This window comes from Hippopotamus amphibius, chromosome 9, assembly GCF_030028045.1.
Source record: "Hippopotamus amphibius kiboko isolate mHipAmp2 chromosome 9, mHipAmp2.hap2, whole genome shotgun sequence".
NCBI lineage: Eukaryota > Metazoa > Chordata > Mammalia > Artiodactyla > Hippopotamidae > Hippopotamus > Hippopotamus amphibius.
The window spans coordinates 38,981,843-39,053,931 of NC_080194.1; the positions used below are offsets into that span (position 1 = coordinate 38,981,843).

A 72,089-nucleotide genomic window follows, 5' to 3' on the forward strand; every position below is an offset into this window, starting at 1 on the left:
CACATTTAAATTCAATTTCAATGAAATAGAATTACTACAGAACTTTAAAAAAAATAAGATAAAGCGGTTATATAGAAACATTTAACAATTAGGTAAAATTTAAAGGAAATTGTAATTAATTTATTCTGTTTCTTAAAACACAGAAAGGGTAATAATGTTGAAAATAAACTAATATGTATTCTGAAAATGATTTATTTCAGCCACAGTAAGAGGGAACCAAAAAAAAGAATAAACACAATACTGGACTATTGCTTTTGTGCTAGGACTTACAGAAGTTAATGCAAGCATTGTATTGTTTAATATTCACAATACTAATTAGGTAAATTTTGTACACTTTTTTTAAAAATGAGAAACTAAATTCCATAGAACATACTTTACTTGATAAGAGCCTGTAGGTAGCAACCCCAGAATTATAATAAAATCCTAATACTGAGCATACACACACATACATGCTTTTCTATGACAGGAAGAGCTGAAGTAGTCTTGACAGCAGCACAGAGGCATCTAGGATTTGGAAAATGAGACTTCAATGAAAAGACCCCTTGTGCCCCTGAAGGCACTCAACCTCCTCATCCTCGCTTTGGACTGTTAGAGGCCAAGATGGCTCTAGCCTGGGTGGGGAGAGAACAACTTTGAATCATGTTTGCAATGAAAACTTTACAATAAGTAGGAGTGAGTTTTAAACGAGACAATTCTAACTACTAGATGAGACCGGAGACGTATGAAAGAGTGAGATGTTAATTAAGAAAAGTAGGAGGAAGGGGAGTTGAACATGGTAGAGTTGGGGAGGAGCTGTAGAAAAATATTAAACTGTTTTATGTCTACACTGCAATGATTTGCAACTCCTCAGTAAACTGGGTACACACAAAATGAAAAGAAAAATAAAAGACACTGACATAGGTTGAATTTTTCAGTAATTAATAGATCAAATATTTATTATTAAGTTGAGACACTTAGATGTTTTACACTCAATAGCATTTATCTCTGACAATGATCTTATGTATGGTGCAGGTTTTATGTCAAGATTACATTCAGAAAATAAACACAGCATTTAGGGAGGTTATTCTAGATTACACTGCTAATACGTGGAGAGACACGACTTGAACTCAGACACTCTGGGCACAAAACTTCCACTCTTAGTACATATCATTTATGATATTTTCTCCTTAATTCCTTGGTGAATAAGGGACATCATGGGTAAACAGAGACACTGCTCAGGATGCTTTCTTTAGTGAATGACTCCTGTACTAAGTCTCTAATAATACACAAAAGTTGTTGAGAAGCTTTCCTTCATCTTCTCAGCCAGGGGCAGAGGAAATGAGATTGTAACAATTTGGCAGAGGGGCTAACTTGATACTACTCTTTCTTTATGGGACGTTAGTCCTTTTCCCTTGGGGTATGGAAAATGGTGAATTAAGATTTTCTCCCAATGCAAATATGATATTGGGGAAAATATTGTATACCCTATTGATGAATAAAGGACATTTAAAAGACAAAAGAGAGGGAGCGAGGACAAAAATGAGAATGGTGCCCGTACACAGAGGTGTGTACAGTGAACCCATAGCACGCAGCACTGCAGAGAAGAGGGTGTGAGAAGCTTCAAGAGTCTGGTGAGCACAGAGTCATGGGGGCATCACATTGCATAGGATTGAAATACGGATAAGTGTTCTCAGAAAAGGAACATGAGGAGAATTTATAGATGACAAACCCGTGGTTTGTGACATTAAGAAAAGAGACTGTGCGAGCCTCGTAGTCTAGGAAAACCCCAATACGATAGGGAGGAACACTCATGAAGAGAGGTAAGATCAAGGGATCTGAGGAGGAAGAATCATTAAAAGCATTATATACAGAACCATGCTTTAACTCGATGACCCAATAGCCGTATTTAGGTTGATATCTCGAGTAAACAGATTGATGTTTTACTCTGGTTTCAGCTGGAGACTGTGCACTATATATATGCGCAGGCTTGTAGTTACCAAATGAACACTGGAATAGGCCCTTATTCTCTGGTAACTTCGCATTATATCCAGGGCATTTTCCACTATATACCCCCAGGATCCAGGCACGTTTCGCTGACACGTCTACCTCCCAGTAATGTCTCCCTGATGTGATAACGGGGGAGCCCAGGACACCATTATCTTCATAATCAATTTCATAATCAATATTGCAATATTGATTATATTGTTGCTGATTGTACACATTTCTCACTTGTCTCACATATGCATATTGTTGATGATTGTGCTCATATCTTACTTGCCTCGCATCCGCAGAAATGGCAACACTTGATATACCCTTGGGAGGATTCAGGGTCACGTGAACTGTTGAAAAAGTATAGGCCTGGGTTAAGGCGATGATGTCGTTTTACTTGTGACATTATAAAAGGAATGTTTAGAATAACTTGAGTGGAAAGATATGTTTGTATTTAAGACCCAGGAAGTATGGGTCTTAAAACATGAGACCGCCTAAAAAAATGAAAACTTCTAAAAGATGAAGAGAACAGGATGGCTTAATGACACTGTGATGTCTCCTTACCCCAGTGGCGTTGCACATCTCTCAACTCTGAAATGATAAAAATCCATAATATTAAATATAAGCAAAGGAGTTAGCACTGAAATCCTCTCCAAATTAGGGGAAGGGCTATGGTGAGGTAGTGAACTGGTAAAGGAGAGGGTGAACCAAGCCCCCGGTCATTCCCCATAAATATGACCGTGTCATCAGCACATAGTATCTAAACTTCACTGTCTCCATCCACACCTAGAAATTGGAGCCTCCTCCCCATTTTCCATCCATCACAAGAATCCCATACACACCCACTAAGGTGGCACTCCTCACCATTAAACACTCGCAGTATGTCTCTCAGATCAGGAGCTCGAAACACTATCCTCTGTTCCTCGGAGAAAGTTGTTGGTTTCTTCAGAATCAAGGTCTCACTCCTTGAGAAAACAAAAATTGACCCCCACGCCTCTGAGTCTGTGTCCCTCTGAAACCACTGGCGTGCAATAACTTCCACCCCATTTATGCACTTGAAATGTCTTCTCTGGAAACCCTGGGAAGGGAGAGAGTGGACGCCTGACCTTGGAGCCAGAAGAAATGTGCTCGTGTCCACCTTTCCAGTTACCCTTTGTGTGAAATCTGGGAAGATCTTGACCTGTCAGAAGGACAGTTTCTTCCTTCCAAAATGAAATCATTAACCTCTCCCTCTCTACCTCCTTGAGATCATATGAAATTATATGAAACAATACATTTAACAAAATAAATCTTTGGTACCTAAAAAATTTAATTTGTGGAAAAGTCACTGCATAAGTATGTGCTCCCAGGGAGATGTCAGAAAATGAGGTTACAGAGACTGGTTTCTGGGTGTTTGGGACCTGTCAGGTATGAGAACACTGTCCAGAGAGTCCCCAGACCTTCAAAGGCTTCTGCCCAATACGGAGGCCTTCAGAATACCCTGAGATTTCAGGTTCTCTGGGAATAATGACAAACCCTTGGAAAAGAAGACATTAAACTAACAGGATCTAAATTTCATGTGTTTGTAAAGATCTTGATACTGCCATGTACGTGTGCAAATTCAGACACAAGGATGCTGCCTTTTCATTCTGACTTCTAAATTATGGGACCAAGATGGATCAATGGTTCATACCAGGGCCAAAATATTTTTTAAGATTCAAGTCTGTTTTTGGAAATCTAAACAGAAAGATATAGAAGGACCTAGTCTCTTCTACACGCAGTTGAAAATTCAAATATAAAGGAATTGTCTCCAATTCCAGGTACTTGGCAGGTAAAGAAGACTCAACCTTCCCATGATAAGAGAAGCACCTATTAAATATGGGAACTTGAGTTGCATAATGGCACCCAATGTGAATTGAATTTATGAAGTCACAGGGACTTGACACTGTAATGCCTTATTCCTAATACTGGTAATGTCCCAAAGTCTGCAACTTCCCATGACAAAAATTCTCTACTATAGAATCTGGTCCATTCTCAATGTTTATAGAACAATCTAGCCATGATTTGTGAACAGAAATCTAAGGTAAATCTATACTCCATTTTTCTGCCCTGAACATTGTTTTATTTCAATTGACCACCAGGTAACTCTAGTAGCTTTATATTATTTTCACAGCACAAAAGGACCATCTCTGGTCTCCCACACATACCTTTGCATGACACTGTTCACATCCTAGTGAGAAAAAAGATAACATGAGTCAAGAAGTGATAGGTATCCCCACTTACAAAGCTTCATCACAACCCCATCAGCCCCTGATTGTGAGAATACAGATAGTCTCAATGTGAGAGCCAAAAGGAAAGAGTGAGGTCAGTCATTCCAGAAGAGTCATATGGTGTTGTCAGGTTTCCAAAAAGGTAAAAAGGCTTTTCCCTTTGTGGAAGCATGAGGCTTCTAGCATCTGGAGGTGAGACACATTCATGGGAAGAATAAGAGGTCCGTAATTCTGGTGACCCATGAGATAATTTGAATAATTCGTGGTTCTTCCATTTATTCAACAAAACTGAAGTAATATACTATTATTTGCCAAGCATTAAATGAGGCTTTGGAGAATCAAAGATGAATACAGAAACCTAATATTCCTCAAGCTATTTATATGGCTTTTGTTTAGGGTACAAGGAAACAAATGTATTACTGTAGGTGTTTTTAAGGTCTCTCTCTTCTCATCTTATACACTATTAGTGATCTCTTCCACTCCCTCAAATTCAGCATACATACATGTGCAGTTGACTTCCAATTCTTTTATTTTTACTCAACTTTGTCTCGTAAATGCAGATTAATATATTCAGTAGTAAATAAGCCACAGGAATCAGTAACTTAGGATGTCTAATACGTAACTTTTTCACCAAACAAGTTGTCTCTTCTCTTATACCCCATTTTCATAATGTTACCACTATATACTCACTGTCCAAAAACTAGTGCATTTACCTGCACTTTAGTCTCTACTGAGTCAGTATAGTCCAGGTCCTTAACAGTTTGTAGCCATCTAATCTTAATCATCACATTTATTGTTTTACTTGTTTGATCAGGTATGTACCATTGTATTTAATCACTTTTACTTCAGATTTACCTCCCCCATGTCATCAAAAACAAGGGCAACATCTGAGTTTCAAAGAAAATGCCCTCTGCATTAGGGTTCTTTTGTGTATATGACAAAAATCAAATTAAACTAGAATAAGTAAAGAAAGAATAAAGGATGGGAGGACAGTTGCAACTTTAATCATAGTTTAATTTTGAAACTCAAGCATTGTCTTCCTAATCTGGTCTGTGTCTTTCTCCAGTTCTATTTATTCAACCTATATTGACCCTTTTTCTCAGTTTGTGAAGGAAACATAAACCTCCTGATATAAACTCCGGAAAAAAAGAGAGTTTCTCTTCCCAGTTATAGAAAAAAGTTCAGATGCCTGCAGGTGTTAGCCTGTAGGATCAGCTGTCCATGTTAAAGCATCACTGTGTTGTCGCTGGAAGGAAACAAAAAGTGATGCTTCAGGAAGTGTCTATTTTACTGAAACTAAGTAAACATTAGTCTGAAATAGATCATGATAGTATAGGAAATATGTTTTAATCACTAGACCAACCTAGGAAAAAAAACTGCAAAACTAGTTAGAAAATAAGAAGATAAAACTTTATACTAGAAATATCTGTTTAACACAAAAGAAGGGAGTAAGAAGAAAGAAAAAAATGAAGCCTACAGAAGCCATATAGAAAGCAAATAGCAGAAGAGTACATTTAATTACAGCCATATCAATAACTGCATTAAATGTCGTGTTAATGCCTCAATTGAAATCAGAGATTGTTGACCTGGATAAAAAGCAAAATGTAACTACTGCTATTTACAAGAGACATAATCAAGGCACAGAAAGGGCAAAAGTAAAAAACAGAAAAATACATACCATGCAAGCAGTAATCAAAAAAGGTCAATTATTTACATTAATATTAGACAAAATAGACTTTAAGATTAATGTTATGAGAGAATGAGAGGGAAATTTTATAATTATAAAAAGTTCAGTGCATTAAAAAGATATATCAGTTATAAATGTACATGCACCTAATAGAAGACTTCAAATTATTCAAAGCAAAAATGAAAGGAGACATACACAATTCAGTAATAATAGTTGTAGATTTCAATAACTCACTCTCAAGAATGAGAGAACATTTTGTATGGAAACCATGATTTTATAGAAGACATGTACAAACTATCAACCAAGTTGACCTAAGTGGCAGCTATAGTCCATTGTACCCAATGAATGAAGAACACACAGTCTTTTCAAATTCATAACGAAAATTTTTCTGTACACTCAGTATTTTAGGCCATAAACAAGTATCAATAAACTTAAAAGGTTGAAATAATAAAACTATATGTTCTCTAATTACTGCAGAATTAAATTTGAAATCCACAGCAGAAGTGAAACTCAGAAATCACCAAGTATTTTCTCATTACCAACACACTTTAAAAAATCCAAGGTTTAACAAACAAACAAAACAACAAAAGAAAACTGCAAAAGAAATTTAAGAATAAGTTGAACTGAATAAAAATTAAAACTAAACAATCAAAATGTATGAAATAAAATGAATTAAGTGCCCTTATATCATTAAACACTATATCAGAGGAGATGGTCTCAAATCAGAGATCCAAGTTTCCACTTCAAGAAACTAAGAAAGGAATAGTAAATTAAACCAGCACATCCACCCACCCCCCCACACACATGCACAAATACGTACAAACACACACACACACAAAGAAAACAATAAATGTAAGAGCAGAAATAAATGAATAAGAAAGGATAAGAAATAGACAAAATAACTAAAATGTTTGTTTTTTAAAAAAATTCAATAAATTAGCAAAACATAAATAAACTGACCACAAAAAAAGTGGAAAAGCAAATCACCAAAATCAGGAATAGAAGAGGAGACATTACTGTGAATATTACAGAAATTAAAGGGGTAATAAAGCATTATTATAACTAACTTTATGCTTACAAATCAGACAACTTAGAATAGACAAATTCCTACAAAAACATATAAAAACTGACTCAAGGACTGCAAAAAATCTAAATAATTGTAATACAAGAAAAAATTTTAAACTCTTTTAATAAGAAACACCCATAGTTATAGTGACAGTCTGTATATCAGTGGTTGCTTCGGGGTGGCAAGGGGAGTGGAATAGAAGGGAGGAATTACAAAGGGGCACAAGGAATCTTTGGGAAGATGAATACACTCAATATGTTGTTTTGATCATCGTTTCGTGGGCATATACATGTCAAAACTCATTAAATTGTATATTTGAAAAAAAAAAAAAAAAAACACCCAGAGTGAGATGGCTTCTCTAGCAAATTCCACTGAATATTTAAAGAATAAATAAGTCTGGGGCTTCCTAGGTGGCGCAGTGGTTGAGAATCCGCCTGCCAATGCAGGGGACACAGGTTCGATCCCTGCTCCAGGAAGATCCCACATGCTATGGAGCAACTACGCCCGTGTGCCACAACTATTGAGCCTGCGCTTTAGAGCCTGTGAGCCACAACTATTGAGCCCATGTGCTGCAACTACTGAAGCCCACGTGCCTAGAGCCCATGTTCCACAACAAAGAGTAGCCCCCACTCACCCACAACTAAAAAGAAAGCCCGCACACAGCAAAGAAGACCCAACACAGCCAATAAAATAAATAAATAAATAAATTTATTAAAAAAAAAAAAGAATAAGTCTTTCAAAAATTCTCTTCAGAAACAGAAAGAGGAAGAAAACCTCAACACATTGAGGGGAAAAGAAAAAGCCTCTTGGAATCCGAAGTGCATGTGTTCGTCTGGGACTAAGCTGGATCATGAAGAGGTACCCGATAAATGCTTAACACTAGATCACAGATAGCAGAGGCCTTTAGAAAACCAACAAACACAGTGAATCTTCTCTCCACAATCAAAGTTTTGCACTGAACTTGGCATCTTAAAAAATAAAATTAAAATTTCCCTTGTTATTCCTGCATTCAATTCATGCATTCACTTATTCTTATAACCTCTGAGATACACGCTGGGAAGGGGTATTACAGGGCCAAGGCAACCTTAGTGACAGCACCAGAAAGAGCACAGCAACACAGAAGAGATGGAAATTTAGTCTTCATGTTTCTCATATCTCAGATGGAGGGGCTTCTTCCCAAGTCTTACCTGCAGCATCTCCATTGCTGACCCCTGCAAACGACACTCCAGATCTGAGATGAGATCTCTCACCAACTGGCTCTGCTGGGCCAGCTCATGCTCAGAGTCTGCCATGTTATGTAGACCAACTTCCTCTTCGTTGCTCAGCTCTTGCAGTTTCTTTAGTTCCTCATTGTCCAGAATCACTCTCAGTTTTTTAAACTCTGCCTGGATATTTTGTCTCTCATGTTGTATTTGATTCTTCAGGAATGAGAGAGAGAGAGACAGGGATAGGGACAGAGACAGAGGAGGAAATCAATTCTTAGGGAAATTGACTTTTCCTATCTTTTCCTATCACACTCCACAATAATCCCCCAAGTCTGCATTATTGATAACAACTCAGAACCAAATGTGTTCCCTGGGTGTGACTCAGACTTCACACATCTGTCCAGGATGCTTGTGACTCCTTGCATTAGTCCTGACCCCCTCCCACCTCCCTCTGCTAAAAACTTGAATGCTGAGGATTGAACAATGAGCCACTGACAAATGTCTCTCCGAGAGGAGTCAAAGGCTAAAACACATGACAGGAATGGAATCTGAAATACACTAGACATCCTCACCAGAGGATCCCTCCATATGAATACCTCTCTTCCAGTATCTGTGTTCATTTGTGATATGTTCACTTTTCAGCACCACCCCTATCAGGGAAAAGATGAGGAAAAGTACTAGTCAAGTGACTTAACTGTCAGGGAACAAAGAGGAAGGCAGTTCTTTGTGACTAACCCAAGGTCCTGTCCTGATTATCTAAATCCCTCAGGAAGCTTCACCTCATACCTTCCAGGTAGCAATCTTTTCTCTGAAATCACATTCCAACTCCTCAGCTTCCTGCTGCTGCCCCTTCAGCCTCTCCAGATATACCTGTAGCATCTTCTGTGAGAAAAGAAACACACTAGAGTCAAGCTATGGGCTTTCTCAGCATCACTGTAGAGGAGAAATGGGGGAGAAATGAGGCAGATTTCCAAAGAGAATAGACTCTACAGAAACTGTGAGAACAGCAATTAGAATCTATCCCCTAGAAGAAAACCTTAGGTGGGGAATGTATTCTTTATGACTCAAGCGATAGAAGTCCCCGTATACTTGCCAAGAGAAGACTAGTTCTCTTTGTTCTAGAAGAAACCTGATCCTGCAGAAGGGATACAACTTACATCTCAATCCACTTAGTGTCCTAGTTACCCCTCCTGCTCAAAGGGGTAATGAGAGCTTCTCTTGGGAACCAAGTCTCCACCTAATAGCACAACGTACATGAGTGTCTACTTCTGGCTAAGCGTCTGTGTATAGGGTTATTACTTTGTAATTGGAAGAATGCACATAAATTTCGTTCAGTCATCAGAAGGTGAGCATAGGAAGAAAAGAGATCACAGGCCTCAGGTTCATGGTGATCAAAGTAGAGATTTCCCCTCAAGTACCATTTTCTGTCCTCTTTTCTCCTTTCTGGTCTTACCTGGTACTTCTTGGCAATCTCCTCCATGAGCAATGTGTGATGACCACGGTGCTCCTGGGACCGCTCACAAAGCCAGCAAATGACCTTCCCATCCTCCTCACAGAAGAGCAGGAGTTTCTCTCCATGGCACACACACAGATTTCCCTCTTGCTCCTTCAGGCTCAGCTCGATCTCTCGGAGCCTCTCCACTATGTTGGCCAGGTGCCTATTAGGCTGCAGATTCCTAGGCTCATACCCGATTCTGCACACAGGGCAGCTGTTCTCCCCCTCTTGGTTAATCACTGCCTCCTTGTGTTTTGCAGTAATGCAGGCTTGGCAGAAGGTGTGGCCACAGCCAAGGCTCAGGGGTTCCTTCAGAAGCTCCAGGCAAATGGGGCAGGTCACCTCCTCCTGTAGTTTCACCAAATGTCCTGAAGCCATTGCAGCTGTTCCTCCGCTCCTACCTGTCCTGACTTCTGAGGGTTCTCTTGCTCACAGATCCCTGTATGATTGGGCAGGATAAAAGGGGGCAGAGTAAGAAAGATAGAAATACATAATACTAATTGTGTATAAATCGAGTACAGGCTAAGATCAATTTATTGAAGGAAACAAAAGAAAACAGGGAGAAACAAGTGAAGGAGCTTGGTAACCTGGCCAAAAGGAAATTTCATAATAATTGTAAAAACTTCACTTTCAGTTCATCGTTCATGTCACATGACAAATTCTATCGTTACCTGTACAATGATTCTTATTATTTAATTTTACTAAGCAAAAGGATGACCTGATACCTTTTCTACTAAAATACTTGTATGATCCACCATCCATCCCGCTTTTTCCTTTCTATGCCCCAAGAAGCATCCTCAATATCAAAAGGTAGAAACCACTTAATAATGTTGGACTTTTATACCCATTCTTTTCACAGCATGGAGTGCTACCTTTGATATCAATATGACTCTCTTATACTTCAATAAACACCCTTACATGTTCTTTCATCACAAACCCCTGCTCTAACTAAATTATTTACAGTATAACCATTACCATCATTTCCTGTACGTTTACAATGATTTCCTTTATGATCATGACATTATATATGATAACATGTTTGTATACATGATAAGAGCAAACCCTTTATCACATGTGCAAATAGAGAAAATTACTTATAAAGATCATGTATGTGCAATACACAGAATGGGTTTGAACCTAATACATTAGGGGTCCTCCTGCAGAGCCCTGTCTCCTACCCCACTGAGTTAATCTAAGAAAAACAGAAGTAACTTCATGGGCCCAATTAATACTCAGGGCAATGGGTGGTGTGGGAATGAAGAGATCAAAACCAACTGGGAAGTTCTGCAAAGACTTCAGTGTATAAACATTGATTTCACCTTGGCCTGGAAATACGTCAAGGACATTGATAGGAGACCAAAGATGTGTGTGTATGAGGATGGTGGGTAGGCAGTTAGTATAAATAGACTCATAGGATCACACAAGTCAGATATCTAAAAACTTATAAACACAGGTGAAATGAATGTCAGCCTTGAGGGAAAAAAAGGCTCAAAATTTTATGCTAGATCTTTCAACTAATTATCACTGATGAAGAAATACGTGCTGTCAACTGGACTAATATCCATACACAATAAGATGAATCAAAACAGAGGATTTAAACCACTGTGAACTTGATATTCACCTGGAAAGTAATAGTAAATTGAAATTCAGTCATATACATGTATGTACATATGTATGTATGTGACAAAAGAGCAGATGCTAAAAAATACTACTATAGAGACCTACATATTGTTCAGAAATCAAATAATGGGGGTAAATAAGGGTTATCCAAGAATTCCTACTTGAAAACCTAAGGGTTGAACTTAAAACTGAGGAAGATGAAGGAAACATGCAATGAGAGATGAAAAAATGTATTAGATGGAGGAAATGACTTAGTCCTGGAAGACACAGCATCTCATATAGGTTTCAAAATGCCAGTGTGGCTGGTGGGCAAAAAACTGATAGGCCTTTGGTATCACAAGATGCTGTAATGACATTAATTATGAACTTCCCAAATTATGTAACATTCAAAAACTCTCTTCCAAAGGCAAGTTATCAATGTTTTCCCATCAGAGAAGTGTAGGGGCATAACTAGCTGTGCACTTGGGTTGTGAGATGTTGGATGGATCCAGTGTAGAGTTGGAAGGATCAGGTAGGATCATTTTTCACAAGGGGATTGTGACTCTAAACTCCAGATTTGTCTCTTTTAGGCCCCTGGATGCTGGTTCTCATTGTCTTTTACTAGGTAATCAGTCCTTTGCAGCACTAGGCTTATCTAATCAGTGGTGGTTTCACACACATCCATCTGGTCTGGTTCCTTACAAGGCTGAGATGATGGAGATAACCTACCTCCTGTAAGGAGCATCTCTGAGAGCTCACCTGAGGCAGCCTTGTCCAATGCTGGGTCTCCTGTCCTGTAACCCCCAGCTAAGCTTAGTGAATCTGCAGTTTATGTCTTATGAGGTTGTGTAGGTGGGATTGGTGATCCAGGTTGGAAACACTGCTGGTGGTCTTTCGGAGGGGGTATCACAGAGTGGTAGCACAGTGATGCTCATTCTTCAACCTGGGCTCACTATGGCCTTGTGGCCCTAGTCTAGACTCAGAATTTCTATCAGGAGCTCCAGGAAAATGAGGCTATGAAACAATAAACAAAGAAATAGAAGATCTCAGAAGATATTCGTGTCTTGATGCTTGCCAAAGTTTGTTGGCAAAAGAAAGATCTCCAGTATGAGAACACCAATAAGCTTCCCTTGGCTCTGCCCAAGAGAGGGAGAAGCTACAAATGCTGAAGAGAGATAAATTGAGACCTACTGAAACTCTCCATTTGTGCCATGTTCATCATATAGGAAGGGAACCTGATAAAGAATGAGACTGGAACTTAGATGGGGGTGGAGTCAAGATGGCGGTCTCCCCAAAAATAGATCGGTTGCTGGAGGCCGGCAGGGGACCTGAAGCCCAAGAAGACTGGAGGAACCCTGGAGCAACTGGGTATGGCCTGGGGGAAGTCAGGGCGGTGGGGAAGGGGAAGCCAGAAGGGACCAGTGCCCCTGGGGGGTGGCTGGCTGAGGGGGGAGGTTCCTGCCTGGAGATACCCTTGGGGGCTGGGGAGATCGGGAAACCGCAACTGGGTTTCTCCCGTCCAGGGGGCCAAGAGGCCTGCTGAGCTCCTGGGCCTGGGAGCCTGCTGGGCTCCTCAGTGCGGTCCTCCACCCTCCAAGGCCCCCTCCAGGCTGCCTGGGTCCTGGGGGTGTGGGAGGAAGGGAGGAGGGCGAGGAGGTAGAGAGGCAGACTGGTGGGGGTGGGGGCTTTGAGATTGGGGGGTGGGGAGGTGAGAGGGCATTTCATCTGCCCTATTGGCCACGGAGGCCTACTGCGTTCCCAGGCCTGGTCCTTCACTCTCCGGGGCCCCTCCAGCACTTGGGTCCTGGGGGCATGATGGGGAGGGGGACCGGGGGAGGGAGAGAGGCAGACAGTGGGGGTGGGAAGGGATTTTTCCAGGTCAGAAGAATAGGGGATGCACCGCTGGGTATTTCTTCCGTGTGGGTCCTCCACCTTCCAAGGCCCTCGGGGCCATTAGTTCTAGAAGTACAGGAGGGAAGTGGTGGGGGGAGAAGAAGAGAGGCGGAAGCGGGGAGGGACCCTCTGGGACCAGAGGATCAGGGGAGGAGCAGAAGATATTTACGCTACCCACTGGCCTGGGAAGACTGCTGGGCTCCGGGGCCTGGTCTCCAACTCTCCAGGGTCCCCTCCCAGACATACTGGTCCCAGTGGCATTGGTCCCAGGGGCATGGGAGCATGGCGGGGAAGAGGAAGAGAGGCAGACTGGTGGTGGGACCTTCCAGGATCGGAAGACCAGGGGAGGTGCGGAGGAATTTTCCCCAACGCACTTGGGCCTGGTGGGCCTGCTGGGCTCCCGTGTCTGTTCCCTCATCCTCTGGGGCCCTCTCCGGCTGAGTGGGTCATATAGGCGTGGGAAGGAGGGAGGAGAGGGGAAAAGGAAGAGAGGCAAAAAGTGGGTGGGAGGGGGGGTCCTTGCAGGATCAGAGAATCAGGGGAGATACTGCAGGAAATCTCCCTACCCACTTGGCACTGGGAGGCCTGTGTTGCCTGAGGCCTGATCTTTGGTCCTCCAGGGGCCCCTCTAAGTCTCATTGGTCCTAGGGGTGTAGAAGGAAAGCAGGGGAAAAGAGGAGATTCAGGCAGGGGAGGGGGCCTTCTGGGATTGGAGAATCAAGGGAGGTAGGGAAGGTATTTCCCCTGCCCACAAGCCCTGGGAAGCCTGCTAGGCTCACGGACCTGGTCTTTCACACTCCAGGGCCCCCTCCAGCTGCTTGGGACCTGGGGGGGGGGGAGGGGGAGAGGAAGAGAGGCAGACAGGGACCCTACGAGACTAGGAGATCTGGGGAAGTGCCACAGGCGTTACCCTAGCCCAGTTGGCCCTAGGAAGCCTGTTGCGCATCAGAGTCTGGTCTCCTGCCTTCCAGTGCCCCCTCCAGCTGTGAGGGTCCTAGAGGAATAGGAGGGATGGGGTTAGGAAGAAGAGAACCCAAGGGGGAGTGACCCTCCGAAATTGGAGGACTACAGGAGGTGCCTAGCATTTCTCCCACCAACTCGTGCCCAAGGAGCCTGCTGGATACCTGGACCTAGTCCTTTGCCCCCAGGACCAGAGGCATTCCTGGGCCCCTCAACCTCACTGGGCCTAAGTCCCATTCCCCACCACACCCAGGGCCTTTTCTAAGCATAGTCCCTGCCCATTGCTTAATCTCCCCCACTCCACCAGTGCTTGTCTAAGCCCCACACCCACAGCCAAAGCCTTTTCTGGCTTTTTTTTTTTCTTTTTCTTTTTCTTTTTTCTTTTTTTCTTCTTCCCACCTCCTCACTTTGGAATTGCAGTTGTTTTACCTTCCAGTTGTTGCTCCACCTATTTTTTTTTTAATTTTTTCTAATACATCTATTAGTTTCCTATTCTTATCATATTTTTCACCTTGCTATTGTTCTGCTGTTCTCCTACTTTTTTTTTTTTTAATTTTTTCATTTACCTGCTCCACACAGCTTGTGGGATCTTGATTCACAAGCCCAGGGTCAAGCCTGAGTTCCTGAGGTGGGAGCTCTGAGTCCAAAACTTTGGACTAACAGCAAAACCCAGTTCCCAGGGAATATTCATCAGATTGAGGCCTCCCAGGGGTTTTCACCTCAACATCAAGACCCAGCTATACTCAAGAGCCTACAAACTCCAGTGCTTGAAACCTCAGGCCAAACACCCAGTGGGACAGGAACACAATCCAACCCTCCAAAGTGGGGGGAAAATGAGACAACAAAAAAATACGTCACGGATGAGGGAACAAGGTAAAAATACACAAAACCAAATAAATGGAGAGGGAATAGGAAAATTGCCTGAAAGAGAATTCAAAGTAATGATAGTAAAGATGATCCAAAATTTCAATAACAAAATACAGAAAATACAAGAAACAGTTAATAAGGACTCAAGAAGAACTAAAAAGTAAACAAACAGTAATGGACAACAAAATAACTGAAATTAAAAATACTCTAGATGGCATAAACAGCAGAATAACTGAGGCAGAACAACGAATAAGTGAGTTGGAAGATAGAATGGGGGAAATAAATGCCACAGAGCAGGAAAGAGAAAAAAGAATAAAAAGAATGGAAGACAGTCTCAGAGACCTTGGTGACAACATTAAGTGCACCAACATTCAAATCATAGGTGTCTGAGAAGAAGAAGAAAAAAAGAAAGGATCTGATAAAATATTTGAAGAGGTTATAGTGGAAAACTTCCCCCATATGGGAAAAGAAATAATTAATCAAGTCCAAGAAGCACAGAGAGTCCCATACAGAATAAACCCAAAGAGAAACACAGCAAGGCAAATATTAATCAAACTAACGAAAATTAAACACAAAGAAAAAATATTAAAAGCAGCAAGAGAAAAGCAACAAATAACATACAAGGGAAAACCCATAAGGATAACAGCTGATCTTTCTGCAGGAACTTCTCAGGCCAGAAGTGAGTGGCAGGATATTCTGAAAGGCTTGAAAGAGAAAAACCTACAGCCAAGAATACTCTACCTGACAAGAATCTCATTCAGATTTGAGGGAGAAATCAAAAGCTTTACAGACAAGCAAGAGTTAAGAGAATTCAGCACCACCAAACCAGCCTTACAACAAGTGCTAAAGGAATTTCTCTAAGCAGGAAAAACAAGAGAAGGAAAAGACCTACAAAAACAAACCCAAAACAATTAAGAAAATGGTAATAGGAACATACATGTCAATAATCACCTTAAATGTCAATGGATTAAATGCTCCAACCAAAAGACACAGACTGGCTGAATGGATACAAAAAGAAGACTCTTCTATATGCTGCCTACAAAAAACCCACTTCAGACCAAGGGACACAGATAGACTGAAAGTAAGGGGATGGAAAAAGATAGTCCATGCAAATGGAAATCAAAATAAAGTTGGAGTAGCAATACTCATATCAGACAAATTAGACTTTAAAGTAAAGACTATTACAAGAGACAAGGAAGAACACTAAATAATGATCAAGGGATCAGTCCAAGAAGAACACATAACAAGTATAAATATCTATGCACTCAACATAGGAGCACCTCAGTACATAAGTAAAATGCTAACAGCCATAAAAGGGGAAATCGACAGTAACACAATAGTAGGAGACTTTAACACCCCATGTACATCAATTGACAGATCACCCAAACAGAAAAAAAAATAAGCTTTAAATGACACATTAGACCATCTCAACTTAATTGATATTTATAGGACATTCCATCCAAAAATGACAGAATACACTTTCTTCTCAAATACACACGGAACATTGTCCTGGACAGATCACATCTTGGGTCACAAATCAAGCCTCAGAAAATTCAAGAAAAATGAAATCGTATCCTGCATTTTATCTGACCACAACACCATGAGACTAGATATCAATTACCTGAAAAAAACTGTAAAAGATACAGACACATGCAGACTAAACAATACACTATTAAACAACCAAGAAATCATCAAAGAAATCAAAGAGGAAATCAAAAAATACCTAGAAACAAATGACAATGAAAACACAACAACCCAAAACCTATGGCATGCAGCAAAAGCAGCTTTAAGAGGGAAGTTTATAGAAATACAGTCCTACTTCAGGAAACAAGAAAAATATCAAATAAACAACCTAACCTTACACCTAAAACAATTAGAGAAAGAAGAACAACAAAACTCCAAAGTGAGCAGAAGGAAATAAATCATAAAGATTAGCAGAAATAAATGAAACAGAAATGAAGGAAACAATAGCAAAGATCAATAAAACTAAAAGCTTGTTCTTTGAGAAGATAAACAAAATTGATAAACCATTAGCCAGGCTTATCAGGAAAAAAAGGGAGAAGATGCAAATGAACAGAATTAGAAATGAAAAAGGAGAAGTAACAACTGACACCACAGAAATGCAAAAGATCATGAGAGACTACTACAAGCAACTATATGCCAATAAATTGGATAACCTGGAAGAAATGGATAAATTCTTAGCAAAGTTCAATCTTCCAAGATGGAACCAGGAAGAAATAGAAACTATGAACAGACCAATCACAAGGACAGAAATTGAGACTGTGATTAAAAATCTCCCAACAAACAAAAGCCCAGGGCGAGATGGCTTCACAGGCTAATTCTATCAAACATTTGGAGAGGCGCTCAAACCTATCCTTCTCAAACTCTTCCAAAATATTGCAGAAGGAGGGACCCTCCCAAACTCATTCCATGAGGCCACCATCACCCTGATACCAAAACCAGGCAAAGATGTCACAAAAAAAGAAAATGACAGGCCAATATCACTGATGAATAAAGATGCAAAAATCCTCAACAAAATACTAGCTAACAGAATCCAACAGCACATTAAAAAAATCATACACCATGATCAAGTGGGGTTTATCCCTGGAATGCAAGGATTCTTCAATATACGCAAATCAATCAACATGATACACCATATTAACAAACTGAAGGATAAAAACCACGTGATCATCTCAATAGATGCAGAAAAAGCTTTCGACAAAGTTCAACACCCATTTATGATAAAAACTCTCCAGAAAATGGGCATAGAAGGAAATTACTTCAACATAATAAAAGCCATATATGACAAACCAACAGCTAACATCATTCTCAATGGTGAAAAACTGAAAGCATTCCCTCTAAGAACAGGAACAAGACAAGGGCGCCCAGTCTCACCATTATTATTCAGCATAGTTTTGGAAGTTTTAGCCACAGCAATCAGAGAAGAAAATGAAATAAAAAGAATACAAATTGGAAAAGAAGATAAAACTGTTTGCAGATGACATGATACTATACATAGAAAATCCTAAAGATGCCACCAGGAAACTACTTGAGCTAATCAATGAATATGGTAAAGTTGTAGGATACAAAATTAACACACAGAAATCTCTTGCATTTCTATACACTAATGATGAAAGATCAGAAAGAGAAATTAAGGAAACACTCCCATTTACCATTGCATCAAAAAGAATAAAATACCTAGGAATAAACCTGCCTAAGGAGGCAAAAGACCTGTACTCAGCAAACTATAAGACACTGATGAAAGAAATTAAAGATGATACAAACAGATGGAGAGACATACCATATTCTTGGATTGGAAGAATCAATATTGTGAAAATGAGTATCCTACCCAAAGCAATTTACAGATCCAACGCAATCCCTATCAAATTACCAACAGCATTTTTCACAGAACTAGAACAAGAAGTCTTAGGATGTGTATGGAAACGCAAAAGACCCCGAATAGCAAAAGCAATCTGGAGAAGGAAAAACGGAGTTGGTGGAATCAGGCTTCCTGACTTCAAACTATGCTACAAGGCCACAGTGATCAAGACAGTATGGTACTGGCACAAAAATAGAAAGGTATATCAGTGGAACAGAATAGAGAACCCAGAGATAAACCCATGCACATATGGGCACCTTATCTTTGACAAAGGAGGCAAGAATATACAATGGAAAAAATACGACCTCTTCAATAAGTGGTGCTGGGAAAATTGGACAGCTACATGTAAAAGAATGAAGTTAGAACACTTCCTAACACCATACACAAAAGTAAACTCCAAATAGATTAAAGACCTAAATGTGAGGCCAGACACTATAAAACTTAGAGGAAAACATAGGCAGAACACTCTACGACATACATCAAAGCAAGATCCTTTTTGACCCACCTCCTAGAATCATGGAAATAAAATGAAGAATAAACAAATGGGACTTAATGAAACTTAAAAGCTTTTGCACAGCAAAAGAAAGCATAAACAAGAGGTCAGCCCTCAGAATGGGAGAAAATATTTGTCAATAAAGCAACTGACAAAGTATTAATCTCCAAAACATATAAGCAGCTCATGAAGCTTAATACCAAAAAAGCAAATAACACAATTCACAAATGGGCGGAAGAACTAAATAGACATTTCTCCAAAGAAGACATGCAGATGGCTAACAAACACAGGAAAAGGTGCTCAACATCACTAATCGTTAGAGAAATGCAAGTCAAAGCCACAGTGAGGTATCACCTCACACCGGTCAGAATGGCCATCATCAAAAAATCTAGAAACAATAAATCTTGGAGAGGGTGTGGAGAAAAGGGAACTCCCCTGAACTCTTGGTGGGAATGTAAGTTGGTACAGCCACTATGGAAAACAATATGGAGGTTCCTTAAAAAACTAAAAATGGAACTACCATGTGATCCAGTAATCCCACTCCTAGGCACATACCCAGTAAAAACCATAATCCAAAAAGAAACATGTACCATAATGTTCATTGCAGCACTGTTTATAATAGTCAAGACATGGAAGCAACCTAAATGCCCATCAACAGATGAATGGATAAAGAAGATGTGGCACATACATACAATGGAATATTACTTAGCCATAAAAAGGCATGAAATGGAGCTATATATAATGAGGTGGATAGACCTAGAGACTGTCATACAGAGCAAAGTAAGCCAGAAAGAGAAAAATAAATACCGTATGCTAACTCATATATATGGAATCTAAAAAACTGGTATTAATGAACCCAGTGACAGGGCAGGAATAAAGATGCATATGTAGAGAATGGACTTGAGGACACGGGGTTGGAGGGGAGGGGTGAAGGGGAAGCTGGAACAAAGTGTGAGAGTAGCATAGGCATATATACACTAACAAGTGTAAAATAGATAGCTAGTGGGAAGTTGCTGTATAAGAAAGGGAGATCAACTCGATGATGGGTGATATTATAGAGGGCCAGGACAGGGAGGGTGGGAGGGAGTTATGGGAGGGAGGGGATATGGGGATATATGTATAAATACAGCTGATTCACTTTGGTGTACCTCAAAAACTGGTACAAGAATGTAAAGCAATTATATTCTAATAGAGAGCTTAAGAAAAAAAAAAAATGAGACTGAAGGTGAACCAGAAATGTAATCCAGCTAGTGGTACAGATGCTGAAAATAGCTAGTGGGCATATACAGTTACCCCTGGCCTCAAAGACGATGGCCCACATCAGGCACTGATGAATAACAAGATCAGAGGTAAACATATCAGTTTATGACCAGAGCTGAGATCCAAATATGGTGGTGGTGCCTCTAGTTATTTCTCATCCCATTCAGCATCCAATCAATGCCGAGATGCATGAAGAGCCTATAGAGAAGGGAGGAGCAGAGCATGAATTCAGCCATGAGGTTGCAGAATTTATTTTCCCTGCAGGGTTCCAAGGAGCTAATGTCAAACAGCCACAGCCACAATAAATACAGAAGGAACTAGTCCTCACACATGAAGAATGACCTCCCCCGCCTTTCCCAAAGCAGGGACCCAAGGGCTCCCCAGCAATCAGAGAGACGCTTGTAGGAACATGAGTGGCAGCTGCTTGATAAAACTTCAGGTCAGTTGGCTGCCATGGTGTCAGGTGATTGCACCTTACAAGTTGGTTTTCTGACATCTGACCTCATGAGAACACAAAGTTAAAATATCTCAGAGGTAACAGCAATAGATAAGCCAAAAGGACATAAAAAGACAATAAATATGTAAAAGATTTAGATACAGAACTTTCTTTTATTGTGACTCCAGTAAAACTGTTTCTCTAAGCATGATAGCTAGAAATTACGGATGTTATATGGGAAAGGGTCACTTTTCCTGAATAGAATTGGAAAGTGAAATAGTGTTTTGTTTTATTTCCCAGGCAGTCATCTAGTATTATTTAATATAAACTCCTTACAATACTAGCAAAATAAAACCTGAAGCAGTAAAGTGACAAAATCATTCCTAAAACCCTGTAGTAACTGGCCTGACAGAGGTGCACTGTATGAGTTCAGAGGACAAGGGTCTAACACTGACTATGGCTGAGAGGGTGACAAGGAATATGTAGCAGAGGTGATAATCTCCATAGTCAACCTTGATGAAGTAAGATTTGGTCAGATGAGGGGAAATCATGGTGAGGAAAGAGATGTGACTGGTGTCATCCATGTGCCTGAGAAAGGTGGGTGCAGCTGTACCTTCTATAGGAAGGAGAAGGGGAAATAACACATAGGCTCTCCTAATTTACCTCCCTTGTGGGTCTCATGATGTTGTTGTAGTAATATGTCTCAGGCAACTTTTTACATTCGTAACACCAGTCAAGTAACACGTTTTTTAAAGTAAAAGTTAGATGTCACTGTTATTAAACGTTCCATGCTTCCAGATGTCACTTCTGGAAATTCCTCCCATATGCTCCTCTTGCCCCTGATCTCTCAGCTGAGCTGGTTCTGGGTGGCTGATGCAAGGAACTGCAGCACTTCCCTGTGTCTGGACCAGTGAATACATCAGAGGCTATGGAGTCTGCCAGCTCTCACACCATCAGGCTCCTGAGCACAGACAGGCCAAGGGGATGAGAATTTATCTATGTGGTCATGCAGAAATACTACATTGTTCACTGATAGAAATTTAAATATCGGAACTCAAGAGACCCCTCAGCCGTTGCCCTTGTTGTTGAGGGTGAAACTTTCTACCCATGAAAAATCAGGGATCCTGGCTGTCCTCAGCAAAGTGCAGTTCGGTCTTGCAGAATGGGAAGGAGCTGTGGCTAGATTAGGCCTAGAGAAATCAACAGTCCCTCCAAGGAACAAATAAAGCCTTTCTCTTCTTCCAACCTCCATTCCTCTAAGACTCCCCTCCCCCAGACTGATCTTCAGTCAGCACTCTTGTTGCAATGCAAATAGAAGTGATTTTTCTTTTCCCTCTTGAGAGCAAGGAAAACAAAGAGAATGTGGAACAGGCTAGAGGAGAAAGATAACCTGGCCTGAAAGAGTTAATCATTCCTTGTTTTACTCTAGCTGTCACTAATCTGTAGTTACTAGATTTTTACTTCACAAAGCTAACTCCCTGATACTTAACTCTGTGTGAGTTACATCCTGCCTCTCACTTGCTAACTTTATGTACAACTTGGAAGCTGCATTCCATAGGACCATTGTAGCAAAATCATTCCTATAGTTTGTTTTGCATTTCAGAAAGGAGGCCCCCAGCCCACAAACCATAGACAAACACAGACTGCCAGGCAAACAGACAATCAACAAACTGCCAGACCCCAGTTACTGGACGGCCTGATGCCAGCTATGTCTGTTTTGAAATGTTGCAAAGAAAAAAAGAATAATGCAAAGGAAAAAGAATGCAAGACCTCCACCAACTTGATCTTTATCACATACCCCAGACAGTGAGCCCCCATGTATAAAATCTTCCCTGACTCCCAAGGAGGGGGGCACAGTTTCTGAGGCCCTAGCCTGCCTTGTCTTCCCTTTGCCTGGCAAAGAAAAATAAAGCCATCTCGCTCTTCCTCCAAAATCTCTGTCTCATTTCTATCAGGCCTTGGTGCACAGAGTGGCCCCTATTAAGACAACACTCTCAGCAGGAAGCCTGCAAGCTGCGCCTTTGCCTCCTTTAGAACAAATTAAACTCACCCAAGAAGATTCAGTTTTTTCTTCTGTGTCTCTGCCCTCCACAAACTACTCAGCTATCTTCACACCCCAATGGGGAAGCTGTGATTCCTTGGAGAAGAGTGAAGGCAGCCCCTGGGCAGATGTGTTCAGGATTCACTCACCAAAGCAGCTGCCTGACCTCCACTAAGAAGATCCTCAGTAGAAGAGGAGGGAAAATGAAAGTTAAATCCTAGAAGGTGGAGTATGGGCAGGAAAGGAAACAGAAACTACAGACCAATAGGAGGCCTCCACATAGAGTCCCTGGGAAATGACAAGGCTTTTGTGCTTGAGCCTGGTGCATCAGTGACTGCATTTTTATGCCCATCTCAGCTCTCCTCCTGAAAGCTGTTCTCTTCAAAGTAACACATCCTTTGGAAAACTAGGGCTTCCTGAGCAATGTAATTTCACACACCCGCCTTGTCTTGTTTCCTTACTAATGAGCTGTCAGGAGGAGGGAGTGAAGCACCTCCTTTACCCCAGGGAAGACCCACACTGAGGGCTGCCCTGAGGCAGCAACCCTGGCATGCTCTCCCCGGCCTCTGTCCACCCGCTCAAGTAATTGACTCTGGCCAGTCTGTGTCCTACTAGGTCATGTTAGAGGAAATGGCTCTCCAAGTCTGAATCATCCAGGTGGCCAGTCAGAGGGGTGATCACAGAGTTGACGTCACTGATGCTGACTTTCAGAAACTGGATGCAATGGGGCCAAAGTGATACTTTTCCTAAATAGGCTAGGAAGGTGAAACTATGACAGTGTCTTTTGTTGGGCAATGTCATCTAATATTATTTAACATATAATCCGTATGATCTTAGCATCATGAAGATGAAGCAGGCAAATTAGTGAGGTGGTTAATTTTACGTGTCACCTGGGCTGGTCACTGGGTACCCATATTAGACATTGTTTATGGGTGTGTTTGTGAGGGTTTTGTTTCTAGATGAGATGATTAGAATTGGATCTGCAGACTTAGTGAAGTCATTTGTATTCCCCAATGTGGGTGGGCATCATCCAGTTTGTTGAGGCCTGAAAAGAACAAAAATATAGAAGAAAGAAGAATTTGCTCTTTTCATTCCTGCCTACTTGAGCTGGGAGATAGTTTTACTCCTGTCCTTTTAGGAGGACTTACACTATGGCTGCACTGGTCTCTAGCCTTCGGACTTGCACTAAATTACACCAACCACCGGCTTTCCTGTGTCTCCATCTTGCAGATCCTGGAACATCTTAGCCTCCATAATTAAGGTGAGCCAATTTATCCTGATAAATCTCCTTTATATATATGTAGATATATGTGTATATATTATATCTATAGCTATACATGTATATATATCTCATATTGGTTCTACTTATCTGTTTTTCTGGAGAACACTGAGTAATACAGTTATGAAACAATTCTCAAATTCTGCATTTGGTGCCACAGGTGAACTTTGTTAATGATAACGACAAGATTGAACTGTGCAGCTTCAACAGATGTGTGCCAAACAGTGACTAGGTACAGTTAAGGGTACAAAGAGGATGTTGCAGAGATGATAATACCCAATGTATCAATATTTGTTAATTTATTTTTATTTATTTTTTAATTTTTTATAATTTTTGGGAGGGAATGTGTTGGGTCTTTGTTACTGTGAGCAGGCTTTCTCTAGTTGTGGCGAGCGTGAGCTACTCTTCGCTGCAGTGCTCGGGCTTCTTGGTGCAGTGGCTTCTCTTGTTGCAAAGCATGGGCTCTAGGCGCAGGCTTCAGTAGTTGCAGCACATGGGCTCAGTAGCTGTGGCACTTGGTCCCTAGAGTGTGGCACACAGGCTCTAGGACTCATGGGATTCAGTAGTTATGGCTCGTGGGTTCTAACGCACAGGCTCAGTGATTGTGGCACATGGGCTTAGTTGCTCTGTGGCATGTGGGATCTTCCTGGACCAGGGATCAAAACTGTGTCACCTGCATTGGCAGGTGGATTCCACTGCGCCACCAGAGAAGTCCCCCAATGTATCAATCTTAATCCACTAGCAAGATCTGTTCAGCTACGAGGGAGTCAGATTAGAAAAAAAAAAGAAGATAGGAAGAAAAAGAAAAAGAGCTTTCACTGGATTTACCATTGGAGTGTCTGGGGTTCATCTAAGCCTCTCCCAAGAAGAGAGGTGATAAGTAGTCATTTCTATTTTAACCTCCTTTTCTCATGGGTCTCAGGATCTTGTTATCATGCCAATTCTTCCAATGTCTTTTCACATGATTAAAACCAATCAAGCAACTCACTTTGTTTTATTAAAAATGTAAAGATGCCCCTTATAGAAATTCTTCCTAGTGTTCCTCCTGCTTCTGCTATCTCAGCTGAGCTCTGTTTCTGGGTTGCAGATAGGGTTCAAGAAGAAGGATGAGCGAGGCTAGCAATTTGGGAGGAACTGCAGTAGATCCTTGAGTTTAAACTTGGAAATCTTGTAGGACTAGTGAACACAATAGAAGCTGCAGAGTTGGGCATCTCTCACACCATTAAGGTTCCCAACTCAAGAAAGAACAGGGTGCTAGAAATTTATGTGGTGAGCCCTGCAGAAATACTCTGTTATTACACTGACAGGTGTTAAATTATTAAGCTCTGACTTTCCCCTATTGTCCCATCAAAACATCTCTTTTATCCTTGAAAACATGGATGAGAATAGATACTGGGCCAAGTAGCCCATTATTTCTTTTTCTCTCAACTCATAAATAGGTTGGGAAAGAGTTGTAAATGAAAACGCCAAGAGACACAGGGACCCCACCATGTGCTACATGTACACTCACTGTAGCAGCATTTGCTGTTTCACTGGAGGAGGAGACCAGGCTTGACTATTTCTAAAGATGACAGAAGTCTTTCAGCTCACTGGAAAGAGTGAGGCTGACCAGGAACAGGAAACACTGACCTACACCTTGGCTGAGGGAGCCCAGGACAGAACTCCTGATCCTCCCTGGCTCACGGGAAGTCATGGTGTGAACCAACAACCTAAAAAATGAAGATATATCTGGGCAAACAGAGAAAAGGTTTTTCCAATGAAAGAGAATTACTGCAAAAATAGAAAAGAAAATAGTCAAATCAAATTTTATCTAGTATATTCTTACGTTAAAGAAGCAGTTCCAGTCATTAAAACAAAAGCCTAGGTAGCTCTGGGGAGATAAAACTTTCTTTTATAGTGAAGACTTTTTATTATATGCACAATACAGTATTGTTACCTATATGTTGTACAGTAGCTCTCTCGAATTTATCCATCTTATATAAGTGGCACTTTACATGCACTGAACAGCAGCTCCTTAACAATTTTCTATGAGGTTAGATCTCTTGTTAAATATTCTTACCACCATGAAAAAAAAAAGACCATGTGATTCAGAGCAGAGAATTAAATACTAAAATCAAAATGAATGTTTAGAGAAAATAAATAACAACCTAGAATTGTTTACTCAGAAAAATATTTATCTGTAAGGTAAAATAAAAATATTTAAAAGTTTGAGAAAATAAATATTTGTTATGAAAATGATGAGATTAAAAATGATCTGTGATTCCTTAATCAAATTATTATTTATCAAAGCAAAGCAAAGGTACTAATATTTAGAATAGATTATTATTCATTCTTAACAGTCATTATTTCAAGTCACAGAGAAAATTAACTGATACCAATCTGGATCAGTGCTTATGTGCTAGGAAATGAGGAAGTTATTACAAATATTCTATTATTTAATTCCCATAATAGACATATAAAAGTCTTAGTATTTTTATTTCTTATGAGAAAATGAATCAATTTAATTTAATTTAATAAGGACCAGTAAGTAGTACTATCACTATGATAATAAAATTCTATCTGATTTCATAGTCCAAACTCTTAAATGTCCAGTGTTCACCCACTATAACATGTCACCTGTAAGAGCACCCTAGTCACCAAGTAGCTCAACTTGGTTTTAGCCATTACCATGACCTGCTTCTGCTTCATTAATGGCCACATGGATTGAACACATCAATCTATATTTCCTGGCATCTAAGATTTTCCCATTTGCTCCCAGCTCTTTCTGCAGATAAGTATCTCCTGGGTTCTCCCTCCTACTCCACATCCTAGGTAACCTGGCTCCTACCTTTTCTTGGGGAGTGTCCTGCTGAAAGCTCACCTGTGCTGGAGAAACACACTCCGAGTTCTAATCCTTCCTCCTACACTATTAGCCATGAGACATTGGGTATACTTCATAAATTTATGAATTCTTTTAATGACCTGGTAGGAATTTGATCTTTATATGATATTTTTGAAGATTTACTGAGATAAAGATACTCTCTCTATATATACTTATATATATAATTATATGTATGCATACACGTGTGTGTGTAAGATTGTGTGTGTATATAACATTCCCAGGCCATGTACTTTCTTTGTCATTCCACTGGGACAAGATATTACCCTTCTATAATTTGATGTGTACTCTGTTCAGTAATCTGCCCTAATTTATAACATATACTTACCTAAGAAAATCTTGTTCTTTTGTTATCTTGGGTAAGTCTATTCCTCATCCTGAATTTGAAACTGGTTACAAAGAAAAAGAACAGAAAAGAGAAGTGCATGGTATGGCATATACTATGATATACTCAAGTGTTTTACCATAAGGGAAAGCCCTGAAAACCAAAAGCTGTCCTTAATAAGAACAGTTGTCCCTAGACATAGCTCCCTCTGCTAGACAGATTTTAGAAATTCATACTTTTGCACTTTTCTGACCCGTTTTCAGTAAAAGGCCTTAAAAAAAAAAAAAAAGTCCCATATGAAACAGCCTTAGTATAAAGAAATCTATAAGACCAGATTGGAACTGGAGTTGTCTTGCCAGCCAAACCTGAGAATTTGAAAAATCAGACTTAAGTAGATCAATTTTTGTTCATCTGAAGGGCACAAATCTGTACACAGGACATTGACACAGCTTATATTTTTCAGGAATCATAAGAGCAAATCTTTATTAAATTGTGCAGGACACTTAAATAGTTGCTTTATGTTGAGTGGTTTTACACAATGATCTTAAGAATTAGGCACAGTTTTAAACCCTAATTTGTATTTAAGGGAAAAGAAACTCAGAATTTATTTATCATTACACACCTTGTAAAAGACAAGACAGGATTAAAACTCAAACACTCTGAACATAAAATCTTTACTCTGGGTACGTATATTGCTTGTGTTTTCCTCCTGGTGACCCTCTGATGAATCTAGTGTATCCTGGGCAACAAAAGACATTCACTCAAATATTTAGTTGATGGTTGTGGGTGGAGGGAGGTGATTGTAGACTGCCTGGATATCATAGATGGTGGCAGACAGGCTTTGCCATGTCTCTTTAGGTTGATGATCAAAAAATAAACATATGGAGGATTACAAGGGCATAGATGTTATACCAATACTGCTCTGTCTCTAGGAGGGCCTGGATGTCTTTCTTTGGGAATACAAGGCAGGGTAAATGGGTAAATAAGCATGTCTTCTAACTCAAAGCAGATGCACTGTAGATCCCAAGGATGAGCACAAGTTCTAAACTATAGATGGGAGACTGGAAGGAAGAGATGCTGTGAATGGTGCAAATGAGCTCAGGTATAGTACATGAAACTCAAGACAAGGGTCAGTATAAACAGTGGGTGAGGGAATGGAAGGCTCAGGAAGTTGGTGGGCACAGCGTCATGGGAGCTGGACAGTTCCAAGGATTGAAATACGGATAGGCATTCTGAGAAAAGCTACACTTAGAGAATTTATAGATGAGTGACCCATGGTTTGTGACATTGAAAAATGAGACAGTGCCTGCTTCATAGTCTAGAAAAACACCAACACGATGGGGAGGAACAGCCATGGAAAGAGTCAAGACTTTGAGATCAGAGGTGGAAGAGTCCTCAAAGGCTTTATACTTAAATTTATCCTTTAACCCTATAACCCAGTAGCCAAATTGAGGTCTGTATATGGAGTAAGCATTTTGATAACTCATGCCGTGTCTGACAGCTAACTTTATATTACAAGAACGAGTTCTACAGTATACCCCCAGGATCCAGGCAGTCTTCTTGGATACATCTATTTCCCAGTAGTGTTTCCCTGAGGAGAAATATTGGGAGCCCAAGATACCATAATTACAATACTTAACAGGCCATATTGGCACAGACAGCACTTGTCTCTGATCTTCCGAAAGGACAAGATTCAAATTTAGGTTGAATGGATTCAATGTGATGTCCACTGCAGAGAAAAAAAAAATTATCAAAGCATGCAACAAATGTAGGGTAAATTTATCCATTATGAAGGAACATGGGAAGTGACTAGGAAGAACTTTTGTTGATGGATTGGGGAAAGGGGTTCAAACACTGGACTTATGTATCATACAGAAGTATTGGAAGGTGAGGCGAACACCCGGGGCTCTGATCATGAGATCTAATTGAAATCACAAACTTCTGAAAGTGGGTCAGAACACAGTGATTTCAAGACCCAATAAGTCTTCTTACCCCAGTAGCACTGGACGTGTGTTAGCTCTGAAATGATAAAAGATTCAATGATGTTAATTGAAACAAATGATTAAGCACTGATACCTATTTCTTCTCTAGAGTAGGGGCAGAGGAGGGGACTACTGTAAAGCTATATAGTGGCGAATTAGAGGATGAACTAGATACCTAGCCATTCTCCCTTAAACATAACCATATCCTCTTCAGCAATATCCCTTCTCTGAATACCCTCCTCCTTTCTATCCTCACTTGGAAACTATTACAGTGCCCAAATTTAGTGCCTGGCACCACAAGAATCCCACATCTACACTCCTGCCCTGGCTTCCTCACCTCTAAACATGTGCAGCATTCCTCTCAGATCTGGAGCATGGAATACACTCTTCAGTTTCTTGGAAACAGTGTTTGGCTTCTTCAGTGTCCAGATTTCACTCCTACGGATGACAAAAATGTTAACCTTACATCTTTTATGTTGTATCCTTTCAACACCACTGCCTTCCTTTCTTCCCATGCACTGATGCACTTAAACCTTCTTCCCTGAGAAGCCCAAGGAGGGAAGAAGTGAGGGCTCTGACACTGGAGACAGAAGAAATGTGCTCATGTCTACCTTCCCACTTAGGAAGGCCTTCACCTAAGAAAACAAAAAGAAAACCAACAAAAAAACTGTCTCCTTCTAGAAATGGAATAACCAACACTTCCCTTGATACCTCGTGGAATGAATATGAAATTAGGTGAAATTAGGAAAATTTTTTGCTACCTCTAACAAAAGGTACTAATATATGGAAAAGTCTTCATATCACAATGGGTCTAGCAGTTGTACATTCCCAGGAAGATCAGTAGGGAGGCTACAGATCCTGATGGGATGTGGGTCTATTTTTAGAGAGCCTGTAAGCCTGTACCCTAGTCCAAAGCTTTAATTCCAGTGGTGTGGCCCACAAATAACATTTGAGATTTCAGGTATCCTGGGAAAAAGTTAAAAACTTATGGCATCCAGATCAATATCAAAAAAACAAACAACACAATCAAAAAATGGGCAGAAGACCTAAATAGGCATTTCTTCAAAGAAGACACACAGATGGCCAAGAAGCACATGAAAAGCTGCTCAACATCACTAATTATTAGAGAAATGCAAATCAAAATGACAATGAGGTATGACCTTATACCAGTTAGAGTGGGCATCATCAGAAACTCTACAAACAGTAAATGCTGGAGAGGGTGTGGAGAAAAGGGAACCCTCTTGCACTGTTGGTGGGAATGTAAATTGATACAGCCACTATGGAGAACAGTATGGAGGTTCCTTGAAAAACTAAAAATAGAACTACCATATGACCCAGCAATCCCACTGCTGGGCATATACCCAGAGAATACCATAATTCAAAAAGACACATGCACTCCAATGTTCATTGCAGCACTATTTACAATAGCCAGGACATGGAAGCAACCTCAATGTCCATTGATAGATGAATGGAAAAAAGATGTGGTACATATATACAATGGAATATTACTCAGCTGTAAAAAGAATGAAACTGGGACATTTGTAGAGACTTGGATGGACCTAGAGACTGTCATACAGAGTGAAGTGAGTCAGAAAGAGAAAAACAAATACCATATATTAACATATATGTATGAAATATAGATGTAGACAACAAACGTATGGACACCAAGTGGGGAAAGCAGGGATGGGGGGGAATGAATTGGGAGATTGGGATTGCCATATATACATTACTAATAAGAAAAAAAGTACCAAATTGTACACGCTAAATATATGCAGTTTATTGTCTGTTAACTGTATCTCAATAAAAGTTCTTAAAAAAAAAAAAAACTTCTGGCAAAGGAGAAGTTATGACTACCAAACTAAAAACAGTTGGTGCAGCTAGATGGGTCAGCAGACTTTAGACACAAGGACTACACTTTTCCGTGTAAGCTTCTGAAGTGAGTGACTAGGAAAAGATTAATTATAGGCACCAGGATCAAAACCACAAACCCCAAGGCTCAGATCTGCTTTTAGCAATCTAAAGAAAACCTTGTAGAATGACCTAGTCCCTCTCTATTCCCATGTAACCAAATTATTTTTAAAATATTTTTTAAAAAATCCGCCCCCATAACCTTGACGAGGCCCTCCATATGCTAAGACAAGCACCTGTGAAATACAGAAACCAAAGAAGAAGAGAGGGTGAATTAAATGAGTTAAGTCACAAGAGTCTGATAGTGAAATCCTTTAGCCCTATTATCCTTACAGGCCCTAACCCTGTGAATTCCAACCACCGAATTCACTAACACAGAATCTGGCCCATTGTCAAAAGATATGGAACACTAAAATCCTCACCTATGACCAACAATTTAAAATAATAAATACTACATTGAAATGTCTTTGTTTGGGGAGATTTTTTCATTCTGATTGGCCAGATAACTCCTATGGTTACAAACCTTTCTTCATACCACATGAGTACCACTCCTGGTCACCCATACGCACCATTTCATGACTCCACTCATGTCCTAGGAGGAAGAGAGAAAACATGGGTCAAGGAGAATAAATTGTACAGCAGGATTAGTGAAAGAAAGACTAGAAAAACAAAAAAGTAAATTATTTGAAAAAATCAACAAAATAAACAATGCTTTAGCTAGATATTTCAAGAAAAAAAGAGAAGGCAAATTACTGAAATAAGGAATGAAAGAAGAGACAGTACTACTGACTTAATAGAAATTAAAAGATATTAAAGACTATGGAAAGTGGTATGCCAACAAATTAAATAACCTAGATTAAATGGACAAATTAGACAAAAACTACTCATACTGATTCACGAAGAAATAGAAAACCTGAATAGACATAAAAACATGTGGAGATTGGACTGAAAATCGAAAACTTCCTTGAGGGCATCCCTGGTGGTGCAGTGGTTAAGAATCCATCTATGTAATGCCAGATACTATAAAACTCCTAGAGGAAAGCATAGGCAGAACACTCTACAATATACATCAAAGCAAGACCCTTTTTGAGCCAACTCCTAGAATAATGGAAATAAAATCAAAAATAAACAAATGGGACCTAATGAAACTTAAACACCTTTGCAACGTGAAAGAAACCATAAATAAGACAAAAAGACAGCCTTCAGAATGGGAGAAAATGCTTGTCAACGAAGAAACTGACAAAGGATTAATCTCCAAAATATATAAGCAGCTCATGAAGCTTAATACCAAAAAAGCAAATAACACAATTCACAAATGGGCAGAAGACCTAAATAGACATTTCTTCAAAGAAGACATGCAGAGGGCCAACAAACTCATGAAACGATGCTCAACATCACTAATCATTAGAGAAATGCAAGTCAAAGCCACAATGAGGTATCACCCCACACCAGTCAGAATGGACATCATCAAAACATCTAGAGACTATAAATGCTGGGGAGGGTGTGCAGAAAAGGGAACCCTCCTGCACTGTTGGTGGGAATGTAAATTGATACAGCCACTATGGAAAACAGTTAGGAGGTTCCTTAAAAAACTAAAAATGGAACTACCACATGATCCAGTAATCCCACTACTGGGCATATACCCAGAGAAAACCATAATCCAAAAAGAAACATGTACCATAATGTTCATTGCAGCACTGTTTATAATAGCCAGGACATGGAAGCAACCTAAATGCCCATCAACAGATGAGTGGATAAAGAAGATGTGGCACATATATACAATGGAATATTACTCAGCCATAAAAAGGAATGAGATGGAGCTATATGTAATGAGGTGGATGGACCTAGAGACTGTCATACAGAGCAAAGTAAGCCAGAAAGAGAAAAATAAATACCATATGCTTATTCATATATATGGAATCTAAAAAAATGGTACTGTTGAACACAGTGACAGGGCAGGAATAAAGATGCATATGTAGAGAATGGACTGGAAGACACAGGGTGGGCGCAGCAAAGGGGAAGCTGGGATGAAGTGAGAGAGTAGCATAGACATATATACACTACCAAATATAAAATAGATAGCTAGTGTAAATCTGCTACATAACACAGGGAGGTCAACTCAATGATGGGTCATGACTTAGAGGGCTGGGATAGGGAGGGTGGAAGAAAATTGTGGGATGGAGGGAATATAGTGATATATGTATAAATACAGCTGACTCACTTTGTTGTACAGCAAAAACTGGCACAACGGTGTAAAGCAATTCTCTTCCAATAAAGAGCTTAAAAAAAAAAATCTCAGGTTGGTTGACCCTCCTTACCTGTAGCAGCTCCACGGTTGACCATTCACTGCGACGCTCCAGATCTGAGATGAGCTCCTTCAGCAACTGGCTCTGCTGGACCAGCTCAGCCTCAGCCACAGCCAAGTTATCCAGGGTCTTCTTTTCCTCTTCCTCCAATTTCTGCAGTTCTCTTTGCTCCTCACTGTCCAGGATGCTTCTAAGCCGATTAAATTCTGTTTGTATCCTTTGTTTCTCAGTCAGAATCTGATACTGCAAGGTTGGACAAGAGGGAGAGGGAATGAATCTGTCAGCCTGGGAGCCTACTTTGTAAGGGATTAGGAGCCAGAAAAATAAATATTTTTTCAGGGGCTTCTAAACAGGAGGGGAGTAAAAGCAGGCAAGCAATTTTTGGGAAAGCTCTTTTTTTTTTTTTTTTTTTCTATTATTTTCCCTTCAGTACAAACCAAAAATGTCTTAGACAGTCTTATCTGCCAACCCTGCGGCAAAATGTAAAACCTGAGTGAGGTTTGGGTTGTAGACCGCTGTCCTGGACACTCATACCTCCCTGCATTACCACATTCTCAAGTTGGAACCTTGAGAAAAAGCTCAGTCCTTTGCCCACTGTCTTCCACTGGAGGTGTCAGAGCCTCACTGGAGGTGTGGAAGACAGAATTCTCCAGCCTTCCTCACCATAGAGTCTGTCTTTGGGCTCAGTTCCAAAAATCTATGTAGGCTTGTAACATACTCATTCTTCAGCCCCCACTCCCAACAAGGACAGGACAAAGGAGAAAACTACTAAAATGGCCTCTGGACTCATTCCGTGCCAGGCAAGAAGAGGAAGGGGGTTCCTTGTGATTAGAACAGAGGTCATGACAAGATTCCTGTCTCAGAAATCCCTCAGGAAGTCTCCTCCCACCTTCCAGGAAGTTCTCTCTTCTCTGATGTCAGCTTCCAACTTCTCAGCCTCCTGCTGCTCCTTCCTCAGCCTCCTCAGAGCTGCCTGGAGCGTCTCCTATAAGGGAGGAACCACACTAGCATCAAGTTATGGGCTTTCTCAGCACCTGGACAAAGAATAAACAGGGAAGAAATCATGCTGATCTCAGAAAAGACCAGTTTAGGGAAACTGATTTGAATCTGATCATTAGAATGGATGACATGGGAGAAAATCCAAGAAGGTGAGTGTATCCTTTATTCCTGGGTGATGAAAGTCACTATTCCCTCGCAAGGAGTATCCCAATCCTCTTTTTTCTTAAAGTAAGTATTGACTCTGCTACAGCAAGGAAAGTCCTTTTTTTCTTATTGATACTCCTTCCATATCCAATCCACAATCTTCAACAGCACCCATTCTTCTGAGAGGAGCAATTAGAGCTAACCTGGTGAAGGAATTGCAGGTCCATACAACAGAAGGGACAAAAGAAGAAAACCTCTCACTCTTGGCCAACACTCTATACTCTAGGCTCCTTCTTTACATAACTGAAGGAAAACACAGAAATGTCCTTCAGGCATTGGAAGCTGAGCATACGGTAAGAGATATACATGAAAGGAGATTACAGGGCTCAGTACTATGGTGCCAAGCTGAGTAAATGCAAAGGTGAGATTTTCCATCAAGTACTAATTTCCATCCTGGGCCCTACCTGACTTTCCTTGACTGCCTCCTCCATGAGGAATGTGTGGTGACCACGGTGCTCCTGAGACTGTTCGCAAAGCTGACAAATGACCTTTCTGTCCTCCTTACAGAAGAGCAGGAGTTTCTCTTCATGGTGCACACAGAGATCTTTCTTCTGCCTCTCTGCTGGGCTCAACTTGACCTCTCTGAGTCTCTCCACTATGTTGGCCAGATGCTGATTAGGCCATAGGTTTCCAAGCGAGTACCTGCTACCACACACAGGACAGCTGCTGTCTCCTCCTGGGCTGGTGTCTGCCTTCTTATTGTCAGTGATGCAAGTTTGGCAGAAGCTGTGGCCACAGTCTAGACTTAGGGGTTCTGTCAAAAGCTCCCAGCAGATGGGACAGGATGCCTCTTCCCGTATGTTCACCAGGATGTTTAAAGCCATAGCAGCTGCTTCCTGGCTTCCTCCTGTCCAAACTCCTGAGGCTCTCCTTGCTTAAAGATTCCTGGATGGATGGGCAGATTGAAAAGACATGCGTCAGAATTGCATGGATAAAAAATATTCTAATTGTGCAGACATTAAAGACTGGTTAAGACTGAAATACTGAAGAACAAAAAAGATGGAAGAAAACCAGAAATGGTATTCAATGGCTTGGGTAAGCCACTAATGCCTCAGGGCTTTTGTAACTAATTTGCTTTTCTTTCACCCTAGAATGATCTTCCCCTTGATATTTGCATGACTTCCTCTTATGCTTCAGTTGACTTCCTCCTTACATGTCCTCTCCTCTGAAGGACTAAATCATCCTCAGCAAAACCAATACATCACTTGCTGAGCACTTACCATCTTTCTCTTATTATCACCGTATAATATATGACGTCTTTCTTGAAATATCCTACTCCTAAAGCATAATCCACGTAGATTAGTCACTTTGTTTTTGTTCACTGCTGTATCCCTAGTGCCTAGCACAGATAAGAACATAATGTGTGATGAATATATAAAGGACCTCCTCACTTCTCCAGAGATGATTAGACTGTTTTTTTTTTAAATTAGCATTTCCTCTTTTCTTTCTGTTAATTAGCTGTTCTCTAATAGGTGAGCTTTGGGACCACAGATATGATTTCCAGTGACGATCTACCTATCTGTCTACCAGTCTATAGATCTATGTATCTCTCCCAACATACCTTTCCACGCAGTGCTCTTCCATGCCCTTTTACTCACTACCCAGGCACCCACAGAAAGGGCAAATGTCATAATAGGGAATTAATTTTATGACTAACAATTGTGTAGGCAGTTACAATTTATAAATCACTTTAACCTATTAATTCCACATACAAAAATCCTTGTGAAATGAGTACTCCCTTTATTGAGATGTATAAATAGAATCAAGTGACTTACAAATATTATTCAATTCAATAAGCTGAACTGGGCTGAATATAATGTTCTCAGGGTCCTCTTTCAGAGGTCTGCTGGGTACGATAAATGCCATCACCTGCAGGTTCATGTTTTTGAGAAATCAAATAATTTGCCAAATTATGAGAATATCAAAGATATTGCTGTCAAATAAGTAAGGGATGAATGAATGCTGAATGATGAGAAGGGAATAGGAAATGAGAGAGAAAAAACATCTTAGAGAGAAGGAATCACATATATGAATGTCCTGTTAATGGAAGGCATGGCATCTTCTACCTGTTTTAGAATGTCAGCATGGCTGGTATGCAGAGAGCTGCTAGGTCTTTGACATTACAAGAACGGCGAAGGAACCATAAATTTGATACTTCCTAAATGATATAAAGTCTCTTTTCAAAGAGCAGGGGTCAGTGATGGGAGTCTGTAGGATAAGTTGATGGAAACAATGACAAGAAGCATTAGAGAGTGGGAGATAAGGTAAGACAAGAATGACAGACTTGGGAGTTAGATTGTACATGTGGGAATGAAGGATTATCATCAGGCTTAGGTCCTTTCTTCATGTAAAAATGAAAACATTGGAATTACTTTCTCCTAGTACTTTGTTTTATTTTTATTATTTTTGTTAAGCAAAGACCTCAGCTTCCTCAAGGGAGCTGTGACTCTTATAACGAAATATTCACCCGTAGGGTCCTGAAAGCTATATTTCTGGTTCTTACAAGATAATCAGGCTGTTGGCACAAGACTTGCCCAAACCATGTTAGTTTCATACATAACCACCTGCTCTTGTTCTCTTGCAAATAACCTGATGAGAGGGATAAAGTACCTCCTATACCACTGTCGACTTAAAAAAATGCACAACGTGAGAGTTGCAAGTTGAGTTTATTTGAGGCAAAATTAGGGCTGCAACCAGGGAGACAGCATCCCAGATATCTCTGAGAAACTATTCCAAAGAGACAGGGAAGGAGATTAGTATATATGTATTCTTGGTAAAGGAGGAATACATGTAGTCAAATACATTTTTTTGCAGGGGGTTTCTGCTAGTCATGAGGAGAAGACATCACCATGTAGGGATTTAGTGCTTTTCTAGATATGAGGAGATGCAAGGGTTGGGCTCATAAAATCAGCTCCTGAAAATATCTAACTATCTGAAGACCTGTTCCACCCATTTTCCAAAGCACAGAGTGCCTCATTCCCGGTCTCCACCCTGAATTCCCTTCAGGGGATGTGGAAGGTCAGCAAGTGCAGCAGCACGTGTGATTTAATCATGGTAGTAGAGGTAGATGGCAAGTGCCCATGGCAAGTGCCAGTTTATAGTTGACACCACTGTATGGTCTCTCATTGAAAGCCCACCAGAGGTAGCCATGCTGACATGCTGGGTCTCCTTCCCTCGATGCCCCTGCTAAGCTAAGTGAACCTGATTGGTTTATGTCCTGCTAAGTCACATCAGTGAGAAGGGCAACCAAACCTGAAACCATTGCTGGTGGTCAGTCAGAGGGCATAACACAGAGTAGTAGCTTGGTGATATGGACCCTCAGAACCTGGACTCATTACGGACAAGGAACTGTGAAGCAAAAAATTACATAAGTAAAAATAAAGGAATATCTCAGTAGATCTTACTGTCTTGATACTTGCTGTAATGTGTTTTTTTTGTCCTCCACACAGATAGGTTCACCTGCTTGAATGTGAGCTTATTTGGAAATAAGGTCTTTGCAGATGTAATCAAGTTAAGATGAGATTATACTGGTATAAGGTGGGCTCTGAATCCAATGACCAGTATCCTTTAAGAAGGGGAGAGGGAACAAAGACACATGGGAAAGAAGGCCATTTTGACAACTGTGGCAGAGATTGGAGTAATGCAGCCACAAGGCAAGAAATGCCTAGGATTGCTGGAAACCACCAGAAACTAGGAGAGGAACACGGAGTAGATTCTCCTTTGGAGCCTACAGAGAAGAAACAACTCTATCACCACTTTGATTTTGGACTTTTGGCCTCCTGAACTGTGAGAAAATAAATTCCTGTTGCTTTAACCACCCAATTTGTGATTTTTTTTTTTTTTTTTTTTTTTTTTTTTGCAACAGACCTAGGAAACAAATACAGTTGTGCAGGTCAAATATTGAAAGAAAGATCTGAGGGATATCACAAACTATAAACCTCCCCTTGCTCTAAAAAGAAAGGGAGGGGGCATGATGGAAGCTGTATGGAGATAAATTTAGGTCTAGAAATCTGTCCACATCACCAATCATCCATGAAGTGAACCTGGTGAGAAATAAAGCTGGTGGGTATAATCTAGGCAATGGTAGAGATACTGAAAATTGTCCAAAGGCCATATGCTGTTAGCTCCTGGCTGCAGGATCAGATCAGGCTCTAATGACTGGCAAGACCAGGGGTTTACATAATATGATAAGGTCCACCCCTGCTTACAACTGAAGCCAGGAGCCTACATGGGCATAGGGTTCTGTTATTTTTCATTCTATTCAGAATCCAACCAAGGCTGAGAAACACTTACAGCCTACAGAAGAGGGAACAGTGGTATATGATTCTACCATGGGGCTATGGACCTCTGGTTCAGAGTGGGGCTGTGAGGAATTGATGTCAAGCATAATGGCTGCAGGAGGAAGGTGCAGAGGAGACAGAGCCCCCACACATGGGCAATGACCCAACCAATTCCCAAGCGGGACCAAGAGTCCAACAGCAGTCAGGGAAGTGAAGAAGGCAACACATGTAGCAGCTGCATGATAGAACTCCCAGGGCAGGTGGCTGCCATGATGTCAGATGATTGTATCTTATACTTGAGTCTTCTCCTAACATCTAGACTCATGATACTGTAAACTCTATGCCTCTCTGCAGGTTAGATACTAAAGTGAAAGTGTCTCCAGAAAGTGGAGTGCAGGGAAGTATGTCCTTCGAACCTTCCAGGCAGCATCCTAGACATGTCTCTTGGTTTCCTGAATCAGGAACTGCCAATGGGAAAAGTAGGACCTTTTTTTCTCATCCAAGGACCTGGGGAACTTAAAAACATCGCAACTCCCCCTCCCCATTCCTCTGTGCTCAGAGTTCTGCTTCAGCAACTCCTTAGAGTCAAGGACTAAATCTGCCTCATATTAATGACCCTCTCCCTAAGAGCTCTAGCCCTCTGGGAAATATGTTTTAAAGAAATCATTTTTTAGCATAGGACCACTTTCAATATTACTCCTAGTCTCATTTGATCATCTGATGCTGAGTGCTGTTTCTAAATTAATTCAACCATTTCCATGACCACCATCCTGGTAGTAGCCACCCTGTATCTCCTGCCTGGATTCTGGGGAAATGTTCTCCCATTGTTCCCCCTGCTACTATCATTGCCCCTCTTCACTCTGTTGTCATCAGTGTGCTTACATCAATGGCTAGAGTGATCCTCTTAAAGCAGACACCAATCTTGTCATTCTTCTCTCAAACTGACGTCATCCAGCATAAGAGAGTCATTACCATAGTCTCACTAGGTCACATGATACACCCCCTCCTACGGCCTCATCTCCTGAGCCCACTTTCTACTCTCCTCCCTGCATACTCCTCCTCAACCCACACTGGCCTCCTTTCCATCTCGGGAAAAACCCCATGTGAAAGCCTTTACATCCCGCATATTCTTAAGATTGTGCTCAAATGCTCTTACCGGGTCATTACAGATCCCTTAGCCTAATTCAACATTTAAAAAATGTTACCCCATAATATTAGTCCCCTTCTTGTATACATTATTTTTTGTTTGTTTACAATCTCTCCCCAACTAGAATGTAAGCTCCTATATGTACTTAACATTTATTGTATGTTGAATGCATAGTCATTGTACTTTTAAAAACCAGCAGTCTGCTTTAGTTCCTACGAATTACATTTTAAAAATAGGTGAATAAATCCATTTTTATCCTATGTATTGGGCCTTATTTTTGACCCTGAGAAAACAATGAATATCTGGGCACAAGTGGACCCTAACTAGGAGTAAGGCATACACTCATAGGAAGGCAGTAACAGTGACTTCTGAAAAGTTGGCACACAGAACAGCATGGCCATGTGTCAGAATGCATGTAAGATATCAATTCTTGTATATATGTACCACAGCTTTTTTATCCATCATCTGTCAATGGACTTTAAGGTCCCACTGTATAGCACAGGGAATTATATTCAATATCCTGTGATAAACCTAATGGAAAAGAATATGAAAAATAATGTATATACGTGTATAACTGAATCACTTTGCTGCACAGCAGAAATTAACACCACATTGTCAATCAACTACACTTCAATAAAATACATTTTAAAATAAAAAAAGCATATGACAACAATTTAAAAAGATATCGATCAATGCGAAGATGCTCACATGTGAGCTTAAGATGGGAGGTCGTCAGTGTCAACGGATGGAGCAACCTTCTTGCCAAGACCACTGAATCTTTGGGCTCCTTCTCAACAATAATCAACTCCTTATTAATTAGGGTTCAACAACAACAACAAAATAAGTAATTCGGGGAGCCATCAAAGCAAAGATGTGCCTAAGTGGAAGAATGAGGAAGGAAAGCTCCAAGGCAGGTGAGGCAGGTGAAGAAAGAGTAAGCAGGTCTATTCAGAGAAGTGCAATCAGATTCCTGAGGCTGGATTTCAGAGGGATACAGGATAGGTGGAAGCCACAGAGGCAGGCAGCCATCATACCAGCCAACCTGCCGTCCTCAGGCAAGACAGCAGCTGAAGGTACGTCGGGACAGCCACAGACAGCCCTTCAGGGGTTGCCAGGAGGGGACTGAAAGTATCAGCTTCAACACTGCCCCAGCCAGGCTCCCAGGGCCCCATCTTGTCTTAGGCTCCAGACAAGAAGCTGGGGCTTCACGCCTTTGGAAAACAGGGCCCTCTTTCACCAGCTTTCCTTCTGAGGAGGTGGAGGTGGGCAGAAGACTTCCTGTTCATCTCTTTATAAGAGAGAAAGAGGGAGACAGAAAGACTTCTATTTCCTCTCAGCAAGGTAGACAATCAAAGCTACAGAACAGGACTGGAGATGGGGACGGACTCAGCCTGGAGAAATAGGGCCTCTCCAGGAAACAAACAAGGCCCTCTGCCTCTTCCTCACTCCTTTCTTTCAAGGCTGTCTCTTCTCTGGACTCAGGACTGCCATCTGTCTGCACTTGGTGCAGGAAGGCTGCCAGCTGGCTTATCTGCCCTTCAGAGCAAGTCTGGGCCACAAACTAAACTCACCTAATTTCACCGACTACGTTCCTTCTCCCACCCTTGGTGCCCCCATGAATCTCCCCACACACCTTCAGCCCTCAGCAGAAGAAGTCTTGACTCGTGATTTAAGTGGTGAAGAAAAGCAGGGGCAGTCACGGTCAGAATTCAGTCACCAAACAGGAATCAGTCTGCATGAAGCAGTTCCTCATGAGCTGGCTGAGAAACGAAAGTGAAATTCTTGGGGCTGGCAGGAAGAGGGAAGGAGAAGGTGCTCTGGGCCAAACTGGCAGCGTTCCCTTAGGGCCATTGAAGCGAGAGTAATGCTTTAACCCAGTGGTTCTCAGGAGGGGAGGGGCCTTTAGCGGGCTGAGACAAATTTGGTTGTTTTCCAAACAAAACAATGGACGCTTGTTTTGGATGCTACTGCCATCTAGTGGGCAGAGGACAAAGATACGGCTAATCATTCGACAACGCATTGGACAACTCTTGCAATAAAGTACCTGGTCCAAATGTCCATGGTGCGGAGGTTGAGAGGCTCTGTTTAACCCTCTCTGTTCCATAGGCCAGCTAGACATCCAGAGTCTCCTACCACTTTCATGGTTGTGCACAAGCCCTCAATCAGCCTACCAGTTCGAATCATCCCTTCCTGTCAAATGTTCCACTTGCTCCCAAAAAGCACTACACCATCTCCCAGGAGATTGGAGTTGAAACCACACCTGATGGGAATAACCTTGAACAGGGGAGTCCCTATCCAAAGTCTCCACCCTTCTTGGGTACAAGATAATCCTGATTCAGAAGCCCGGATCTCCACAAGTATCTTCATGCAAAAGGATCTATGCACACGGAAGATAATTGTGTACATTAAAAAATTTTTATTTTATTAAGAAATTTTCTGGGGTTTTTGAACATTAGACTTTTTTTTATTTTTCACGGAATTACTTCACAGAGATTCTAAAACTTATTAGCATAGAACTGTATAATAATTTTAAAATATTTTAATTACCTTTAATGAACAACTTTTCATTCACAATTTCATTAGTTGCCTGTGCTACATTATCTTGGTTTAGTTGTGTAAAATGAGCACTTACTCCTTCTATTGAAATTTATTTTTATATACTTTATATGCTATTATATTCTTTCAAAAAGAAAATCTTTCTATATGAGGGAAACCAGAAATTTGGAGACAGTAAGAGGTTGGGATATTTCCCCAAATTGAAATCTTCAGCCCAGCTTGATAGAAGTCCACACAGTGCTGCCGTTGCTTCCACTTGTGACACCAGCGAGTAGTAGTTTGGGAGTGAATAACTCAGAAGGGAAGGGGCAGGAGGATAGTGTTGGCAGGGCCAACTAGCACTGCCCAGTGTAGACTTTCAGAACTCAGGCTCCATGGATGCAGCTCCAGCCATTCATTCAGTGAAGGAGACCTGTTGAACACTTTGTACTCAGCAGTGCCAATTGGCACACTTACTAAATGAAGAGGAAAATCTGACGCCTCTAAAACATGTGAGGCCCCTTAACTTGTATGAGTTTGTTAAAGATTACTACATGGCATGTTTGATGGAAAGATAATTAACGTTTATTAATGTACTATGAAGTGCTTTTGCTCCCACAACTTAAAGACCATATGACCTTTGTTATTGTCTCCAATATTCTCAAGAATAATTTAAAATACTTAGGAAAAAATAAAAAAATAAAAAATAAAATACTTAGAATATAGTATCTTACATGTAGGGTCTCAATGGCAAAGCAACCTGGAAGAGAAAAACATTTCCTCTCTTCCCACCTTAGGGAGACTAGATAAGAATCACCTAAACTGGGAAGGTGCATAGATTGGGAGCAACACTGTGGAGGTGGAAGAGTGCAGGGTGCAGAAATTTTTAAAATAAACAACAACTACAACAATAGATCTGGGTGGGAGTCAGGATCGAGAGATTGCCAAGCATCATCGTCAGGGCAAACAGAAGATCACAAGAATCTTTACAAATGTTCAGTTTGCTTAAAAGGCACCAAGGAATAAGAGGAGAATAAGGTTTTTTGTTTTAGAATAAAGGGTTTTTTTAAAATAATGAATTATGTTACAATCAAAGTTTAAAGTTATATGCAATTCCTTATATTTAAAAAGGATAACCAACAAGGACCTGCTGTATAGTACAAGGAACTCTGCTGTATGTCACGTGGCAGCCTGGATGCAAGGGGAGTCTGGGGGAAAACGGATACATGTATATGTATATGTAAGGCTGAATCACTTTGCATTGCACCTGAAACTATCACAACATTGTTAATTGGCTATACTCCAATATAAAATAAAAGGCTAAAAAAATTTATATGCAATTCTTTAATGAAGTTATTCTACTTCTTGAAATAAAACTGAGGTAACAATATTTATAATAATCTAATTTGCATCCTAAAAATGATTTAAATCACAGGTAATGAAAACCAGAATAAAATCAGTAGACAACTAGTTATACAGTTAGATAAATAGATTATTAGTTATGACTTATGTTTTATGCTGACATATGTGTTTTTTTACATCCATATGACACTTACACCAAAAGAAAAAAGTACTTATGTATATAGCTAGAAAACTATACATAGGATCTGTACCCTGAAAATTAGGGAATGCTGATAAAATAAATAAAAGGAAACCTAAATAAGTTGAAAGGCATACCAGATTCATGAATCTGAAGATTCTACATAAAAAAGATCTCAACATAAATGAGATCAGATATCAATTTTTCCAAATTTGATCTATATATTTGATGAAATTCCTATCAAAATCTCAGCAAGCATTTTGTAGACATAGATACACTTATTCCAACATTTATAAGGAAAGAAAAAAGACTTAAAGTATCTAAAACAATTAAAGAAAAACTGATGTGTAAGAAGTCGCTGTACTTGAGGTTAAAGGTTAATATTTAGCTACATTAATCAAGATAGTTGTCATTGGCAGGGAAATAGACACATAGATCAATGAAGCAAAAGAGAAAAACCAAAAACTGACTTATACAAATACGTCCAACTGAGTCTGGACAAAGGAACAAATGGAATTCAGTAGAGAAAGAACAGCTTTTGCCAACAAATTGTGCGGGAGCGATGAACAGCCACGGGAAGAAGTAAATATAAGAATCTTGACCTAAATTTAACACCTTATATAAAAATTAATTCAAAATTGATTATTGACAAACATAAAATGAGTATTCATAAAATATTTAGAAAAATATTGGAAGAAAATCCTTAGAACCTAGAGCTAGATGAAGAGTTTTCAGGTGACACCAAAAGCATAACTCATAAAAGAAAAAATTAATAAATTGGATTTCTTATTAACATAACTTTAAGAAGTTTTAAAAATTAAAAACATTTACTCTGAGAAAGTCTGTGTTAAGATGAAAAGACAAGCTACAGACTGGGAAAATCTAACTGCAAACCACTCATGTGACAAATGCTTTTTATTTAGAATATATTAAAAAGCTCCCAAAACTTAACACTTAAAAAGAAAAAAAGAATCCAATGAAAAATACAGGCAAAATACGTGAACCGACATTTCACTGAGGAGGAATATTCAGATGACAAACAGGAACATGAGAACAATGTACAGCATTAACATTTTAAAATATGCAAATTAAAACCACAATGACAATCAGAATGACTGAAATAAAACATAGTGATGATGCCAAATGTTGATGAAGATATAGAGAAACTGGATCACTCATGCACTGCCAGTGGAAATGTATAAAAATAGAGCCACCCAGGAAAACAGTCTGGTGTCTTCTTATAAAATAAAATATAAACTCATTTACAACACAGAATTGCATGCTTGAGCATTTATCCCAGAGAAATAAAAACTTACATTTAATTATTTATTAATTATAATTAATCTATAATTATTTCATAATAAAAAGTTTTTTAAAAAATTGTTGAATGCAAAATAAAGATCTTAAGACAAACAAAATTAAATAATTATTATTATTATATCAAATATATATATAACACTATATGTCTGACATCATTCTAAGCACTTTACATATATTAACTTATGTAATCCTCATGTGAACTCTATAATGTTGACTAAATAATCCTAATTTAAGGATTAGGAACTGAAAATAGAGAAATGAATGTGAATAAAACTCAAATCCAAGTTTAAAGAGAATTTTCTGTGAGTAACCAATGGAAAAAGACACAAAAGAGAAGACATACACATAGCTATTAATATTTAAATCAGCTTATTAAAATATTAAAAATAAAATACAAAGAGCCTGAATAAATATTTAAATATGACAGCAAAAACATACAGCATTATGTTATATGTAAAAAATAACAGAAAGCAAAGGAAACCACGAACAAGATGAAAAGACATCCCTCAGAATGGGAGAAAATATTTGCAAACAAAGCAACAGACAAAGGATTAATCTCCAAAATATACAAGAAGCTCATGCAGCTCAATATCAAAAAAACAAACAACACAATCGAAAAATAGGCAGAAGGCCTAAATAGACATTTCTCCAAAGAAGACATACAGATGGCCAACAAACACATGAAAAGATGCTCAGCGTCAATAATCATTAGAGAAATGCAAATAAAAACCACAATGAGGTATTACCTCACATTGATCAGAATGGCCATCATCAAAAAATCTACAAACAATAAATGCTGGAGAGGGTGTGGAGAAAAGGGAACCCTCCTGCACTGTTGGTGGGATTGTAAATTGATACAGCCACTATGGAGAACAGTATGGAAGTGACTTACAAAACTAAAATAGAGCTACCATATGACCCAGAAATCCCACTGCTGGGCATATACCCAGAGAAAACCATAATTCAAAAAGATACATGTACCCCAATGTTCATTGCAGCACTATTTACAATAGTCAGGACAGGGAAGCAACTTAAATGTCCATCGACAGATGAATGAATAAAGATGTGGTACATACATACAATGGAATATTTCTCATCCATATAAAGGAATGAAATTGGGTCATTTGTAGCGATGTGGATGGACCTATAGTCTGTCATACGGAGTGAAATAAGTCAGAAAGAGAAAAATAAATACCATATATTAACACATATGTATGGAATATAGAAAAATGGTACTGATGAACCTATTGTCTGGGCAAGAATAGAGACGCAGATGTAGAGAATGGACTTGTGGACACAGAGTGTGAAGGGGAGGGTGGGACGAATTGATAGAGTAGCATTGACATATACACACTACCATGTGTAAAACAGATAGCTAGTGGGAAGCTGCTATATAGCACAGAGAGATGAGCTTGCTGTTCTGTGATGACCTAGAGGGGCAGGATGGAGGGTTGGGGGGAGGCTCAAGGGGAAGGGGATATTTGTAAACACATAGCTAATTCACTTTGTTGTACAGCAGAAACTAACACAACATTTTAAAGCAATGATACACCAATAAAGATGTTAAAAAATAAAATAAAAAATAACAAAAAGCAATAAGGACAATACATAGTTTTCAAGACTTAAATGGCAAAAGCAAAAACAATCAGAATCATTTCGGAGATTTAGTAGCCAAGAGCACAGATTTAACAAATAAAAAAAAGGATTTGTTCCTGCCTCTGCCATTTTCCTTGGTAGAGTTCCATATCCTCTTCTATAATACTTCTTTTATGGGGCTCAGATGAAGGTGATGTGAAGTTATGTCCATAAAATGCTTAGCATGGGAGCTGTAACACAAACCCTCAACAAATGGTAGTTATGATTACTTCATAAGATGAAATATGACTATTCAATAAAGGTTTAATCTCAATAGCAATAAAAATATAAGTAAAAATTATAGCAAAATATCATTTTGTCCTTCTGAATGGCATAAATTTTTAAAAATGCAAATACTCAACCTCATTATTAGTGCAGAAAGATACATTATGACTCTTTCCTGAGTGCAATTTTCTAGGATTCATTAAAAAAAAAATCTATACAATCTGCAATAGCATTTCTAGAACTCTATTCTTAAAACAAATATTGAAAGATCAGACCAAGCTTTAGTTATAATATATTCAGAGAAATCTTGTGTGTACAATTAAAAATGGGAAACTCTAAATGCCCAATAATATTGTAAATGTATGAAAATATATATTCACAGAACAAGGACTGTAAGGTAGTATAACAAAAAATTATCAGTGGTTTTCTCTTGACTAGGAATTTTCTTTATATTTTTGTTGTTTTCCATGTCTTACATTGAGCATTTGCATTTTATATTAAAAAACAATACTTAAAATAATTTATTTAGAGCATATCTGAGCTGTGTTCTTAAGAAATAAGTAGAACTGAGCCTTAAAGTTTTAAATATACAGTCATAAAGCCATGTGAAAAGGATTTACAAGGAGAATGCTTGGTTAAATAAATTATAGTAAAACCCTTGCAGTGAAATACTATAGAGACATAGTATTGATTATAAAAATGTATATATATTAGAGATGTACAATGTCAACAACATACTGCAAAAAAAGAAAATTACAGACCATGTATATAGTATGATCAATATTTATCATATCATAATATTTCCAGATAGATACAGAAATAGACAAATCTATAGATATAGATGGAGAAAAAATTACAAACACAGATTCAGATACCAATTTAGATCCAGATGTAGATAGACACAGATATATAAATATGTAGATATAGCTGTATAGCTTTAGGAAACAAAATTTTAACAATAAAATTGCTTGAGGGATGTAAGCTTATGGGTGCATGAGTTCCATTTCATGTTTGCCTTTTTTCATAACTTCTAATGTTCTCTACAAGGAACATAGATATTTTTATCAAATAAGTATTTTAAAAGAAATATGTACAATACACTATTTTTCTCAAATTGGAATTATCAACTAAGTAATACATTGGAAGGTGTTGTGGTTGAAGTGTCACCGAGGAGCCAAGATGAGAATTGGGTATAAAAGGAGGAATAAAAGTTTTCTAGCAAGTCAATGGAAATTATCCCAAGATAAAGCAGAGACACATGATAAGTATGGCATAATGTGGAAAGGTGAGAAGTTAACGGCCTGGAGTGTCTGAAATTTGGATTACTTTGAATGTGATGTGAGAAGTATTCTACAAAGAAGGTCGGGAATCAAGTCATTAAAGACCTTGAATGTCCCCGGAGGAGATCACTGATAAACTCCACCTGACCTTGAGATTGGAGAAGTTCCCCCTCCTCAGATTCTCCCAACAAACACCACACCCCATCAGAAAGCACATTAATGTATTCCTATGACAGGAGTTAACAGTCTCAATCCCCTCAGTTTCTTAAAATGTTGTTCTGCAAAATATGAAACACACGATTCATTTACACTCTCTTATTACAGACATGAATGTTGGTAGGACATAAATTATGATATAATAGGAATAACTGCAAAACCTAAGAAACACTGATTCTAAGAATTTAGATTCTAATCATTTAGCTAGAATGAAGAACACTAAGGAATAGAGGTTTGTATGTAATTATCTAGGGATATCACAAACTGTCTCAGAGCTTGAGAACTCAGTGAGGTGTACCTGAACAAAATCCCAGGCCAGATCACTGTTCTCACTTCATCTAATTCTAAAGATCATGCTAGTGCCATTAAGGATATATGATTTCTGAAAATCAATCCATCCTGTCCCAGGATCGTTGCAGGAGGTTGCTTGCTCAGTCAAACTTGACACTGTTCTATCAGGTTGTTTTGACAATGAAAACTAAGTCCTGAAACCTTGTGGTGAATTTGTTCCCAGACAGGATTCACTGAGCTATTTCCTAGTGTTTCAGCTGACCCCTCCCACCCACCACTTCCATAGACCTCTTGGCAAACAGCTAGAGATTCTGAAAACTCACATCTTATGCTAAAATTATTTCTGCTTCATGAAAAACAAGGGAGCTACCTGCTCCTGGATTTGCTTAGTCTTGATCCCATAAATGATAGGATTCAGCATAGGTGGAGCCAGCATGCAGACATTAGCCAACAAGATGTGGATATGAGGTGGAATGTGGCGGCCAAACCTCTGAGTAAGGATTGTGAAGATTCCAGGCCCATAAAAGAAGATGATGACGCAGATATGGGAGCCACACGTGTTGAGAGTTTTATGACGAGCATCTTGGGAAGGGATGCGGAAGACAGCACAGAGAATCAGAACATAGGAAACAAAAATTAGCACAACATCCAACACCACTGTTAACATTAGGATACAAAACCCATACCAGATGTTCACTCGAATGTCATTACAAGCATATTTGGCCAAGCCAATGTGTTCACAAAAGGTGTGTGGAATAATGTTATTTTGGCAGAAAGTCAATCTTTTCAAAAGAAATATTATGGGAAAGAGTGTACAAAAGCTTCTAAAAAAGACAGTCACACTGATTTTCCCAATCAGTGTGTGTGTAAGAATAGTGGTGTATCTCAGTGGGTAGCATATAGCAATGTAGTGGTCAAATGCCATCACCAGCAAGATCCCTGACTCAGACATGAAAGTGGAGTGGATGAAGAAGAGCTGAGTGATGCAGCGATCCAGGGAGATGTCCCCAGCACGGAACCAGAAGATGGCCAAGGCCTGCGGTACTGTGCACGTGGAGAGGACAAGGTCTGCTCCAGCCAGCATGCAGAGGAAGAGGTACATGGGTTCAGGGAGGCTGCGCTTTGTGAGGATGATGAAGATGAGCAGGCTGCTCCCAAGCAGGGCAATGACATAGGAAATGAAGAAGGGGATGGAAATCCACAAATGCTGGTCCTCAAGGCCAGGGATGCCCAGCAAGTGGAAGACTGTGTGGCTCACACCAGTGTGGTTTAAGGCAGTCATACCTGAAGCAGATGGAGAGGAAAATACACATTCATTTTAATATATTATAAGAGTAATTGTACAAATACGCTTTGCGAAGACACTCAGAGCCTTTGGAATATCTCACACTCTCCATCTTCTTTGAATATGCAAGTCATTGGAAATAGGCAAAGGTGAAAGGATATGGTCTGTGCCCCAATGAGTGGTAGCCAATTACACTTACCTCCAACTAATCAAAGTAACAGATGTTATTGTATGTATTTCTCTTTCAGAGAGAAAATTTAAGTACATGGAAGAAATGAGTATGCATGTCTGGGAAAGCTCTCAAAAGATAATACTTGAACTTGACTAGTTTTGTAAAATGAGAAATGAAAAGAGAAGGAAAGCAGCATAAGAAAAGGTGAATATACAGATCAATGCAACAGGTGCTCATGAAATGTTTCCAGTGTAGAGTGATAGGATAGGGAGTGCCTAAGAGATTTTGCAGGAAGGCTTTCCTGACTGTGAAGGGCCTTGATCCCAACTTCACACTTAGACATCATTCTTTATATAGGGGGCAGTCACCAGATGTCTTGAAGCCACTAGTTACAACAATCATGCTAGAATCATTGCCTGTGGAAGTTTATTGGAATGGTAATTGACTGAAGAGACTGGATGCTAAAAGGCCAGTCATGTTCCAGGAATCGAATGAATCTGAAGATAGTATAGTCACAAAGGAATCAAACAAATATTTTTTGAGCATTGCCTTATGCCAGGGATTGTAGTAAACACATTGCATGTGGCAAGTTATATATTCTCCATTTAGGGAACAGACATCCATTCTGGGAAGTGAGTATTACTCCTTTTACCTGTAAGGAAAGTGAGACTCAGAGAATATGAATCTGCCAAATTTCACAACCAATAATTGATGGAAGTTAGTTTGAATCTTTCTGATTTCAACACATACAGTCTGCTTACTTGTAAAGGGTGTCGTGAGAGGTGAGAGGTAAGAGGTAACATAGATAGGGTTTCTGCAGCTTAGATGAGTCACTCCTCAAGCTCACAACTTATGGAGCTAAGCTTAGACATAACCGCAGTTGGAAAAAGAAAGGATTTATGGCTGGAGGGCAGGGGATTGAAGTACTCGATATTTGGAAGATTCTTTTGCTGAAACTGACATGTGATTGCATCATTTACTTCCTAGCTGTTTCTTGGATTTCTTCTCATTATTTACCACACTTCAGTAACCTCCATCCAGATATACGCTCTCAACCTCCCTTCCCAGACCCACTCTCCACATCTGCTGTAACCAATCAGATCTGTGCTTCTGGTCTTTACCATTCTTTGTCCACATATATCAATAGTCTTCAAGAGCCCTGTCACTGCTGGCCTATATGGGACATGACACTGGCCCTGTCCTTACCTTGATTCTGGAACCACCCCAACCACAGATGTCAAATTCACTCACCAGCCTTAGGCTGAGGCTAGAGGAACAGACAAACAGGAGATCTGTAATAAAAGTCAGCTTGTGAATGGTCAGGAAGGAGTAGGGCTGTTTATCCTCCTTTGTGGAGCCCTTGAGGGAAGCACTTACATCAGGACACCAGGGACAAAGCTGTCTCGACCAGCCTTGTCCTCATGCCAAGTGGCTAAATGTCTAAAACCATTGTCCGTCTCCCACCCTTCCTTCCGTTTCTCATTCTTGCTTTTCTCAGGTTGTTCTGATACAAAAGCCTTTACCACCTTATCAAGCCTTGCTACAGGCCCATTTTAGTTAATGTGAAACCTATTTTCAACAGGAATATAAATATTTATAATTCATATTTGCCAATGATTTTTAAAGTTTTGCTCCTCATGGAAAGGATTATGTTGAAGTTATATTCATTCCCTGAGTTTGCATAAGTGTCAAATTTAAAAGTCATGAATAATAATGTTTAACTGTTACCTAAGGGAATATAAATGAGCATGCTTAACAATTCAGAGAAGAGATGTGAGTCTTGATTACCCTGGACATTTATATTTTATTTCCCTGCCTCCTTTAGCTGCATTTAAAATTTTTCAATTTATGTTAATTTTTAGTTTATTTGTGATGTACCCAGGCATAGCTTTCTTTGTTTATATTCTCTTTGAGGTTCACTGAGTTTTTGAATTTGTAAATTTATTATTTTTACCTAATTTGCAAATTTCTGTAATTATTACTTCCAAAATGTTTCTGTCTCACTCTCTGTTTCATTTTCTTTGGGGATGCCCACTACGTATATGTTACATCTTTTCATATGGTTCCATCAATATCTGAGAATCTTTTCATTTTCTTCTCACTCTTCTTCAGTTGGATAATTCTATTAATACATCTTAAGGTTAATTACTAGAAGTTTAATTACCTTGGTCAAAGCGTAACTGCATCTGTAGTTTCACTAGATATTGAAGATTCCCTGCATAGTGATTGCACCATTTTTGATTGTTACTAGCAATGTATGTGTCTTTTTTTCTCAGAATCTTTCCAGCAGAGTATATTGTCAAGCTTTTGAACATTTGTCAGCCTGACAGTTTACCAAATGTGGTTGACCATCTGCAAAAATGGCTGCCAATCATTTTTCTGTCTGCTGTACACACGTCGCCCCCAAACATGAGGGGCAGCCTATTCTCTAGCTCCTTGCATACAAGATGGCCTTGTGACTTTCTCTGACCAACAGAATAGGTTTGAAGTGATGTTGTGTGAATTCCAGGGCATATGGACGTTGCAGCATCAATTTTGCCTTCTTGGAGGCCAGTAGCTATTCAGAGAGCTTAGAATAGACAAATGAATAAAAGATCATATGGACAGAGATCCCAATGAGATCAAGTCACAACAGCTGACAACCATAAAGGCAAAGGTTGTCACAGAGCTTTTGCTTTATTCACTTTTCTTTACACTCTAAACCTGAACTGTTCTTGGCATACTGTAGGCACACTAAAGATTTATTGAATGAAACATGATTGAATGAGTAAACTGGTATATGAATGATAGAATTATGTGACTTCCATTGTCTGGTGTATTTTAAGGTGCTTGGGTACCCTGAAGTCTAGTGATTCCCCAGTAATAGTCTAGTTGAGATTCAGAATGTTTGATTGGTGCTGGATGATGGTGGGGATGAGATTTTGGACTCTCTTGGTATTGAATTTCAGGAGGAGTTTCTCAAGAATTCCCACCTCAGCATGGTAACTAAGGCAGTTTTACAGGTTGCTGCAGGCTGCTTTTACAGCAATATTAACCATTTCATCTATCATAACTATTCCTCACATAAAGTAACTGAATTTTTTACAATAAATAATTATTTTACAGTTAGGTAAGTTTTAAAATTATCTGCGATTCTTTTGTGAAGTTATTCTATTTCTTGAAATAAAATCAAGGTAACAATGTTTAGAGTAAAAAAAAATTGCCTTCTATGAATGATTTATTTCAGATTGCAGATAATGCAAACCAAAATAAAATCAATTGACAACTAGTAATAGATTTAGATAAATAGGTCATTAGTTATGAGCTATGTTTCATGCTGACACATGCCTTTTTTTCAACATCCATATGACACTTACACCTCACACAAGCTGCATCGCCAGGAAGGAGCTTACTGTAAGCCTTGGTCTTAGGGTCAGTGTGAAGATTCAAGAGAAGATAAGAGTACAAAAATGAATTTGGGCTCTGTAGGTGAGCTGAAGAGAAGAGATACTTCAGACAGTGAAAGGAAGTTGGTTCTCTGTCATGCCTCTCCACCACTCTCCCTCTACTCCCTGCCTCTCATGCAAATTCATTTACGTAGACTAAGGCACCCACCCTCCAAATAGCATCAAAATATAGACTCTCTTTATCAAATATGGAAATCTGACAACTTTTTCTCTCTTTCCAACACCTTTTGATACACTAACATCACCTCTTTCCTTCCCTATGGCCTCCTAATTATTCTCACAATTGTTCTCCCTCTACCCTTCTAGGTTCTTCTGACTCATCTAGGAATTTACTTGATGTGAGACAAGTCAACAGAAAAAAATCAAACAGAAGTTTAATAACACGTATACATGAGAGAGACCCAGGAAAACTGAATAATTCACCACAATGGCCAAAGCCCTCACCTGAAATAGCATCTTCCATCAAAGGCAAAATAGGAGTTGAGGGTAGTGCTTTAGGACCTCAGTGAAGAAGAGTGCAATTCACATGAAAATGGAAAAGCGAATGTTTAATAAACAAATGTTTACCGATGCATGCAGAGACAGTGGGACACAAAGTGGACTCTGATTTCTAGGCCCTACCAGAGTTTCCCCAACACACTTAGACCATATTCTTTGCAGATAGGTCTATTTCAGGAAATAGCTATTTATCTAAGTTATTTAGGCAGTTAATAGGGATGTAATGGGGAGTCTTCTGTTTCTTAAACACAAATCAGCCTAAATTAATTTTTACCCTAAAGAGACACATTTTGGGGTAGCAAATTGTGCTTTTCTACATTACCCAGTGCACGTTCTTCACAGAATAACCAAAATGGTATTTTACAAAGGAAATATGATCATGCCACCCTTGAAAGCAAAACATTTCAAGGGATGTTCATTGCTTTTAGCATAAAAACTTAATTTATTAACATTGTCTGCCCGGCCTTGAGTGAAGGGATCACAGATAGAACTCTGGTCTCATGTTAAGTCATTCACTGTACTCCATTCCTGCTGAGCCTTTTCTAGTGCCTCACCAGGACCAAATTCCTTCTTGTCTAAAACATGTGTTTCTGACTCTAGAATTCTCTTCCCCTCCTGCTTTACTTAATCAAGTCCAGCTCATCTTTTATATCTCTCATTACAAGTTCCTCCTGCAGATGGGTATCTTTGACCATAGGACCTAACAAGGTCCTCCATTATAACATTATATAAAAAAAGGAAAAAAATCCTATCTTGATTCTTCATAACTCTTATCACAAGTGTAATTCAAATGTTTATTTATGTTTCTGTTTTTAATGTCTTTCTCCTCTTCAGTCTGTAAAATCTGACTTTCCTAGCTTATCCCTCATATCTAGCATCCATGCATGGTACATTGTTGTAAAATAAAAATTTGTCAATAAACAAGCCAATGGATGGGTGAATCAACTGATATATACCAGTGTGTGTGTATGTGTGTGTGTGTGTTTGTGTGTGTGTGTGTGTATAAAACAAAGTGATGTACTCAAGACCCACTATAAGTAACTCTAAGTTGAATTTTTTAATGTAAACAAATCTCATAGGAAGGCAGAAAAGAAAAATGGAGGAATGAGAAATTCAGAGAACTAATAAAAAAATAATAAAATGGCAGACTTAAGCTTTCAGGTAGCAATAATTACTTCAAGTTAAAATGATATAAATATATCAATTAAAAGACAGAGAATGGAGTAGATTTTTAAAACAACAAAAATGTATGCTGTCTACAAGAAATCACATCAAACTTAATAACTGAAGTAGGTTGAAAATAAGAGAAAAAGCACTAAATGCTTTACATTAGAAAAGAGGTATGATTTCAGGTCAATAATCTAAATTCCTATCTAAAACAAACAAGAACAACAACAAACTAGAAATAAAAGAGCAAAATAAACTCAGAGAAGCAGAAAAAAAACACAATAAAGACAAAAACGAAATCAATGTAATTAAAAAGAGGAAAACAATAAAAAGAAATCAATGAGACAAAGCACAATCAAGAAAAAATAGATAATATAAGTAATATTGTAAACATAAAAGAAATTGAACTTGAACTTAAAAAGCTCCCAGAAGGAAATCTACAGGCCCAGAGAGTTTCACTGGAGAATTTTATCAAATAGTTGAAGAAAAATTAACATCAATTTCATACACTGTGTTCCAGAAAACAGAAGAAGAGGAAAACCTTCCCACTTCGTTTTATCTTGACAGCAGTTTTATCTTGATGCCAAAGTCAGGAAAAGATTATACAAAAAAGAAAACTACAGACTGGTATCTCTCATTGAGTTTGATATAAAAATCTTCAACAAAATTTTAGTACATTCAATTCAGAGATGTATGGAAAGAATAACACACCACAACCAAATGAGGTTTATTCCAGTGCACAAGGGCAAGGCTGGTTCAATATTCAAAAGCAATCAATGTAATCCTCCATATCAAATAACTAAGAAAGAACAAGTATATGATGTTATCAATCGATGCAGAAAAATTATTTTCCAGAATCCAACATCCATTCATGATAAAAAAAAAAAAAGTGTTCAGCAAATTAGGAATAGAGGGAAAAAAGAGCATCAGCCAAAAAATCTATAGGCATCATTATAATCAATGGTGAAAAACTAAAAACTTTCTCCTAAAAAATCAAGACCAAGGTAGGTTCACCACTCTTTTTTAAGATCACACTGGAAGTTCTAGCCAGTACGAAAAAGCAAGATAAAGTAAAAATCAAATGAAGTGGAAATAAAGAATTGAAATCGTTCCTACTCAAAAATGACATGTTTTTCTACATAGAAAATATCAAAGAAAAACAAACACACAAACAAGAAAACAAACTTCTGGAATAGGTGAATGCAGTAAATTTGTAGGATACAAGATTACAAAAAAAATCAATCTCAGTTCTATATACTAAACAAATATGCAGAGATTGAAGCTAAAAAGTACTATTTTTAATGACACCAAAAGAAAAACTACCTAGATATAAAGCTAGTAAATATGTATAGGATCTGTATGTGGAAAGCTAGGACATGCTGATGAAATAAATCATAAGTGACCTAAATAAATGAAGAGGCACTCCAGGTTCATGAATTGGAAGAGTCAACATAAAAGAGATCTCAACATTAAAGAGATCATATATCAATTTTTCCAAAATTGAACTACATATCTAATGAAATTCTTATCAAAATCCCAGCAAGAAAGCAGAAGTGGAGACACAGATGTAGAGAACAAACATATAGATACCTATTGGGAAAAGTGGAAGTGGGTGGTTGGGGTGGGATGAATTGGGAGATTGGGGTTGCCATATATACTGTACATTACTAAGAAAAAGAATGAAACTGTACACTTTAAATATATGCAGTTTATTGTATGTCAATTATATCTCAATAAAAGTTAAAAACAAAATCCCAGCAAAAATTTTTGTAGGGACCTCCTAGGTGGCGTAGTGGTTGAGAATCCGCCTGCCATTGCAGAAGACACAGGTTTGAGCCCTGCTCCAGGAAGACCCCACATGTCACGGAGCAACTAAGCCCATGTGCCACAACTATTGAGCCTGTGCTCAACAAGAGAGGCACACACACCACAATGAAGACAAGCCCCCGCTCGCCGCGAATACAGAAAGCCCATATGCAGCAACGAAGACCCAATGCAGCCAATAAATAAATAAATAAATATAAATAAATAAATTTATTTAAAAAAAAAAGAATTTTTGTAGCCATAAATAAACTTACTCTAAAACTTTTAAGGAAAAGCAAAAGACCTAAAATATCTAAAATAATTTAAAAAAAAAGAATAATATGTGAGTAATCACACTACTTAATGTTAAGGCTTACTATTTAGCTACAGTAATCAAGATAGTGTGCCATTGTCAGGGGAATAAACATGTAGATCAATGGAAAAGAACAGAAAACCCAAAAACAGACCCAAACAAATACACCCAACTGATTTCGGACAAAGGTACCAAAGGAACTCGAAAGAGGAAGAATAGCTTTCTCAACAAATGGTGCTGGAGCAATGAACATCTGTGGGAAAATGAATAAATAAAAGTATCTTGACCTAAACGTCTCACCTTATATGAAAATTAATACAAAATTTATTATGGACTTAGATATAAAATGAATAATCATAAAACATTTAGAAGAAACAGAAAAAAATCCCCAGGATCTAGGGCTAGATGAAGAGTTTTCAGATGACACCAAAAACAACTCATAACAACAACAAAAAAGCATAACTCGTAAAAAGAAAAATTAATAAGTTGGAATTCTTATTAACTTAAAAATTTTGAGAAGTTTTAAAAACTTTTAGTCTGAGAAAGACCCGATTAAGAGGATGAAAAGACAAGCTACAGACTGGGCAAATTTATATTCAAACCACACATGTGACAAGGTCTTGTATTTAGAATATGTAAAGAACTCCCAAAACAACATTTATAAAAAACAAGGATCCAATTAGAAAACAGGTAAAAGCCATGAACTAATATTTCACTGAGGAGGAGTATTCAGATAATAACCAAACACATGAAAAATGTACATCATTGGCATTTAGAGATATGCAAATTAAAACTACAATGACATACACAGATCAGAATGACAAAAAAATAGTAATAATACCAAATGCTCATGAGGTTACAAAGAAAAGGATCGCTCATGCATTGTTGGTGGGAATGTATAGTGATAGAGCCACTCATGAAAACAGTCTGGTGTCTTCTTGTAAAATTAAATACAAACTTATCCTGAAATGCAGAATTGCACACTTGAAGATTTATCTCAGACAAATGAGCACTTATATTTACATAAACACCTGTTCATAGCAGCTTTATTCAAAATAGCCAAGAACTGCAGACAACTCAAATGTTATTTCACATATCAGTGTTTAAAAACAGTGTGGCATATCCACACTATGAAATTCTACATAACAACAAAAAGAAACCACTGTTTATACATGCAGTAATTTGAATCAATCCTAAGGGAATTATACTAAGTAAAATAAACCAAGTCTCTAAAGGTTATGTGTTGCATGACTCTATTTATATAATAATCATGAAATAACAAAATAGTAGAGCTGGAGGGCCAGTTAGTGGTTGCCAATGGCTATGCATGGAAAGAGAGGGATGCAAGTGAGCCTACAAAAGGCTACATAAATGCTGAGAAAACAATTCCGTATCTTAATTGTAGTGGTGATTCCATGAATCTATAATGTCATATAATTACTTTGCACCAAATGTACAAAGACACCAGCACACACATAAGTAGTGATGACATAAGTTCTGTGGTTTGTACCAATATCAACTTCCAGGTTTTGATATTGTAGCATAGTCATACAAGGTGTTACCATAAAGAAAAACTGGTGCAGGATAAATAGGACCTTCTGGTACATTATTCCTTTAAAACTTCCTGTTAATCTATAATTATTTCAGAATAAAGTGTTTTTTTAATTGTTGAATGTGAAATAGATATCTTAAGACAAACAAAATTAAATAATAGTAGTAATTATTATATTAAAATATATATAACACTATATGCCTGACACCATTATAAGCACTTTACATATATTAACCGTTTAAATCCTTATAAGAGCTCTATAATGTTGATCAAATAATCGCTGTTCAAGGATGAGGAAATGAAAATAGAGAGATGAATGTGAACAATACTCATATCCAAGCTTAAGGAGATTTTTCTGTGAGTAACCAATAGAAAAAAACCACAAAAGATATACACATAGTTATTAATATTTAAATCAGTATTTAAAAATGTTAAGAATAAACTATAAACATACTAGATAAATATGTAAATATGACAGTGAAAACATATAGTATTATGTTACATATAAAAAACAAAGAAAAGCAATAAGGACAACATAGAGTTTTCAAGACTTAAATGGGCAAAAGCAGAAACAATCAGAATCATTTCGGAGATTTAGTAGCCAAGAGCACACACACACACAGAAGGATTTTTTCCTGCCTCTGCCATTTTCCTTGGTAGATTTCCATTTCCTCTCCTGTAATACTTCTTTTATGGGGCTCAAATGAAGATGATGTGAAGTTATGTCCATAAAATGCTTAGCAAGGGAGCTGTAACACAAACCCCCAACAAATGGTAGTTATCGTTACTTCATAAGATGAAATACGACTATCCAATAAAGATTTAATCTCAATAGCAATAAAAATATAAGTAAAAATTACAGTAAAATATCATTTTATCCTTCTGAATGGCATAAATTTTTAAAAATGAAAATACTCAACCCCATTATTAGTGCAGAAATATGTATTATGAATCTTTGAAAGCAATTTTATAGGATTCATTAAAAATCTATACAATCCACAAAAGCATTTCTGGGATTCTCGTCTTAAAAATAGAAAGCTCAGAAAGAGCTTAGTTATAATATGTTCAGAGTAGTCTTGTGTATACAGTTAAAAATGCAAAACTCGGACTTCCTAGGTGGCACAGTCGTTAAGAATCCGCCTGCCAGTGCAGAGGAGACAGGTTCGAGCCCTGCCCCAGGAAGACACCACATGCCACGGAGAAACTAAGCCTGTGTGCCACAACTATTGAGCCTGTGCTCTAGAGCCTGTGAGCCACAACAATTGAGCCCACATGCCACAACTATAGAAGCCCACGCACCTAGAACCTGTGCTCTGCAACAAGAGAAGCCACGGCAATGTGAAGCCCACGCCCCACAATGAAGAGTAGCTCCCGCTCTCAGCAACTAGAGAAAGCCAGTGTGCAGCAATGAAGACCCAACACAGCCAATAAAAAATAAATAAATCCAACAAATAAATTTAAAACAACAAAAAAAAAACTTAAAAAAAATGCAAAACTCTAAATGCCCAATAGTATTGAAAATGTATGAAAATATTGGTTAGCCAAAAAGTTTGTTCGACTTTGTCTGACACATATGGAAAAACCGAACAAAATTCTTGGCCAACCCAATACATGCCCATAGAACAAGGAATATAAGGCAGTATAACAAAAAGTTGTCAGTGGTTTTCTCCTGACTAGGAGTTTTTTGTTGTTGTTGTTGTTTTCGAATTGTGTTGCATTGAGCATTTCCATTTTATATTAAAAGACAATACTTAAAATAATTTATTTAGGACATATCTGGGCTAAATACTTAAGAAGCAAGTAAAACTGAGTCTTAAATTTGTAAGTATACAGTCATATGCCATGCAAAAAGCACTTAAAAGGAGAATTCTTGGTTAAATGAGTTATTGTAAAACCCTGCAATGAAATACTACATAGATAGTAATTGGTTATAGAAATTCACATATATACATATGAAATGAACAGTCAATAATATACTACCAGAAGAGAAATTGTAAGTTACAGACCATAATATAGTATCATCCATACTCTATAGTATACATCATAATAATATTTTTCATATAGCACAAGGATAGATAAAGCCATAGATGGATACAGATGGAAATAAAATACAGACACAGATTCAGATATGGATTTAGATACAGATGGAGATAGACATAGATATAAAAATATATAGATACAGATGTACAACTATATGAAACAAAATTTTAATGATAAAATTGCTCAAAGCCTATAAGTTTATGGGTTCATGAGTTTCATGTTTGTCTTTTTTCTAATGTCTTCTACAAAAAGTATAGATTTTAATCAAATAAGTATTAAAAATAGAATTATGTACAATATGCTTTTTTTCTCAGAGAGCAATTACCAACGAAGTAATACATTGGGAAGGAGTCGTGGTTAGAGAAAGTCACAGAGGAGATGAGGTGAGAATTGGATATGAAAGGGGGAATAAGAGTTCTCCACAAGTTGATGGAGGTTATCCCAAGACAGAGCAGAAATACCTGGAGACTATGACATGACCTGAGAGAGTTAAGGAGTTAACTGACACTGAGATTGGGGGAAATCCCCTTCCTCAGCTTCTCCCAGCAAACACCACTCTCTGTCAGAAACCACATGAGTGTTTTTCCCATGACAGGAGTGAGCAGTCGCAATCCCCTCAGTCTCCTTCAAAGGCTGTTCTGCAAAATATGAAACACACAATTCATTCACATTCACTTATTACAGACATGCATGTGGATAGGATATAAATTACTGTAAAATCCAAGAATCACTGATTCTAAGAATGTCATTTAGCTAGAATGAGGGACATTAAGGAGTAAAGGTTTTATGGAATTGTCTAAGGATATCACTAGCTATCTCAGTGCTTGAGAAACACAGTGAGGAGTAACTGAACAAAATCCCAGGCCAGAGCAGGGTTCTCACTTCATTAATTCTAGTGATCTCGCTAGTGTCATTTAGGATACATGACGTCTGAATATTAACCCATCCAGTACCAGGGTCTTTGCAGGAGGGAGCTTGCTCAGTCAAACATAGCACCCTTCTCTCAGGTTGTTTTGACAACAGAAGACTAAATTTTGCAACCTCTCTGGTAAATGTGCTCCAGATACAGAACTCACTGAGCTATTTCCTAGTGTTTCAGCTGACCCCTCCCTTCCACTACTTCCATAGGCCTCTTCACAGACAGCTAGAGATTCTGAAAACTCACATCTTATGCTAACGTTATTTCTGCTTTATGAAAAACAAGGGAGCCACCTGCTCCTGGATTTGCTTAGTCTTGATCCCATAAATGATGGGATTCAGCATAGGTGGAGCCAGCATGCAGACATTAGCCAACAAGATGTGGATATGAGGTGGAATGTGGCGGCCAAACCTCTGAGTAAGGAGTGCAAAGATTCCAGGCCCATAAAAGAGGATGATGACGCAGATATGGGAACCACATGTGTTGAGAGCTTTGTGACGAGCATCTTGGGAAGGGATGCGGAAGACAGCACAGAGAATCAGAACATAGGAAACAAAAATTAACAGGACATCTATGACCCCCGTTAACATTAGGATACAAAACCCATACCAGATGTTCACTCGAATGTCATTACAAGCATATTTGGCCAAGCCAATGTGTTCACAATAGGTGTGCGGAATAATGTTATTTTGGCAGAAAGTCAATCTTTTCAAAAGAAATACTACGGGGAAAATTGTACAATAACTTCTCAGAAAGGTAATCACACCAATTTTCCCAATCAGTGTGTGTGTAAGAATAGTGGTGTATCTCAGTGGGTAGCATATAGCAATGTAGCGGTCAAATGCCATCACCAGCAAGATCCCTGACTCAGACATGAAAGTGGAGTGGATGAAGAAGAGCTGAGTGATGCAGCGATCCAGGGAGATGTCCCCAGCACGGAACCAGAAGATGGCCAAAGCCTGCGGTACTGTGCACGTGGAAAGGACAAGGTCTGCTCCAGCCAGCATGCAGAGGAAGAGGTACATGGGTTCATGGAGGCTGCGCTTTGTGAGGATGATGAAGATGAGCAGGCTGTTCCCAAGCAGGGCGATGACATAGGAAATGAAGAAGGGGATGGAAATCCACATGTGCTGGTCCTCTAGGCCAGGGATGCCCAACAAGTGGAAGACTGTGTGGCTCACACCAGTGTGGTTTAAGGTTATCATACCTGGAGCAAATGACCAGGGACTATACTTCCTGTTCACAGAGATAAACAAAAATAAGTATTCTTTTCACTATATTATTAAAAGGAATTATACAAATATACTCTGTGAAGACACCAGGAGCTTTTTGGCATATCTCACACTCTCCATCTTCTTTGAACATGTAAATCATAGGAATTATACAAAGATGAAAAAGTATGGTCTGTGCCCCACTGAGTGGCAGCCAATCACACCTACTTCCACCTAAACGAAGTGAGAGGCATTATTGTATCTATTTCACTTTCAAACAGAGGATTATGAATACACAGAATAAATCAGTATGCATGTCTGGGAAGGCTGTTAACATTGACACTTGAACTTGACCTTGAAAATGATGAGTTTATCGTAAATTATGAATGAAAAGAGAAGCGAAGCAGCATAACACAAGGTAAATATATAGATCACTGCAACACAGGAAGTTCATGACACATTTCCAGAACATGATGTCAGGTACATAAGGTGTTCATAGGGGGTTGTACAGGCAGATTTTCCTGATTGTGAAAGGCCTTGATCAAAACTTTACATTTAGACTCCATTTTTTATACAGGGGACAGTCCTTAGTTGCCTTGAAGCAAGCAGTCTACGACAATTACACTAGAATAACTACCAGAGGAATTTTATTGAAATTGTCCTTGACCGAAGAGTCTGGTGCTAAAAGATTAGTCATATTCCAGGGGTAAAATGGATATGAATGTAATAAAGTCACAGAAGAATTAAACTGATATTTATTAAGCATTGTTTTATACCAGGGATTGTAGTATGCACACTGCATGTGGCAAGTTATATATTCTCTGTGTAGAGAGTAGACATCCACTCTACGAAGTGGGTGTTATCTCTGTTTCACACCTAAAGAAGGTGAGACTCAGAGAATATGAATCACATGTTAAATTTCACAGCCAATAATTGATAGAAATGAGTTTGAAATCTGACTTCACCATATATAGTTTGCTTACTTGTGAAGAGGGTCATGAGGATATTAAGACATAGCATGCACAGGACTCGTGTAGCTGAGATGAGTCACTCCTCACGCTCACACCTTAGGGAGCTAAGCTTAGAAATAACTGAAATTGGAAAAAGGAAGCATGTACTTCTGGAGGGCAAGGAATTGCAGTACTTGAAAGATTCTTTTGCTGATACAAATTAACACGTAATTTCATCATTTACTTCCTAGTATATACTTTTTTCATTCATTAGCTTAATCATTCAACAAGCATATTTTGAGCAGTGACTATTTTCCAGGCATCATGCCATATGCCTGAGTCCTAACTGGGTTGATAATTTGAGAGAATGGTGGACACATAAGTACATGGATTTAGTAGAATGTTTCAGGTGTAGCGGGCCCAGAGGGCAACTTGTGAGAAGACAGCCATGTCCAATCCTCTTTTCATCAGAATGAAGAAATGGAGCCAAATAATAAATATCCTCTTCTTGGGGTTTCTGAGGGTATTAAATGAAGGGGTGTTTAAAATATCTAGCTCAGTGGCTAAGGTATATCTTACGTTCACTAACAGTATTTTTTCTGCTCCAGCTCCCCTTCTTGGTGTCCCTGATTTTTCTTCCTGGAGAGGAAGATTGGCTCCAGTTCTCACATCACTAAGATTCCCTGGCTGCTTCCCCAAAGCCCTTTCCAATGTCTGGGCTCAGGGCGGGTGGTCACAGTCTCCTGCCATTCTCAGGGTTCCTTTCATAGTTTGCCAAGAGGAGTCTGAAGTCTAAGTAAATATGTGTTCTGTTTACTTATCCCTCATCTAATTATTAAGGCATTTGTCATTTATTGGATTTCTTCTTGTTATTGACCACCCTTCAGTAACCTCCATGCAGCCCATATACTCTCAACCTCACTTCCCAGACCCACTCTCCACATCTGCTAACCAATCAGATCTGTACCTCTGGTCTTTACCATCCTCTATCCACGTGCATCAATAGTCTTCAAGAGTTCCGTTACCTCTGGCCTGTCTGGGACATAAAACTGGCAACCACCCCACTCACAGATGTCGGATTCACTTACCAGGAGCAGACAGACAGGAGATCTGTGATGAAAGTCAGCTTGTGAAGGGTCAAGAAGGGGTAGAGCTGTTTATCCTGTTTTGTGGAGCCCTTGAGGGAAGCAGTTACATCAGGACACCAGGGACAAAGCTGTCTCGACCAGTCTTGTCCTCATGCCAAGTGGGCTAAATCTCTAAAACCATTGCCCATCTCCTACCGTCCTCCCGATTCTCCTCATTCTTGCTTTTCTCAGGTTATTCTGATACAAAGGCCTTTTCTACCTCATCTAGCCCTGCTACAGGCCCATTTTAGTTAATGTGAAACCTATTTTCAACAGGAATATAAATACTTATAATTCTTATGTACTGATGATTTTTTTTAAAGCTCTTTATTGGAATATAATTGTTTTACACTGTTGTGTGTACCAATGATTTTTAAAGTTCTGCTCTTCATGAAAAGGATTACTTTGAAGTTATATTCATTCCCTGAGTTTTTATAAGTTTCAAATTTGGCATTCATAAATAATAATGTTTAACTGTTACCTAAGGGAATATAAATGTACATGCTTAACAATTGATAGAAGAGATGTGTCTTCGTTACCTCTGACAGTTATATTTCATTCCCCTCCCTCCTTTAACTACATTAAGCATTTTTTAATTTATGTTCATTTTCATTTTGATTACGATGTATCCAGGCATAGCTTTCTTTGTTTTTATTCTCTTTTGAGGTTATCTGAGCTTTTTGAACCTACAAATTTATGGTTTTTACCTACTTTGCAAAATTTCAGTAATTATTACTTCCAAAATTTAGTCTCATTCTCTCTCATTTCATTTTGGAACCCCAACTACACATACATTAGATCTTTTGATATGGTTTCATTAGTATCAGAATCTCTTCATTTTTTTTTTTCTCTCTTTCTTCTTTAGTTGGATAATTCTATTAACAAATCTTATGGTTAATTACTAGAAGCACAATTATCTTGGTTAAAGAGTAACTGCATTTGTAGTTTTATTAGATATTGAAGATTCCCTCCATGGTAATTACACCATTTTTTATTGCTCCTGGCAATGTTTGAGTGCCTTTTTTTCTCATAATCTTTCCACCAGATTACATTGTCAAGCTTTTGAACATTTGTCAACCTGATAATTTGCCAAATGTGGTTGACCATCTGCAAAAATGGCTGCCAATCATTCTTCTGTCTGCTGTACACAAGTGTCACCCCCCATACATGAGGGGTAGCCTATTCTCTAGCTCCTTGAATACAAGATGGCCTTGTGAGTTGCTTTGACCAAAAGAATAGGTTTGAAGTGATGTGTGAATTCCAGGCATTTGGACCTTGCAGCTTCCATTTTATCTTCTTGGAGGCCAGTAGCCATTCAGAAAGCTTGGGACAGACAAATGAATAAAAGATCATGTGGACAGAGATCCCAATGAGATCAACCAAGTCACAACGGCACACATGAATGTAAAAGATATAGAACAGAGAAAGCAAATTTGAAAAAGAACAAAAGTTAGAAAACTTCTACTGACTTATTTCAAGACATATTATGTAGCCAAAGTAATCAGTACATGATACCAAGGTAGAGAAGTAGATAAATGATCAGAACAGAGTCCAGAAGCAGATTCACACATATATGATCAATTGAGACACGATGAAAGTGCAAAGCCAAGTCAGAGGAAAAGGATACCTTTTCAACAAATAGTGCTGGAACGATTGGACCCATATACAAAGAGATGGATTTTGACCCATATCTTGCACTATTAAAAAAAATAATCTCAAAGAGGTTCACAGACTTAGGGTAAAATCCAAAATTATATCACTTCTAGGGACTTCCCTGATAATGCTGTGGTTAAGACTCTGCACTCCCAATGCAGGGGTCCCTGGTTCAATCCCTGGTCAGGGAACTAGAGCCCACATGCATGCTGCAACCAAGAGTTCACATGCTGCAACAAAAAAGATCCCATATGCTGAAATGAAGATCCGGCACGTGGCAATGAAGATCCCGCATGCCACAACTAAGACCCAGTGCTGCAACTAAGACCCAGAGCAGCCAAATAAATAAATAAATATTTTTTAAAAATATAAATGAAATAAAATAAAATTATATCACTCCTAGAAGAAAACTAAGGAAGAATTCTTTGTGATCTTTTGTTAGGAAAGAGTTCTTAGATAAAACATCAAAAGCAAGACTATAGGGACTTCCCTGGTGGCAGAGTGGTTAAGAATCTGCCTGCCAATGCAGGGGATATCGGTTTGATCCCCGGTCTGGGAAGATCCCACATGCCGCTGAGCAACTAAACCCATGAGCCACAACTACTGAACCTGTATGCTAGAGCCCACAAGCCACAACTATTGAGCCCATGTGCCACAACTACTGAAGCCTGCTTGCCTAGAGCCTGTGCTCTGCAACAAGAAAAGCCACTGCAACGAGAAGCCCGTGCACCACAATGAAGAGTAGCCCCGCTCTCTGCAACTAGAGAAAGCCTGTGGCAACAACGAAGACCCAACACAGCCAATACACACATACCTAAATAAATAATAAAATAAATCTTAAAAAAAAAAAGCAAGATCTATGAAAGAAAAACTTGCTAAGTTGGACGTTATCAAAGTTAAGAACTTCTGCTCTCTGAAAGACTGTTAAGAGAATAAATAGGTAAGGTATATACTGGGAGAAGATATAAGCAAAGCAGATATACAATGAGGGATTTATATCAAGAATGTATAAAAAACTCTCACAACTCAGTAACAAGAAAATAAGCAATCCCATTTTTGCAGTTTATTGTATGTCAATTATATGTCAATAAAAGTTCTTAAAAAAAAAAGAAAACAAGCAATCCCATTTTTAAAAAAATGAGCAAAAGACTTGAAAAGGCACTTCACCAAAGAAGATATGCAGATGACAAAAAAAAAAAAAAAAAAAAGAAGAGATGTTCAACATCCCTAGGCATTAGAGAAATCCAAAAATCAAGGATGTAGAACAACTTCTACACTGATAGAGCAGGTGTAAAATGGTATATTCACTTAGGAAAATATTTTGACACTTTCAAAAAAAATTAACACTATACTACCTACCATATGACCCAACTATTTTACTACTAGTAGGTGTTTATCCAAGAAATGAAAAAATATGTTTATTAAAAGATTTTTATAAGAAATGTTTATAACATTTTATTTATAATGGCCAAATACTGGAAAAACCCAAACTTCCATCAACAGGTGAATGGATAAGTTATTATATATCCATACAATGGAATACTATTTGGCAATAAAAAAGGAATGGATATTTGATGAATAAATGACCTGGTGAATGAAAGAAACCATACACTAATGCTAAATGAGTCCATTTATATAAAACTCTAGAAAATGCAAACTATAATGACAAAAAGCAGAAGAGTGTTTGCTAGAAGACAGGGGTGAAATGAGCAGGGACAGAAGGGAAGTATTACAAAGGAGCAAGAGAAAACTTTGGAGGGGGGCAGATATCGTTTCTTGATAGTGATGATGGTTTCACAAGTAATAACTTCTCAAATCAAACACTTTAAATATGTGCAATTTACTGTATGTCAATATATCACAATAAAGATATTCAAAAAGCACTCGTTCCCCAGAATTCCCTTTACATTAGAATTGAATGTAAAATGGCAGCTCTAGTACAGATTTGTTGAGAAATGTTAGGATAACTGTACCACTTGCCTGGTGACAGCACTACTCTTTTCTTTATGAATTTTAGGCTATAGGATAGAATAAACAGAGCCCCAGGAGAGAAAAAAAAAAAAAAGGTGGGCCTTCTTCGATAAGAAAAAGAGTTCCTTTAGGTTGCAGGTACTCCTGAAATCTGTGTAACAGATCAGTAGGTCTCCACCAAAATTTGCATTTTCCTGCCTTTGAAATTTGATTGTACGTGACTCTATATGGCTAGACATTTTTTACAATCCTCCTTGCAGTTAGATGTGACCTCATGGCTCTTCTCAGCAACAGAATGTAAGAAGAAATTATCAATCCCACATATCAACCAAGGATTTAAGAAGCACATTGTCAAAAATTGTTGGAGAAATTTGGAAACTTTCACCAGTCCTGGATATTCTCATAATTGGCAGGCAATCGTTTCATCTATTATATTTTTAATTTTTTTAATTTAGCAATGGAGCTAAATAGTATAAAATGTTTATCAAAAAAAAAAAAAAAAAAAAAAAAGAGGCAAATTGCCTGCAGTTTTCTTTACCCTTCTACTGGCTTGATGCTGAGAACAGTACTGTCTCAGAGGATGGCAGAGGCACAGATGGAAAAGTTTGATCCCTGAAACTCACATGGACCAGTGCCACTCATCATAGACTTCTATATGAAAAAATAAATTTCTTTAGTATTTGATCCATTTTGTTTTTCAATTTACTTTTTCACAGCAGTTTAGCCTACTGTATCACACCAAAAGTATCAACACCAACAGGCCTCTGCCCACATCCCCTAATCCCTCAGGAGAAAGCCAGGGCTGCAAACTCATTCCAAGGATCCTAATAATTCTCACCAAATCTCAGATTGAGCAACCTTCCCCAAATATCACCTACAGAATACTAGCAAGTACTTTGGCTTTCCTATTATCTAAGGTCATTCGCTGGACACCTCCACAGATAGCGGACGGCTGGGCTAACTGCTTTTGCCTGGGATTTATTGTATGAGAAAATAAGTGGGAAGGGAGCAATTACTCAGACAGATTCTCTTATACCATCATCTCTCATTCCCCCAAATCCACCAACTGCATGAACCCTGGTTTGCCTGTTCTATCTCCTTTCATATTTCTTCCAGTTGAAGTGCAAATCAAGGTGAAGAGTATATATTTAGCCTCTGATCTCCCAAATGAAACTCTATCCTAGACGAAACCAGTACTGGGCTTTTACTATATCCTTTACTTAATCTCACCACAGATACCAGAGCTGGGCCCCGAGGATGAACTCAAACCATGAAGGAAGGTCAAGTGTCCAACAGACTGAGGGCCAGAGACAGGGACCAGACTAGGCAGCATGGCATATTCTCTGGCTAGGAACCCTTTCCACAACCTTCCAAATTGTAGATTTCTAGACAGATTGAGGTCCACTTCTCTCTGCCACTATCTTCTGCTACAAATATGCCTCAGAGGGGTAGCGCATCCCTGAAGAAATAAACATATCTGCCTTATACTAGTGCCCCCTTGGGGATATAAACTGCATTACAGGAAGAACTGTCCAATAGAAATGTAATGTAAGCCACATATATAATTTTAGATGTTCTAGTATCTACATCAAAAAAGTCAAATTAAACAGGTGAACATATTATTTTATTTAATCAAATATATCCAAGGTATCATTGCTACAATCTACAATACGGAAGTTATTAATTAGGCATTTTACATTATATTTTGAACTAAGTCTTCAAAATCTGGTGTGTATTTTGTATGTACAGCACATCTCAATTCAGACTAGGCAGGACTGAATTGTTCAACAGCCACCAGAGCCTCTTGGTTATCAGAGTGGACAGCCAGATCTTGATATCAACTCGATATTCAGTTCCACCCTCACAGCCACCTGATCATTATTTATTTCACAGTTGGCTGAAAAGGCACATAGCACCTCTCTACCAAAGGCAAAGTGCTCATTTGCAAGCTGTTCATGTTTGACCATAAAGAAAAGGAGGTATGGAGAAGCTGGAAGAAATCATTCTCTTCCTAAAAGTGCTTTATATTGATTATTTTCTCTTTACATTTTCCTCCCATTCTGGCAGAAAAATCTGTATTGGATTGATCATTTTCCTCTTTCTGCCTTGTTTTCACTTCAGTGTGTTTAGAAGAATTTTTTTTTTTTAATTTTTCAATTACTACCTTAGATTTTTAAGATTCATGAAGTTTGTAGTGAAAATTGAAGTTAGAATCTTTCTTTAAATTGAATTTAAAGCCACCAAAAGTAACATTATAGTGGATTTTAGCCCTCAACCCTATAAATACTTACACACAAAAAAACAGCAATTTCTTTGCCCATGTATTGCATTTTATAAAACCTGACAATGATGTTACAAGAATGTAACATTACAGGTCAATTTCTTTCACAAACAGAGATAAAACAAAACATAAACAACATATGAGCAAAAACAAATCCAGTATTGCATATGAAGAATAACAGTGGTTTATTCCAGAAATTTGTGTTAGATTTAAAAACGGAAATAAATCAATCTACTTCAGTAACAGAATAAAAATGACATGTGATTATCTTAATAATTATAGACAATATATGTTGAAATTTAACTTTCCACTCAGTACAAAAACTGACATCAAATTAATAGAAGAGAATTTCCTAAATTTGGTTCCATACATCAACAAAGAAAAATCTCCACCAAATACCATGCTTACTGGTAAAATGTTGAGGGAATAGTTCTCAGAGCTTTCTGAGATGCTCTTCCCAGGTTGTAATCCCCAAATTTGGCTCAAATAAAATTTTCCAATTCTTTAAAAAAAAAAAGGAACAATGTTGACAGCTACCCCTCGCCCATCTCAAGATCTGTAATTAATCTATCAAGGATGTTCACTGTCACCATTGGGTTACTCAACTCTAGCACCGTGTAAATGTTCAACAGGAAAGGAGTGAAAACATTGAAAAATCGGAAGGTAAGAAAGGAGAAACTGAGATGCAGAAGAGCCTTGGCTCAGATGGTGGGAGCGGCAGAAAGTTCAAGAGCTTGGGCGACGCAGGGTCAT

General features: G+C 38.8%; 5 protein-coding genes across 7 annotated transcripts in view; all 5 read right to left on the minus strand.

The window, feature by feature from the left end:
- Positions 1 to 901: 901 nt before the first annotated feature.
- LOC130829384 (tripartite motif-containing protein 5-like) lies at positions 902 to 27,433 on the minus strand. 2 transcript variants are annotated; one of them, XM_057695882.1, is made up of 8 exons: positions 27,084 to 27,433; positions 9,629 to 10,109; positions 8,962 to 9,057; positions 8,158 to 8,388; positions 4,155 to 4,177; positions 2,833 to 2,933; positions 2,533 to 2,559; positions 902 to 2,318 (listed from the first exon to the last, which is right to left on the minus strand). In XM_057695882.1, the coding sequence occupies exons 2-8, from the start codon at positions 10,046 to 10,048 to the stop codon at positions 1,600 to 1,602; spliced, it is 1,617 nt and encodes a 538-aa protein (XP_057551865.1). In that variant the 5' UTR covers positions 10,049 to 10,109; positions 27,084 to 27,433; the 3' UTR covers positions 902 to 1,599. The 2 variants fall into 2 exon arrangements, with proteins under 2 accessions (XP_057551865.1, XP_057551864.1); XM_057695881.1 differs by lacking the exon at positions 27,084 to 27,433 and adding an exon at positions 22,608 to 22,756.
- A 111-nt stretch (positions 27,434 to 27,544) lies between these two features.
- Positions 27,545 to 41,684, minus strand: TRIM34 (tripartite motif containing 34). Its single transcript, XM_057695886.1, has 8 exons — positions 41,540 to 41,684; positions 34,884 to 35,364; positions 34,166 to 34,261; positions 33,289 to 33,519; positions 31,540 to 31,562; positions 29,400 to 29,500; positions 29,073 to 29,099; positions 27,545 to 28,809 (listed from the first exon to the last, which is right to left on the minus strand). Exons 2-8 carry the CDS (start codon positions 35,301 to 35,303, stop codon positions 28,244 to 28,246), a joined length of 1,464 nt encoding a protein of 487 aa, XP_057551869.1. The 5' UTR covers positions 35,304 to 35,364; positions 41,540 to 41,684; the 3' UTR covers positions 27,545 to 28,243.
- A 7,601-nt stretch (positions 41,685 to 49,285) lies between these two features.
- LOC130829016 (olfactory receptor 52B4-like) lies at positions 49,286 to 50,230 on the minus strand. Its single transcript, XM_057695119.1, has one exon. It carries the CDS (start codon positions 50,228 to 50,230, stop codon positions 49,286 to 49,288), a length of 945 nt encoding a protein of 314 aa, XP_057551102.1.
- Positions 50,231 to 62,403: 12,173 nt separating this feature from the next.
- LOC130861637 (olfactory receptor 52B4-like) lies at positions 62,404 to 63,348 on the minus strand. Its single transcript, XM_057750684.1, has one exon. The coding sequence runs from the start codon at positions 63,346 to 63,348 to the stop codon at positions 62,404 to 62,406; it is 945 nt and encodes a 314-aa protein (XP_057606667.1).
- An 8,714-nt stretch (positions 63,349 to 72,062) lies between these two features.
- Positions 72,063 to 72,089, minus strand: part of LOC130861220 (tripartite motif-containing protein 6-like) — an 8,798-nt gene continuing 8,771 nt past the window's right edge. For both annotated transcript variants that reach the window (XM_057749858.1, XM_057749857.1), the window contains exon 7: positions 72,063 to 72,089. This exon is cut by the window's right edge and continues 536 nt beyond it. In XM_057749858.1, coding sequence (XP_057605841.1) covers positions 72,063 to 72,089 — 27 coding nt within the window.

Coding starts and splice junctions, on each gene's coding strand:
- LOC130829384 (XM_057695882.1), bottom strand. CDS start 10,048: ATGGCTTCAGGACATTTGGTGAAACTACAGGAGGAGGTGACCTGCCCC. Junction 4,178..8,157: donor CAGCAATGGAGATGCTGCAG/GTAAGACTTGGG, acceptor TTTTCTCACTAG/GATGTGAACAGTGTCATGCA. Junction 2,319..2,532: donor AGATGTGCAACGCCACTGGG/GTAAGGAGACAT, acceptor CTTTTTCAACAG/TTCACGTGACCCTGAATCCT.
- TRIM34 (XM_057695886.1), bottom strand. CDS start 35,303: ATGGCTTTAAACATCCTGGTGAACATACGGGAAGAGGCATCCTGTCCC. Junction 34,262..34,883: donor AGGCAGTCAAGGAAAGTCAG/GTAGGGCCCAGG, acceptor CCTCCCTTATAG/GAGACGCTCCAGGCAGCTCT. Junction 29,100..29,399: donor AATGCTGCACATGTTTAGAG/GTGAGGAAGCCA, acceptor TTATCATTTCAG/AGCTAACACACGTCCAGTGC.
- LOC130829016 (XM_057695119.1), bottom strand. CDS start 50,230: ATGACTGCCTTAAACCACACTGGTGTGAGCCACACAGTCTTCCACTTG.
- LOC130861637 (XM_057750684.1), bottom strand. CDS start 63,348: ATGATAACCTTAAACCACACTGGTGTGAGCCACACAGTCTTCCACTTG.